Source organism: Vanessa atalanta, chromosome 29 (assembly GCF_905147765.1).
Source record: "Vanessa atalanta chromosome 29, ilVanAtal1.2, whole genome shotgun sequence".
NCBI lineage: Eukaryota > Metazoa > Arthropoda > Insecta > Lepidoptera > Nymphalidae > Vanessa > Vanessa atalanta.
The window spans coordinates 333,569-385,834 of NC_061899.1; the positions used below are offsets into that span (position 1 = coordinate 333,569).

General features: G+C 36.0%; 1 protein-coding gene across 1 annotated transcript; it reads right to left on the minus strand.

Moving 5' to 3' along the window:
- Positions 1 to 9,171: 9,171 nt before the first annotated feature.
- On the minus strand, positions 9,172 to 49,748 carry LOC125074940 (organic cation transporter protein-like). Its single transcript, XM_047686425.1, has 12 exons — positions 49,625 to 49,748; positions 33,476 to 33,890; positions 18,772 to 18,964; positions 18,049 to 18,178; positions 17,205 to 17,333; positions 16,226 to 16,418; positions 15,922 to 16,027; positions 14,767 to 15,017; positions 14,497 to 14,576; positions 14,072 to 14,247; positions 13,554 to 13,726; positions 9,172 to 9,322 (listed from the first exon to the last, which is right to left on the minus strand). Exons 2-12 carry the CDS (start codon positions 33,841 to 33,843, stop codon positions 9,172 to 9,174), a joined length of 1,950 nt encoding a protein of 649 aa, XP_047542381.1. The 5' UTR covers positions 33,844 to 33,890; positions 49,625 to 49,748.
- Between the last annotated feature and the right edge of the window lie 2,518 nt (positions 49,749 to 52,266).

Genomic DNA, 52,266 nt, shown 5'->3' on the forward strand with positions numbered 1-52,266 from the left:
TAAGCTACCGTTTATATATATTGGTAAAGAAGGCATATTATTCGATACAAGTTTATATTGATGATAAAAAAGCGTGGAGTTAATGCTTGTTGACTTCCAGGCAGGAGACATAACGTACATATATAATTGTATTTAACTAACATGACTGTATTTTTAGATGTTGAAAAAGAGTAAGTAACTACTGAGTTTCTTGCCAGTTCTTCTCGGTAGAATCTACATTCCGAACCGGTGGTAGCTTCACTTAATATAGTTTGTTAAATGACGATTCAAAAGTGCTTGTAAAAGCCTACTTGAATAAAGTATCTTTTGATTGATTCACTTTATACGAAGAAAATATTATATGTCAAGTGTAATATAGGTCTCAAATATTCTACTGATAAACAGCAATACTTGGTATTACTGTGTTTAGGTTTAGTGTGCCAGTGTAACATGCACAAGTGACTTTTTAAAAGCCAAAGTTTGGTAATGACGATGTAAGGAATCTTGTTAATATTATAAATACGGAACAAATTTGAATGAAATTAATCCTAGAAATTGATTGTAGTCTGGATATGTAAAAGCACATTGTCAGACAGTGTCATTCATGTGGTGACCACATCAGGTCACATTTACCAGTGTATGGTATACCTCATATTGTGTATAACTCTTTAACGGTCTAAATTCTTGCGTTTGCTGGAAAAAAGTCATATCAAGAGTCACTAAGCATATCTTTTTTTAGAGATATTTTGCTTTTTCTTTGCTGATTTCAATCGTTTTTAGGATCAGATTTGGAGCATACTCCACTACCCTTAACACTTAACAGATTCTCATCCGCAACATAAAATAAGTTAAGTGCATTAATTTATTAGTACTTGCCTAGTTTGAACTCAGAGTCATCGATTAAGATTCACGTCTTGCAAGCACTGGGCCATTACGGTTCTGTTAGTTCTGATATCTTAGTATTTAAGATATAAAACCGAGACATGTCTAATAAAGTGTTAAATTGAATAAATAATGTCGCTTACAAACATTATGAGCCGTTAGAGTTTATATATATATGATTATGTTGTGTGTTTGTTAGCCTCCACAGATCAACATATTATTTACTAGCCGTGCCGTACGCTGTAAGAGTATAATTGTTACTGAAATTAATTAAAATGTTATTGCTGGATAATCGATTCAACAGATTCCGATTTAATCTTTTACAAACAAACACATCTTTATTCATTAAATTATTACCTACGACTCGGTCCGCCCGGTCCACACGGGCAAGAAGACGAAAAGCCCAGTAAAAAGTCCAGTAAAAATATAAAATATAAAAACGCCACAATTTATAAAAGTAAAACGTAAAAAAGGCACGGGCAATTATGAGCCCGTGGATGTTGTAAATTGAATAATAAAAAAAAACTTCAATAGCATTTCACTTTCATATAAACATCCCCTGTTTTAACCCCAAAAGGCGTTTGATTTCTAATGATATTTGTACACTTTAACACTATCTATAGAGCCTACATTATAAATTTCAAGTCTGTTTTGAATTAAATGTAAATCTGTAACTGTTTCGGAAAGTAGATTCTACTGAGAAGAAACGGCAAGAAACTCAGTTTATCTTTTCCAACATTTTAATTAGAATCAATAAAGTACAATTGAATTTATGTATGCCTTGCCAAGAAGTCAACTAATACTAAATCAAAATATACTTTATTCAAGTAGGCTTCTACAAGCACTTTTGAATCGTCATTTAACAAAACATTCAAAGTAAAGCTACCACCGGCTCGGAATGTAGATTCTACCGAGAAGAAAGAAACTCAGTAGTTACTCTTTTTCAACATCTAAAAATACAGTCATGTTACTTAAATACAACTATGTATGTTATATATCCTGCCTGGAAGTCAACAAGTATTAATTCCTCGATTTTTTATCATCAATATAGTCTTGTATCGAATAATATGCCTTCTTTACCAATGTATATAAACGGTAGCTTAAAAAATATATAATTGGAGTTGTATTTTGTCTTAAACTTTAAATAATCCCAAAAAAATAAACTACTTTCCTAATATTCAAAACTGTTTAAAAACCGCAGTTTGGAGGAAACTGTTTCTTTTTATGAAGGCGGTGAGAAATGTTTCTAGATAAAATCTTTTATTACCCGTACGAAGTCAGGAAAGACGGCTAGTTTAGCAAAAATATATAATTAGATATGATTCCTTGACATCAGAGCGTGGAAGACACATAGCAACAATAAATAAACTACTTTATTACGCTGCAATAAAACCGGATATGGCGTGATTATTTCAAGTACAAACATTTTGAGATGCTTTAATTGATGAAACCGAGATGGCTCAGCGGTAAGTGGTAACACGTCAATCTTAATCGAATATTGCGTGTTCAATCCCGGATAAAATAACTGAGTATTTATGTTTAATTCTTCTATAATTTGGAAAATATCGCGAGGAAACCTGCCTGTGTCGTATTTCGGAAATTCTGCCACACGTAAACTCCAAAGTATCTCAATCCTTAAAGGCTCAAGGCTTTAGCCCAACAGTGGGAGATTTACAGGTTAAAGTTTACATTAGCAGCCTGTAAATTTCCCACTGCTGGGCTAAGGCCTCCTCTCTCTTTGAGGAGAAGGTTTGGAGCATATTCCACCAATACACATGTGGCAGAATTTCGTTGAAATTAGACACATGCAGGTTTCCTCACGATGTTTTCCTTCACCGCCGAGCACGAGATGAATTATAAACACAAATTAAGCACATGAAAAATTTCAGTGGTGCCTGCCTGGGTTTGTAACCGAAATCATCGGTTAAGATGCACGCGTTCTAACCACTGAGCCATCTCGGCTCAATACTCATTTAATCCATATATAGCGGTTAAAAGGTTTTAGTTGAATCATTTAGTATGTCTGTCTGTCTTGCTGTAAATTCGGATTGTGGATACTTATTGTGCATTAGCTAAGCACGAAATCCCCCCCTTTTTTATCGAATGCACAGCGAAACGGACTGGTAACAATTATGTAATTGCTTAAACCGTATTTATAACTCAGTAGCTGTTACTTATTACAAAAACGGAGGAGGATCAACGAAATTAAAAAGAATAATAGCCGATATCCATCTTTGTATTGGTCTGATTGAATGAGTCCGCCTCAATTGGTCAGTCTCGTCATACGTATTTGGATCACTTGGAGGTAGGGCTTTGTGTAAGCCCATCTGGGTAGGTATCACTCATCAGATATTTTACTATTGCAATTTGATGGGTGAGCCAGTGTAACTAAAGGTACAAGGGACATAACATCTTAGTTTCCAAAGTTGGTGGCGCATTGGTGATGTAAGGAATGGTTAATATTTCTAACGCACCATTGTCTATTGGCGGTTGTGACCTTTTACCATTGGTTGACCTATTTGCTCGTCTACCTATTACATAAGAAAGTTCAGTGGTATTCATTCATGCACGAAGAAAAAAAGCTATACCTTACCTAGATTGGCACCTACAACCTTTGACTTGAGAGTCAAGTGTTTTGACTAACAAGTGGTCGCAATTAAGTAACTTTAAATGTGCAGGAACTATTTTAATTTAGTAAAATATATTACTACATTAAAATTATTATCCTAATTAATATTTTAATCTCATAATTAACTGTTCTTAAAATTAAACGTCAACGACTGTTTGTTTAATTATTAAAATTTAATTATTCGTAAATAAAACAAATATTGTACATTCCGGTATGAACCGGTTATCGCCGGTTGACGTAAATTGATAACGAATAAAAAAATATTGCGTAATCGTGTTAACAATACTTCTTATAATATATTGTTGGATATATATATGTTATCGGTAATATAGGAATCTAGGAATTGTATACATGATGTATATAAAAAACATGGTAAATACCCCGTTTCAAATTAAGCATTTTTATTTTGTGGGTGCTGGTGGTCGATATTTCGACACTATCTACGAATGTCTTGTCCACGTGCATGAAAATATCCCTTTTCAAATATTTATAGTAATAAAAATAACCATATCGATTTAAAATTTTCCTAAATAGCTTCGGAATTGTATAAATTTCCTCGGATTTGTATACAATTCCTAGATATCATATATTTCCGGTAACATGTGAAACAAATCGCTGTCTTCAGAAAGTGTCTTCGAGTGTAAGAGTCTGCATCTCGAGGTAACAGCTCCCCTTGCCATTTGTCTTAATGCAGTACATTTTCCTTGTCTTTCATTGTCCATTGTCCTGGGTTCAAAACTCAAGTTAGGATAAAAAGTCAAGATTTGCAGTACTGTTACTGCATATATACTCGGTGTATGGAAGTTGGAACAGTTTAGTACGCACAGTCCCATGTCTTGGAGAGCAGCGGTGACGTCGGATTTACATTCCATCGGGTTATGAGTTACTAAATATTTATTTATTTAGAGCGATGTCATCCTACAATCTGTCAAATTTAAGGACATATTACATTAACTACTAGCTGAAAATGGGGCTTTACCTGCGCGAAATTTATAAAATAAAAACTTCCAATCTCCGTTTTACCCTTTTAGGGGTTTTTTTTATATATATGTATGGAGGTATGTAGATTTAACAAATTTAAAACCTACTAACTACTACTATTTACTAAGACTAAATTACTCAATAAATCTTATTATTAATTAAAGGAATACTATTTGGATTTAGGCCCGAGTTCCACCACGGGACTGATTGAAGACTAATCGTGAATAACATTGTAAATATGTTTATTTGAAAAGAGCAACAATGCTAGTTTCTTGACGGTTCTTTCCGCTGGAGGCTGCTTTCCGAAACGGCGGTAGTGTTTGAATATTGACGATTCGAAAACGCTTCATTGTTTTACTTGAATAATTTACGAAAAATACATTTGATTTGTTTGTTACGTCGGTGAGAAGCGTAGGTGCCTTGAGATTCTGGGCACTCATGACGTTTTGATCGCTAGAAATATCTCCAAAAGCAATCTGACGCTGTACGTAAAAAAATCCCGCTGAGTTTCTTTCGCCGGTTCTTCTCAGGTCCGAGGAGCTCATTTCCGAAACGGTGGTCGATTATTGTTAACCAATAAGCAAGTGTAATGTTTTTGTCAAATAAAGATTTTTGACTTTGATTTGGACTTTATTTATTTAAATACGTTATTGCACAACGTATGAGTGAACATAACAGACACCAAAAATTATAACATACTACAAACCTTTGGACACCCAAAGGCGGTCTTATCGCTTCTCTTGTATTGTATCTCTCGCCGACAACCTTTGGTGACAGGAGCTTAGAAGTGAATCAGGTTAGTTCAGATATGGAGAGGAGATATTAACTTTACATTACATTAACAGCCTGTAAATTTCCCACTGCTGGACTTAGGCCTCCTCTCCCTTTAGGGAGAAGGTTTGGAGCGTATTCCACCACGCTGCTCCAATGCAGGTTGGTGAAATATACGTGTGGCAAAATTTCGTTGAAATTAGACACATGCAGGTTTCCTTACGATGTTTTCCTTCACCGCCGAGCACGAGCAGAATTATAAATACAAATGCACATGAAAATTCAGCTTGCCTGGGTTTGAACCCGAAGTCATCGGCTATGATGCACGCGTTCTGACCACGGGGCCATGTCGGCTCAGATATTAATTATAATACTTATATTTATATATATAATGTAAACAACATGAAGAAAAGGGAAAAAGGAAAGGAACTCACTTTATTCGATCAAATTGTTTTCATGACCGTTCTTGTCTGGGTAGCTACGGCAACAGATATTCTACCGCCAAACAACAATACTTAGTATTCTTGTGTTCCGATTTGAAGGGCGAGTGAGCCAGTGTAACAAGGGACATAACATTTTAGTTCACATCGTTGGCGCATTGGCGATGTAAGGAATGGTTAATATTTCTTATAGCGCCATTGTCTATGGACAGTGGTGAGCGCCATCTATATAATAAAATGGAAATAAATAAAAAGTCGTTATATATGAAATTTAATTTAATTTATTTATTATCACAGAATCGTTTGTCTGTTTATAATTTCGCACCAATAGTATAAAATGGCATCTTCAAGATCAATAACTTTTTAAATTATAAATACATCAAAGGTTTTAACGTATGCGTATCATAAACCTATAAATATTGTCAAGGGGGTGCTTATTTAAATAACGCTGTCTCCCTCTTTCCAATACCAAATCAATTCAGACGGAAAGAGATAGCTCTATTAAACACACGCTGAACAATTTTTACAAGTAATACTGTTTATTTCTAAGATATTAGATATACTTTAAATGTATATATTTGTGTTTTGTCTTTGTCTTACGTATTTCAAATGACAGAGAGAAAGTGTAAGAGGTACGTGTATGGTGTTTGTTTTAATCGTGTTCAAGTATAGGTTGAGAGGGGAAAGGGGAAAAGATTATCATTAACAGTATTTAAAACGGGATCTTTTTTTTTATATTATAGGAGGCAAACGAGCAGGAGGCTCACCTGATGGAAAGTGATTACCACCGCCCATGGACATCTGCAACACCAGGGGGGTTGCAGATGCGTGGCCGGCCTTTAACGAGACTAGTCTCGTGAACAAGACATTCGTAGATAATGTCGAAATATCGAGCTCCACCAAATAAAAATAAAAAAAAAACATGGTAAATATCCCGTTTTAAATACTGTTAGTAATAAAAATATCCATGTTAATTTAAAAAGATTATCATTGTATGTTTGACGAGAAAATAAACTATACAAATGACAAAACTCATTGTGTAAGGATCGTCTTAACGTAACGTAGCTCTGTCTGTTACCTCTTTACGTTTAAACCGCTGAACTGATTTAGATGAATTTTTGCTATTGGAATAGGTTCAGTCCTGAATAAGGATATGTCTCATTTTTAATTCTTTTCGATGGGAAATGGGAAGGGGGGACCGTTTGTATGTATGCCAGAAGACTATGTTAGAGTGGGGAGGGGAGCAGTTATGAACAGTATGTAGTGTAGAACTAATCAAGATTAATAATGATAATTGTATAATTATTAAATCGGCACAAAGTTAGTTCGAATTTCAAAATGTCATATGGTCATTGATTTAGAGTCAATCATATGACTTTTTGTGATATATTAATGGAAGTAATATTTCTTCATACTCTTCCCATTGAAATGGATTCTCGGGTGAGAGAGTGAGACGGATATACAAAAATAAGAAAAGTACCGTTCTTAGTAAATTTGATTTTTTTCTCTCTTTATATTGAACGTGTTGGGAGGGGGGAGGTTAGGTTAGGTTAGCCGTGAAAGCGTGATAGACAGAGTTACTTTCACATATATAAGTATAGATTTAATTATCAGGTGTGTGAGTGAGAGGGATAGAATCAAATGTGACGATTTTTTACTATTGTATTTAAGTAGACTTCTCTAGTGTGCGAATGAGATAGTTATATTGTACTCATCTTTTATATGGTTTTGTACTTTATATAATTACTTAACTTATTCACATAAGATACAATTTAATTGTTCTGTAGGCGGACGAATAGAATTACTTACATACATACATACATATATATGAAAATTTAAAGAACAGGTTTTTTGGAACGAAGTTCTTTTAAGCAGCTTATAGTAACTTACTTTTGTTACTGTTTAAATTCAAACAATTTCATTACTGGTCGTTGAATCTCTCAATTGTTTTTTTAATTTCAATGTGTCTGTTATTACACGTAATGTACAATGAAAACAACTTCGTTCCAAACGAGACGTGTCATTTTTTCAAACTGTTTCATACAATATAATGGATTATATACGAATATATATTTAACGATATATCTTGGAAACAAAATAAGAGTTTGATGTCTACATCATATTACAACCGAAGGAGTAAAGATAAACTAATAACTCGGCTATATTGTACACTACTGAGAGTTTATGATTAATACATCTTTATTTATAATACAACACTATTGCACTTTACTACTTATAGACTCTTTAATTTTACTTACAAAGTTTTTATAATGGCTTCGTTGATACACGACGCCATGTTTGCGCAAGTCCATAGTGAATACCATAGATCGGACTCTCGACCAATGAAATCGCGTCGATTGTTTGATGTGGTTTATTTATCTTTACTCCTCCTGTAGATATATTGGGGGGGGAAGGTGTTCTATATATAACTTATGTAACTAATATTTACATTTGTTAATAACTATAATTAAAATTATGCTTAGTATTAAGATAACAATATCAAAGTCGACCTGCAGGTAGAGGCAAGAATAACGGCCTGAGTGTGAGGATGTAATATGGCTGAACAGGCGCCATATTTGTCGCGATTATGTTTGACATTTTGAAGGCGTTGAAAATGCTATCGATTCTTTGGTGATATCTCTATCAACTGTCAAAACTGAATCGAAATTGTTTTATTATTAAATATATTTGAGAAGTAACCTTTGAGGTTTTGTTCAAAGTGATTGGATTTGCATATAATTCCGAATCGCAATCACAATAATTTTAATTTTGAATTTAAAAACGTTGTTTTTGGACGTAGTGTGTAGATAATATCAATACCGAATTATATTTGCTTTTATGAGGCTATTTACAAAGTAAAAATCATTCACTCATTTTCATTCAACCAAGCAGAAGAACATACATTAAAAACAACATCTTTCAAAACGTTCAAGAAGATTATATGTATTTAAGAATTTATTCGGAAGAGATATGAACTTTTATAAAAATCAAATATAAATACAATAATGATCGTGATTGTGATTGCAAGTATGGCAACGTATCTATTGTATATCGCGATGGCAGCACGAGCTGAGGTTAACGAACCTTAGATTTCCACATTCCGTGCGATTCGTTAATAGCTCTGCTGTTTTGTGCACTGATAACAGTTCTGGATTAATATATCTTTATTTATTACTGCCCTACGGATAGTTCCAGATATATCTTAATTTAGTACACTTTGATTGAACTTTTGGAAGTTTGGAGTTCCGATAGCACCTTCGCCGACATTCGAAACGCCATCATTTAGATATCGACCGACGGTCAGCTCGATTCGAGGTCGAAGTCTAAACGCACAGGACGCAGCTCCTAAGACGAACTAGAGCCAACTAAGTAAATAAATACGACTTAACCGAACAATTTCAAGAGATCGAATTAGCAAAAGTTTACAAAAAATAAATTACTACAATTAGCCAATGGTGTGCGGGCGAGCGGGTGCGGGCGTGCGGCGCCTCAGACGGCGTCGGCGGCGCCGCGTCTGGAGCGCGCGGAGAGGCGCACGGAGGCGCGCACGGAGGCGCGCGAGGCGCGGGCCGGCAGCGCGCGCGCGAACGCCAGCTCGCCCGCGCCCGGCGGCGGCGGCTCGCTGCGCGCTTGCTTCTTGCTGCTGGAAGGGACTCAGGTCTTAGCTCATCTCGAACGCTCATGGTGATGAGCTCTTGAATTAACGCTAAACCGAGGGATCGAGCAGGTCGGAAAGGGTTGATCGTCAAATTAAACAAGCTGGGGAGCACTCGCCCAGAGGTGACAGCAGTACTCGACACGTGAGGCCTGATTTGATAATCTTAGGCGATGGGTCGACGTGAAATACGAGACACGCTTTGCTGAGCACGCCGAGCTTTTTTGATGCCAATTTGGCTTTACATTCCAATTGAACGAGGCTTGAAACATCGACGCCAACTATTCCGATACTAGCTGTGGCGTATATAGGAATGTTCTCAGATCGAGAAGTTAAGACAAATGGTGATTTTTTAGCGGTTAGTGCGCAAATTTTCATCTTTTTAGGGTTGAATTGGACAAAATTTAACCGGGGCACATGTCAGTTACCTCCTCGTATACCCTGGACAACGGAGCCGGCTTGAGCTTGCTCGTCGGCCGCGGCTAAGACTGGCGGGAGGGATGCCGCGGGGCTGCTCCTGGTACATCCCTGATCGGGGAGCCTTTAAGATGTTTTACACCGGCGCTCAGCAGCGGAGCCTACCATACTATCCACCGCAGGGCGTCAGCTTTGTTGACACCCAGCCTTCAGTAGCGGAATCGGGGGAGTTCGCCACATTACCAGGTGAAGGATGAGGGGGAAGGCGCGCACTTTATACTACTTTCCATGAATGCATGCCCTTGGCGATCCCTTGGGCTCACCACTCGACAGCATGGTGGAAACCCGAGGATGGTTTTAGTGGGTAGGACAGGGCATTAGCATTAGCGTTCCCTGGCACGGGGCATTAGATCCCGGTTGAGTCCCACATACTCGTCCCGGTCCCCCGACCAGTCAGCATGAGTAAATGCATTTCCTCCTCGTTAAAAAAAAAAAAAAAATTGACAAGGTTTAGCCGACCCATTTTTTTTTTTCGCTGGAAAAACGCGTGACGCGTTGCCCCCACGTGGAAGTGGGGGGGTATGTGGGACTCGCCGGTGTCCAAGATGTTAGGGGTACACCGGAATACCCACTAAAAAACCAGCGGTACCCTCTCCGTTTCATCGGTGGGCGCCACGGGATCGCTTTCGCATGCTACCGTGACGCCCTGACGGTCAGCCCGCCTATGCGGGCCTCCAATTCCTAGGGAGGATTCCCGGGGTACTGAGAACCCCCATGTGGCGCCTATTGAGGCGGGAGGAGAAGGTGCGCGTAGCGTTGTTTCCTCCTCCCCGGTCTTCTTCGGCGGATCGGGTCTGCAGCAGCGTCCACCTCCCGCTCCCGCTCCGCTGCCTCCTTCTGCGACATGACGTTTTCGCAGAAGGAGCGCATTTCTGACCAGCACGCCTCGCTACCGAGCATTGCAAAGTCAAAGTCAAAGTCAAAAATCTTTATTCAATATAGAAGTGTTTGCACTTGCTTATTGATTCGTTTTTTGCGTTGATGACGCTCGGCAGCGAGAGGTCTCCGCCCAAAGTCGCCACCAGGGAATGCCTCTGGGGCCCCCACGCAGCACACTCAGGGTACGCTGTGGTACGCCGTGTCCACTGACGCACCACACTGATGGCAGGAGGGTGACACATCCCGCCGCGCTATCCCGTGCAGGTACTTACCGAAGCATCCGTGCCCGGTAAGTACCGAAGCATCCGTGCCCGGTAAGTACCTGCGTCATCCTGAATGTGAGTGTGCCACGCTTTCTCTTGACCCAGCGACTCAAGTGGGAACGAACCGCCTCCACTGTCGCCAGGCCTGCCGTGGGTGACCCTAGATCCTCCTCCCATCGGATGATCAGGGCTTGCTGGGCTATAGCCCTGATCCGCCCGACCACCGCCGACCCTGGACGGTCGCCGCCGTTCCTTGCCTCCGCCCGGAACCGGTACACCTCTGCGAGCACCTCCGCTTGAAGTTCCCAAGGTGGATCACCCGCGAGAAGTGTCGCCGCAGTCCATGACACCGTACGGTACGCTCTTATACCTCTCACTGCTATGACCCTCTGCGGTTTCTGCAAGAGGGCCCGATTGCCAGCGGTGAGGGCATCTATCCAAATCGGAGCACCGTACAGCGCCATTGAACTCACTACACCGGCATATAGTCGCCGGCATAGCGATCCCGGCCCTCCCATATTTGGTAGGAGGCGTCCCAGGGTGGCAGCGGCGTTGATGAGCTTCGGCCCGAGTTGTGCGAAATGCTGCCTGAAGCTCCATCGTCCGTCCAGGATCAGGTACTTCATCTGGGCCTGCACCTTGATCACCGTCCAGGACGGTGATACTTGCCCCTCGAGGGGGTCCCCTTCGTGGACCGTGGAAAAGGAGAGCCTCTGTTTTCGAAATGGAGACCCTCAGGCCCAGCGCTTCCATCCGGTCCACGGTGAGAGCAGTTCCGACTTCAGTCAAGCGGGCTGCGTCCCGAAAGTCCCGCCCTATCGCCGTGATGAGGGTGTCGTCCGCGTAACAGAGCTACCCCATCCCGGGAAGGACGGGAGCTCTTAAGAGCCAATCGAAACCAACGTTCCACAGGATTGGGCCAAGAACCGACCCCTGTGGAATGCCGCAGACTACCCGATGCCGGACTAGCTCCCCATAGACCCCCACCCAGAGGACCTCCCGGTCCTGAAGGTACACCTCCAACAGCCCCCTCAGATAGGTCGGCACCCCGTGGTTTAGAAGTGCCTCCCTGATCGTCTCGAATGGAAGACTGTTAAATGCGTTCGCCACATCGAGTGACACCGCCAGGACGACTTGCTCCCGGGCCACCGCTTCCGTCGTCCGAGTCTTCAGGGCGTCCAGGGCAGGTTTAGCCGACCCCAGTTCGAGATTTTGTTTAACGAAGACTCGATTTCAGACACAAGTAAATTAAGAAATATTAGCACGGCCGGTGTATGAGGTGTCTAAGGTGCTGTCGTCTGCATAGCAGTGAATGTTACTGATTTGCAACAAGTCATTGATTTGCAGAAGAAACAGAGTGGGTGATAGAACGCAGCCTTGTGGAACACCAGAATTGTCGAATTTTAAATCAGAGCATGCAACATCGACAAAGACCTCGATGCTCCGATCTGGGAAAAAGCAGGTGATCCAATTGCATAATTTTCTGGGAAGCCCATAGAAAGGATGTTTCGTAAAAAGCACTTTGTGCCACACGCAATCGAAGGCCTTCGCTATGTCCAAACTGGCAGCTAATGTCTCCCCCTTGCTCCGCCCATCTATGTTTCAGGTAAACAAAAAGATCACCGGCAGAGTGACTCCGAAGAAAACCGTCCTCGGTCACTAATCAGCTGGTGCTCCTCTAGATACTGCAGCAGCTGGCAGTTTATAATTAATTTGAGGTAATGGAGAATGCTCTTGGAGAATAAGGAGGTGATGGCTATAGACCTATAATTGGTCTGAGCGCTTGCCTTTTTAGGGATCGGATGCACCAAAGTAGTCTTCCAGTAGTTTGGGATGATGCCTAATGCCCAACCCTCCTGGGGTAATATAATCAAATTCTAAACAACCATCATGTTTTGGATTTGGAACACCATTTTTTCGGAATGGGGATCAGGCATCCGGGACTCTCACATACCGGACGAAACGCGGTAGCATACCTACCGCCGATTTTTGTAGTGGTCCTTCCCCGGACGTACCGGCCCATTCGGGTGAAACCCAAAGGCATGCAACGTGGCACTACCACTATAATAAGGACCAACTATTCACCAGATATTCTTTCACCAAGCAGCAAAATACTTAGTTTTTTGTTTTCCGGTTTGAAGGGTGAGTGAGCCAGTGTAACTACAGGGACGAAGGACATTATTAATCTTAGCTCCCGAGGTTGCTAACGCATTGGTGTTATGTAAGGAATAGTTATTTTTTTCTACAGCTCCGATGTATATGGCAGTGACTACTTACCCAGGTGGCTCATTTGTCCAAACGGCTTCCTATTACGTAACAAAGGTGCACTGTCTAAGGTCTAGACTGCTATTATTATTATTAAACTTAAGTGGAAACACATTTCCAAAATTCAAACTCTAGGTTACCGACTGACTTTCCACATAAAACCACCATTACTTTTATTGGCCTGTTCCGGGTCTTATACCTAGGATCTCGAAATCTAAAGTCTTCTCCAATAAGTCAATTACTTTTATATACAAAGTATAAATTCCAACTTTATATCTAAGGCAAAAAGTATAAAATCACTTGCAAGAACTTTAGTTAAAATGTTATCATACCGTGGGAAGCAGGGCATGTCCCAGAACCGCTGGTCCTTGCCGAAGTTCTCTCCATCAGCCAGGGTCTGCGGCATCTCTGTGTCCATAGTCTCGGGCAGCAACAGGCAGAGGACTCCCCCGATTATGCCCAAAACTCCGAGAATCAGGAGAGGGAGCTCTTGGGATATATTAGCCTGGAAATAAGTTATACGTCATGTTATGGGGTCGTCTTGGTCTCCAAGTTACGAAGCAAAAAAATCCAAGATTTGTGTTCCTAAATATCACTTCTTGGTAGGTACCACCCATTCATCAGCTATTCTACCGCCGAACAGCAATACTTAGTATCATTGTGTATCGGTTTGATGGGTGAGTGAGCCAGGTATTTAACGACACGATACAGCTTGCTCGCTCACGTCGCGGTAGCATGTGAACGTGACCCCCACCGACGAGAGAGGGCACCGCTGATTTTTTAATGGGTATGGGGCCTGGCTATGGCCCACTTCATGTATAGGGAATCAAAGAGAGGAGCGGCGGCTCACCAGGTAGACGACGAAGGGCGCGAGGATGGAGGCGACGTAACCCATGATGTGTATGAGCGCCACGCCCTGCGCGCGCACCACCGTCGGCAGCAGCTCGGCCGCGTACTGCAGCCCGATGTTGTACGAGATGTTCACGGCGAAGCGGCCCAGGATCGCCAGCGACGCCGACGGGCCGCCTGCGGGACATCCCAATCACATTTAAGGAAACTGATCACATTTTGAGAGCACGGGAACGGTTCTCGGCGCTGTCGTATGTTTGCGCACAAGTAAACAATTAAATTACTTAAGACTCAAATGATTATTGGATTTTAAAGTATAGTTTTTTCTCTCTTACATCTCAAACTGATCAAATATCTAAAAGATACCAATATAAGAAATTCAAATCATCTAACGTTAGGAAAATCTAAACACAAAGAGTTACTCACCAACTGGAACCGCTGTAGCTAGGAGACTGAAGATGCCGCTGATGACCATGGACCCGCAGGCGAGCCATCTTCTACCCCATCTGAAAATATTTTAATATATAAGTATACAGTGATATCTGCGTTGGCTTCGCTGAGAAGTCACCATTCATCTGGTAATGATTTTCATGATACGGTGACTCTTTTTCAGGTTCCTTTTTCGATTACAAGAAAACCCTACAAAAGAAATAGAAAAAAATATATAACGGAAGACCAAAGTAGTCATGAACTCACCTATCCAAAACGACTGTCAAAAATGTATCTGCGGGAAATTCCGTTGCCGTGGCTATCGTGAACGTCAGGAAGATGTCCAGACCCAACGACCCCACATTCCTGACGTGTCCGTCGAAGACCAGAGAGATCGCCATCCAGATGACGATGAGCAGTAACGCGTTCCGCCTCAAACGAGGAGTTCTGAAGATGTCCAGAACTGAATACGTTTTGGATTCAGCTTCGGATTCCTTGATCGCTTTGTGGGAAGCTTCCTATAAGATAAAAGTAAGCATTAAAATAGGCGAATATTGTCCCAGAAATTGACAATTGTATTGGAAGAAACAGCTTCCAAAGTTATACAATTATATTAAAATTATATTATACTAATTGCTCCGTACAATTTCACTCGTTAAATTTGGCTTCTCCTCTACTTTAGCGTGATGTCAGCCTAGTCTTTCTTAGCAAATTCTATTTAATCCAAAAAGTTTATAAATAGTACTGACAGATTTTGAGATGAGCGCGATTAAACATAAAATTGAGCTTCAGAATAAATTATAAAAAGCCCATTTCAATGGCTGGAGGAGCAAAAACAAATAAACAACTTTGACCTTGAATTGCCATGACATTAGTCGCGATCTAAATAATGGTGTTTTGATGACGGCGAAGTTATTAACCTTTAGAAGTATTATACATAAATTAAAGTGTATTATTATTGATAATTATTTAAGTGGAATAGTGTTGTATTATAAATAAAAATATATTTTTTTATGTAATAGGTAGTCTGACGGATAAATAGGTCACCAGTCATCACCTGATGGTAAGTGGTCACTACCGCACAAAGACATTGTCGCTGTAAGAAATAATAACCATTTCATACAACACACCAAAGCGTCACCAATCTTGGAAACTAAGAAGTTCCCAACAAACCGGAATACAATAATACTAAATATTACTGTGTGGCTTAGTGGGTGGTACCCAGACGAGCTTGCACAAAGACCTGCCACCAATTGCATTATATTAATCAAGAACTGTTTGTAGTACACAATATAACAGACCTATTAGTCAATGGTATGGAATGTGTAAATAAAAGGTTTGTTTATCTTTACTCGTCCTGCCGTTGGAATGGACTATAGGAATATATACATATCAGTCGTTTTAAATCAATATTTAACTCACGGTAAATTCACTGAGAACTTTGTCTGGGATTTTCGTCTTGTTGATTCTTTCGAATTTTTTCATGATCACCAACGCCTTGTCGATCTTTCCTTGGGAGAGGAGCCATCTGGTGTAACATAAAAGTTTCTGTTTTTATACGACCCAAATCTCTCAAAAGGTAGAGGAGGACTTAGCCCAACAGTGGGATATTTACAGGCTATTTCTGTTATTTGAAGAAGCGAAGAAAAATCTTTGGCTGATACGAAGTCAATTCGTGACTCTAGATCCTCTAGATACCTACTTTAAATAAAGAAAAAATCCTCACCTCGCACTCTCCGGTACCAGCCACGGGGTCGCCGCAGCGATTATGAAGGGGGCACTGATACCCAAAGCGTATCGCCTCCAGTCGTCAGCCCACAGAGCGATCCAGGGCAACAAACTCGCCCCCAGGGTGAAGAATATGGCTATAGACATATTCGCTACGAACGTACGCCATTTTGGTCCGACGTATTCCAATACTGTTGAAATATAATTTGGTATTACTTATTAAATAAAGCTAAGTCAAGCCTTGAGAGCCGAGATGACCCAGTGGTTAGAACGCGTGCATCTTAACCGATGATTGCGAGTCCATACCAAGGAATTATTATAAATATAATATTATAATTCATCTCGTGCTCGGTGGTAAAGTAAAACATCGAGAGGAAACTTGCGTGTGACTAATTTCAATCAAATTCTACTACCATTGCAATATTGGAGCTGAGTAGTGGAAAAAGCCTCAAGTCTTTTCTCCAAGACTCCAAATCTCCAAGGACGTTTTTGCCTAACACTGGAACGTTCATAACTCGCAAAAGTTAAGTTCAGATTGACATTGACGGTAATAACGAGGTCTTACTCCGCAAGGGTACCAAGTTAATTTAGCTTAGCTACTAAGCACGAACAGTCAATCTTGAAATTTTAAACTGTGATTCAATTTACAATAAACGTATAATATTTCAATAGTTTATAATCTTTCCGTTAGGTCTGGTGATTAGATCTTATAAAGTTTTTATAATTTAAGTGAAATTATTTTGATAGATATTACAAGCATTACGTTACAGTTGCTATCTTTAGACAATATACAATCGCGAGATAGATTATACTCAAACGGTATTTACAATTTTAAGGTGACATATCAAACTCCATCTGCAGATTTTTGCTAATACAGTAGAACAATATAATACTCAAATGTTTTGATGATGGTAGTGTGGTCCTGACAATCGTTACTTAGCAAATACTCGTAAACATATAGAAACCCGTGAACTTACCAAGAATGTACATCATGGTGAAGCAGTTATCAAATGCGAGCCCCACCAGGAACCGGCAGAGCGCGAAGGACCAGAAAGTGTTACAGAACGCTGTCGCTATCCCCGCCGCGAATCCCACCAGATTTGTACCTTCAAACATATAACTCATAATTTTAACTTTGCCCCTATGCCAAAAGAACTTTTGTAATACCCTGAAAAAACCTTTATACTCATTGGAAAAAGCGCCTGGATTTATACCTGAGTTTCATCCCAGGACCAATTGTATTGTACCAACAATAATTGTGACTAATAGCATTATAAATATGTTTATTTGAAAAGAGCAACTATGCAAGCATTAACTCGCAATCACTTGCAAGTATACAATAACTTCGCGCTTTGTATTCGATTAAAACCTGACTTGGATTGATTGGAACACCATGTATAATGTCAAATGGATAACAATTGGTGACTTTATCGCACGAATGCCTCGCATATTGTGCACAAAACGTACTGGCTTTATATTTAATGGGACAATCCCACTTGTTGCTTCAGTTGTTAGATTGTATAGGGTTAGTAGTTCTTTTGAGGTAAAATGTAGAGAGGGTCTCAGAAATGGTTTAAAAAGATGTCATTGTTAAGTTATTCTGGACAAAAATGTATATGCTGAACGTTACTACAAAATTTTAATGGTGATGACTTTCCTTTAGATTGTTTCAAATCACACATAGGTACTTACCCGGATTTCTTCGGGTCTGAGGTATTTATTTCCGAATCTATGGTATGTTTTTGATACCAGTCGATGTAAGTCGATCTATGTAATAAAAAGAGAGCTAAACTTATCTAATAAAAATGAAATTGTAATTACCAACTAAAGCAGGTATTCTGCCGTATTTATCAGCTATCCAGCCGAAGACCAGACCTCCGACGATGGCCCCACAGAAGAATATTGCTTGGGCTGTGGCAGGTAGGTTGTCCTTGTCACAAACCCAATCAAGCTACGGATATAATAATAATAATTGATTAAAATATTCACTAGAAGCACTTTGAAGTTTGAAAATTGGAAGTGTCCTTTGCCTCGGAAAGCTTGTAAAGCTGTTGATTTTGTGCCTTAAGTCGTTTTGAACATGTCGGGTTTGCCGTCCTATCGAATTATGAGAGTTGGGGCGCATGTATATTTCTATATAGTCTCCATTGAAAATGGCGGCTGTGGTGATGGTGATGACTACTTATGGACTTGAGATGGAGTCTCTTTTGTTCCATAATAACCATATCACACAAATAGTAGCAACCTGTAAATTTCCCACAGCTGCTGTTCCAATGAGTTTTGGTGGATACACATATGACAGATTTTCGATGAAAAAACACATGCAGGTTTCCTTACGAAATTTTCCCTCACCGCCGAGCACGAGATGAATTATAAACACAAATTAAGCACATGGAAATTCAGTGGTACTTGCCAGGGTCAATCATCGGTTAAGATGCACGCGTTCTACCACTGGGCCATCTCGGTTCATAAGAACCACGTCACACAAAAAATTGCAATTACTGTGATGATGACAATTTAAAGATTGTTGTGAATAATTTTTACCTGTGAGGCAATAGTTTCATACGGCACATCGCTCCTGTTGTACTCCCAGCCGTGTGTGCAGGGTATGATCGGCCATTCATCATCAGGGGTAGTCCGACCTTGGGCCAGAGCGGCGGTCCAATCCGCGGAGAACATATGACAACGGTCGTGGGCGAAAGGTCCATCTGTTTTGGGAGGGATGGCGAGGGCTCGTCTGAAAAGAAACATTGAGATTAGAATTTATTAAACACTAGCTGAACCTGCGGCTTTACCTGCGCGAAATTTGAAAACACAAACTTCCGACCCCCATTTTTCCCCCTTAGGAATGGACTTAACACTCTATGAGGAACCTTCCTGCCAAATTTCAAGTTTGTGGGTGTTATAGTTTCCGAGATTTCGTGATTAATCAGTAAGTGGTATTTTGCTTTTTTAGATTTTCCAGTAAAACCTAAGATTTACCGACATGAGTTGGTAAATGTAAGTATTTATTATAAAGGGACGACTTTTTAAAACTTTTACCATTCCAACCTAACCTAACCTAACATGTTATTCCTAAGATTTACCAAATGAATGCTGGTAAAAGTTCGAAACCCAAAGTTTTATGGACATTTACCATTCATAATCGGTAAATCTTAGATTTTACTGGAAAATCTTAAGATTTACCGTAGTTCGAGCTTTTACAGTAACATATATATAGATTAATATAATAATTAAATATTAATATCCTGAACATGTTCGTTTATTTGTCTCTCGGCGTAGCGTGCGACTAAGGAATAAGGCTTTTTGTCAAGTTTCCTTTAATTAGTGAATTTTACGATGGTTTCAAAACAATAACACGGTATACAATTAATTTAATCATAAATTTAGATAAGTAGGTAGAAAAACTTCATTGTACTCAATTATGTAACCAGTATTTCGGAAAATACGGCGTCCGTTAAAAAAATAAAATAGTTATATTATTATTATTTTTTGTTAAATTTGTTTCATTGTAGACATTCTCTGTGCTTTAGTTGTATCTAATCTGTAAATTGTCTGTCTGCAAAGAAGTTGTAGATTCCAGACGGACTTTTGGAGTGTATCCTTGTTGTTATTTGTCTTCTTGGGATTCTGGATTCCTTGGAAGTCTGTATGGTATTCAACCAGTCTATCTTGTACCGGATCTCTACTATGGATCGACATTTTTAGGTTGTAATCCAGAACTCCCTGGTAGTCGCCATCTGTGCCCTCGTCACCAGTGTTTCCAACGCGTTACGCCTTCGGTATAAAATACTTATATTTTCGTATGACGCGAAAATTTCAGGGTATATTTAGGAAATACATCCCATTAAATAAGAATTGTCGACATTTTCGAAGAAAGAATTTGTGTTTTGACTTATAAGTAAAGAAGTTATGTTTCTTAAGAATAAATATATAAGTACAGAAAGTTTATATGAAATCTCGTTTGCCAAATAAACAAATGTTTAAATACTCGATATTATTCTACGTGTAACACGCACAAAGCCTATATTTTATAGGATTTTTTTATATGTTCTAAGGTTTTTCCTGAAGATAATAAAAAGTTTTTTTTTTGTTAAAGAAGCGCCCGAGCGCGACCCTTTTTCATCTGAATCGTGATCATAGAAACTAATCTATGATAAAGTTTTTGTTAATGCTTAAATCGAATTTTGTAATTTTGAATTGGGATGTTTAATAGGTTTACATTTAATTGAACTCTGTACCTTGACGGTTCAAAAGTGCTTTTATACGGCCTACTTGAATGGAGAATATTTTGAATTGATGCTTTATTAAACCTTTGCGACTTACTTCATAGATCTTCAGAATGTTCTCTTGTAAAGCATTAAAAGCCTTAAGGCATACTGTATTTAAATATGTTTTTTTTTTTATTTTTTATAACAGATAGGCGAGATGGCAATTGGGTTTTCTTATGGTAAGTCTTCCCTTCCAATAGACATTCTCAGTTAGAAATATTAACCATTCCCTACATTACACCAAAGCGCCACCAACCTTAGGAACTGCGATGTTATGTCCCTTGGGCCCGAAGTAACACTGGGTTAAACACCAGACACCTTTCAAACCGGAACACGAAAATACTAAGTGTTGTTTATCTTGGCGGTAGATTACAAACTTTTGGAATTTTCAGTATCTGTTCTGAATATTTTGAATTTTCACGACTCAATAAATATCTTGATATATGAAGTATCTTTGAGTAAAATCGTTATTTCGATACGACTAGTTTGTTTTATATGGTTATAATATTACGATATTGCCCCATTAGTCCAAACGCCAGTTCAGGCCAATACAAACTTATCTTCTACCGAAAAATTCCCACTAACAACTCGAAGTCTGGAAGTTGGAAGTATGTACACTACCTTGCCTCTGAAAGCAGGCTCTTTCCGTGCGTGACTTGCTATCCCATAGGATTATGAGACTGTACACACACTTGTGCACTATAAAATGCCCTGGGTTTCTCTTGAGATTAAATACCGTAGCCTAAATCGGTCAGGACGACACCACTATGGCTATCACGATAAAATGTGTCACAATGTCGCTTTTATTAAGCTTATTTGTGCGCCTTTGTCTAGTTTAATATACAATACTTCTGTAGTCAAGTTCGTGTTATTACTGAGGAAGGGCCTTGCTTCACAATAGCGAAACTATGGACCTTGATTTTTTAATCATTTTCTGTTCAGCCGAACTGATTGTTTTGTTATTATTGATGTAATAACCGTCTTTATTGCCATTACGTATGACCTTAACGTTCTTCCTGAGTTTTATTCATTATAATAAGTTATATATTTGTTAATATATAACATATACCTTACAACAGGTATTGAAGTCGTTCATTATGCAATTATGATGAGTATGGTCGGCCTTAACCATGTAGGCACTCTCTGCTGGTCGTCCTTTTATATTCAACTGGGGTCGGACTGGGAAACATGAAACGACCATACAGATGTCCATGGGCGGTGGTAGTCACTCTCCATCAGATGAACCTCCTGTTCGTTTGCCACTTGTATCATAAAAAAACATCGCTAACCATTTGCAGCATGATCGAAAACTGGTTCTAACGATATGCGAACGTTATGTAGGACGGGAGGTAGGAGACTCCAGACCTTGAACACTCCAAACATTCCCCAAATTAACCTAACCTAACGCTGACACGTTTGATGAGAAATATCACACACGAAATAAAATTTCCAGGACACACGTGATAGCATTCCCAGTTTTAAAAATATTAAACAGCTGTTACCCGCTTCTTCGCTCGCGGTTTAGGGGCTGGTCTTTAGAAATTCGGCATACAATGATGCCTATAGAGCTTCAAGCTTGCAACAAAGTTTCATAAAATTTGGTTCAATGGTTTGTCCGTAAAAGAGTTACAGACAGACAGACAGCATGGTAATGCTTGTTGACTTCCAGGCAGAAGACATGACATACTTTTATAATTGTATTTAACTAATAGATCTTGAAAAAGAGTAACTACTGAGTTTCTTGCCGGTTCTTCTCGGTAGAATCTAAATTCCGAACCGGTGGTAGCTTTACTTTAAATATTTTGTTAAATGGCGATTCAATAGTGCTTGTAAAAGCCTACTTGAATAAAGTATATTTTGATTTTGACAGACTGAGTTACCTTCACATTTTAGTGTAAATAAATGTTCCATTCTTAGTCTCCATGTAACTTTTTAACCGTTACTAAATAGTCTACGTGTTAAGCTAACATTTCATCAAATAGTAAGTACAAAATTAAAAAAAAAAAGCAATTGACCACCAACAGTGGACATTGGTTGTCATACGAATAAATTAATTAATAAAATTCGTGCCCATAAAACGATCTCTACTTTACACCCTTAGGGTCTGACCATTGATGAATATTCATTATTATTAATATATTCATATTATTAATATTTTTCTTATCGATATCGATTCTATAACAAGGCTTTAATTGATAATCTGGCCTAGATCTCAGTCCTAGTTTTTTTTTCATAGATTATTTGTCATCTGACCTTTCTCTAATAACTCCGACCTAGCCTTAAAGGCTGAGATGACATCTCGAGACTTGATTACGGTGTAATTAACAATCGTTTTTTATTTTAAATATTTTATTATAATTATAGAAAATATTTATTGTGAGTAATCCTTTTATTTACTTTCTAGGAAAATGAGGCAGGTATTATCATATCGTCTTATAGTAGAATATGCACGAGTATATCAAAAGGACGGGGGTTTCCTCGAGCCAATCGAAGCTGAAGCTAAAGTTGGACACAATTTAGATGTACTTTTTTATGGTATCGGTAGGCGGTCGAGAAAATGGGTCACCTGATGGTAAGTGGTCAACACCGCCCATAGATATGGCGCTGTAAGAAATATTAACCATTCCTTACATTACCAACACGCCGCCTACCTTGGCAACTATGATGTTATGTCCCTTGTGCCTGTTACACTGGCTCACTCACCCTTCAAACCGGAACACAACAATATTGAGTACTGCTGTTTGGCGGTAGAATATCTGATGAGTGGGTGGTACCACTAAGTGAAGTGTACTCGTTAGCTTCGGTAAAATTCATAAAACTGATACTGTACGCCTTCAAAATCATCAATATTTATTTGTTTCTTATGTGAGAATGATCTTTACGCAAACGTAATAATTTGTTATGTCATATAACCAAATACAATTGTCAAATTGTTTGTATTAAATATAAATTGTGTCGTACTTAGTTCGTATAATATGTACATAAGTTGGACTGATGACTAATAAATAAATTACTTAAATTACTCTGTGTTAAATGGAAGCCTATCCCAGAGGAGCTCCTGACCTCCTAAAGATCTAGGAGGTCCACCTCGAACACCTCCTAAAATAGGTCAGCAATCCATGGGACCAAATTCTATTGATTTTTTTATTGATTGTAAAAATTCTAGCGACGGTTCACCAACGGTCAACCGGTGAAAGAAACTCAGCGGGTTTCTTTTTTCTCTAAATATAGAAAATATAGAGTTTAAAAAATACTCCATTAATAAATACAAATTAAAAGCAACATTCATGGTGATCGGTCGAACGGCGTCAAAGTCTACACACTAACGATTCCGCCGTGACCTTAAAAGTATGATTTGATAGAAGTGATAGATTTGACTTTGACAGTTAACCTGTCAATATTTTAATATTCTAGTTATCGCCTGCGGCTTTCCTCGATTAAGAGGTACGTCGTCAGGTGTTAGGATATATGATATATATTTTCGAAGATATTACAGATTTAAAACGCAGACATAGCGGTTTTTATCGTGTAATCTAGTTTCTTCAAAAATAATAACTCCTCATTTACTTATTGGTGAATAAAATATATAAACATTTCGCTAGACTTTTTATTACAATGAACCAATTAAAATCTCAATTCTCAGCACGAATACAATGACCTCTAGTGGACTGACCTTAACTTTCAAGTTCAAATTGTCAACGTAACTGTTACATAAACAATGAGGCAATGTTTTGCAATTGGTATCACGATATAGTTGCTTTTTTTTATGACATAGGTGGCAAATGAGCAGGAGGCTCACCTGATGGAAAGTGACTACCACCGCCCATGGACATCTGCAACACCGGGGGGCTTGCAGGTGCGTTGCCGGCCTTTCAGGAAAGAGTACGCTCTTTTCTTGAAGGTTCCCAAGTCGTATCGGTTCGGAAAAACCGCCGGCGAAAGCTGGTTCCACAGAGTGCAATGAAGAAGCCACTAAACCAATATACATAAAACTTATATCAGAAGATCTATTTTCAATGTTGGAAGAGAGCAACTACTGAGTTTCTTGCCGGTTCTTCTCAGTAGAATCAACGTTCCGAACCGGTGGTAGCTCCACTTTGTGAAATGACCATTCAAATATGATTGTAAAAGCTTACTTGAATAAAGTTTATTTTGATTTTGATTTGGATCGCTTTGCTAATTTGCGTTCATAAGAATGATACAAATATTTGTGTTCGATGTTCTTAAATATACGTATGTAACTAAACTCATTCTAAACTGTTGGGTTTCGATAAACTTTCCTTATATGTGGTTCAGATTGGACCCCGTAGGTGTCGCCGCGATCAGGAAGTAAATCAAAGTCTTATTTTACCGGATGGAGTAGGGACGGACAGCTAGAAGCTACAATATTCAAACCTTGCAAAAATGTCCGATAGCAAACCGGATATCCGTAATAACGAAGGTTATTTGTAAATTATACTCTTATGTACGTATCTTAATTGTTATAATTGCAACACTTTAAAACGTTTAGAATTATTCACGATGGCAACAGATTAAAACGCTACGTTAACGCTTTATCATGATAATATTTAATTTTTTAATTTATTTGATTTCAATCGACTTAAAGAAGGAGGATATATTGCACCTATATTTTTATGTATTCTGGTATAAGTTTTAGTTTATGAAATTAAATTTAATATGTCGGATCAATTTCCCTTTGGTGATATACATATATGTATACCTACGCCCGAAGACAAAGGCGCTGTTATAAATATCATTAATTCCTGTTCAACTAAGATGTTATGTCCCTTGTGTCTGTTACACTGGCTCAATCTCCCTTCAAACCGGAACACAACAATAAGTATTGGCGGTAAAAATACGTGATGAGTATGTGGTATCTACCCATAAGCACTCGTGTTGAACTGTATCGGTATAATGTTTTATAATCTACTTTTTTAATAACTTTTTCAATGATATCTGATGGAAATAGATTCACCTACAATCAATAAAACCACGGTTTAAACAGTACATGAATAAATATGTTTACGTAATTAATTTCTCACATATTTAATAATACATAGAATTAAATCTTCTCGTGACATAAACGATCACGAAGTTAGCTTTCAACGTATCTAGTCTATATAAGTTTATATTAATATTACTCTGTCTGTCTGTTTTTCTGTCAGTCCTTGTCTATGTATTAAAGTTGATGCTAATCCAGGTCGATTAAGTCATGATGGGCGTCACGGTAGCATGCATAAGCGATCCCGTGGCGTACGAAAGATGGAGAGGATACCGCTGATTTTTAGTGGGTATTCCGTTGACCGGGGTGCACTCGACGCCTTGGACATCGACGAGCCCCACATAACCCCCACTTCCATCACGGGGGGAAGGGCGTTTTTGCAGTGAGAAAAAAAAGGTCGATTAAGTCAAACCAGATTCTTTATTAAACGCCGAGGTGTTTTCAATGGACAGTGACATTTGCGGTGTCAATAACAGATTTATACCAATTGGAATTGAAAGAATTTTAATTTAAAAATGTATGACCATTAGAATTTATGCCTATCACATGACCAAACGCGGGCGACATCTAGTATTATTTACCTATGTAGCCGAGACCAACGGGGCCATCGTTGTAAGAGCTCCTCGAAGCGCAGGTCCAAACCGAACAAACACTAATAAAAGTTATATGTTAAAGTATCTATTTTATTTTATAATAATATTAAACACTTCAACTATTATAATTTTATTGTTCATAAGTTGTATTTATATTCTCGTGATTGAAAGAAAATATATATTATAAAATTCAAGCCCATTAAAAAAATCATTCCGTTTATTTTTTAAGCCTTATTTATATATAATATATGAACTAACTATATGAACAGACTAGTTGTCGCCCGCAGCTTTGGGTTGGTTGACATGTGTTAGGCAATATAGTAGCCTATGTCCTTCCTTGGAGTTCAACTTTGCTTCATATCAAATTTCATCAAATTCGGTTCATTAGTTTAGTAGTGAAAGAGCGACAGACAGACATACAGAGTTACTTTCACATTTATAATATTAGTATAGATAGTATGGATTAAATTATAAACACAATAAAGTCCCGTGTAAATATAGTTTTTAATTAAACCGTAAATAAAGAAAAAGATAAAAGAGAAACAGTCGTGAAATGTTTAAGTGTCGCCTGATGGCAGCATATAACAGCCGAGATGGCCCAGTGGTTAGAACGCGTGCATCTTAACAGATGATTTCGGGTTCAATCCCAGACAGGCGCCACTGAATTTTCACGTGCTTAATTTGTGTTTATAATTCATCTCGTGTTCAGCGGTGAAGGAAAACATCGTGAAGAAACCTGCATGTGTCTAATTTCAACGAAATTCTGCCACATATTTATTCCACCAACCCGCGCTGGAGCAGCGTGGTTGAATATGCTCCAAACCTTCTCCTCAAAAGGAGAGGAGGCCTTAGCCCAGCAGTGGGAAATTTACAGGTTGTTTATGTTAAGTTATGTATGTTCTGTTGGCATAATGATTTCTACCAGTCACTCGTCTGTAAAGCGCGTAAAAGGACTTAGTTTCCAAAAAGAAAAGAGCTCATAGGAAAATTTACGTAACAAGCTCATCCTTATCCTTGACATTAATCACGTCATACGATTTAATGTTGTACAATATGTTTATACAACAGTTATACATGTATACATCTTAGCAGGTTAAGATTCACCCCGACAAAAAGCCGGATCTCTTCAAACAATACAGCCTGATACGAGAACACGATTCTACGTACTCGTAATTCGATTCGATTCGTTAAATGATTTGAGGAATATTTGCGGTTAGTAACGTTTAAATGACGTCAGAGATCTTCAAGGATTCAAGACTACAAGAATAGGAATCAAGATTCAAGATTACATGGGGGTTTTATTACCTTGTAATTTTATGCTGCGTCAATATCAGAGGAGAATTAGGATATTTGATTCGTAAATGTGCGCTGTTTAAATGTGTTTAGTTACTTTGTAAGATTTCTTATTTTGGTATATTTATCGTTTTGAATATATTGATGCCGGGGTGATATTACTGTTATTTTCTTCTATATTAAGTAAACTTATATTTGTAGTTTTATTTCTATGTAAGGCTTAAGCTGAAGTTAATGGAATAGTTCTATAATTTTTTGAAATTGTCTAAACAATGTTTTGTTGGTGACTTTGAAAATAACTGTGATTATTAGTGTAATCACAGGCACAAGGGACAGAACATCTTAGTTCCCGAGGTTGGTGGCGCATAGGTGATGTAAGGAATGGTTTCTTACAGCGCCTTTGTCTATGGGCGGTGGTGACCACTTACCCTCAGGTGGCCCATATGCTCGTCCGCCAAGTAATGCCATAAAAAAAAAAAACTGCAAACAAGCCCATAGTTTCAGTGGGAAGGTACTGGTAATAATATGGGTCATTATAGTGGTACAAGTAATTGTCACACAACTAGGCAAAGGCCTATGTTCAATTTAGATTAAAAACGGGGTTGACATCGAAAAAATTGAAGTAGCATATTACCTTCATTTTGGCGTTAGTTCGTATCCTGTATCACATCCGCCATTTTAAATTTAATGGTGATTTTTTTGTTTATAGCGTAACTTACGTTTATTTCCAATTTCACAAAGTTTTAGTGCATTGAATTCCCAACAATTTTGTTCCTCATCACATTTCTAGGAGCTTATCGCCAAACTGCTCCAATGCGTGGTGACACCGACACATGCCGTTTTAAACACAAATGAAATGAATTAAGCACGTGAAAATTGAAAGCAGCCTGGCTTTCTTGCCACTGGTTAATATAGACGCGTTCAAACAACTGGACCATCGTAGCTCAAAAACAAAAGTAGTAACGATTCAAATTCTTATTCTTCTTGGAAGAATCTTCATTCCGTAGTAGATTTCAATAATATACCATAAACCATACTTTTTCTCGATCGTTTTTTACTCGTAAAACTAAACTGAAGGTCGCGTATAAATCTAACAAACATCTCAGTACTTCAAGTACTATTATACAATCCATTGGGTGTTTTACGATTAAGGATAATATTTGTATTGAATATGAATTCTATGTTTTTAACCAATCGAATAACGTAGATCTCCATTCCGAAGGCTATGAAACAAACAATGGAATATTAATTGAACTGTCTCATACAATTAACCAGTAATTAACAAAAACTCATCTATATTTATAGGAGTACCAGCAAGTTCTCACAAATTTTAATTATCAACGATACAGTAATGGCAGACAGATTAAGGAACACAAACAAAATTATTTTTAAAAAAAAAGAACAAAATTGTTCATAACGTTTGTAGGGTTGTTCTTATTGAATAATTTTGCTATGGCCGTCTCGGCAACGACCGGTGAGTTCGTGATTATATTACAACCCACCCCGTGAAGCCTTACAACGTTAAATAAAGCAAAGATATTTTAAATGAAGAAGATAATTTTACGTATACAGATACAATGAGCATTAAATGTGAGAAATAATTTTTTTCTTATAAATCCCATGTATGTATACTAGAAAGAGACAGTAAGAAAGAGATGGCAGACACTTACTCAGGTTCTTACAAAATTTTTTATAATTTCAAAGGTACCTGAATTTGTTACAAATTTACGTAATTTCAGCAAAGCCTATATTTATATATAATATTTAAACTATTATTATATACGTATATTTATAAAAGCAGACACTTAGTTCGGTTCTAAGGTGCAAGCAGACCATATAATAGTTTCTTAGCTGTCCTTATGGCTGGCCCTGGCTGTCCACTGGCTCTTAGACTATGATGAGAAACAGAAAATATAACATATATAACAGTCGATGGAACGGTGGAAGGCGTAATTTAAATTAGAATTCTTTTTTTTTTAAAAAGAGTTATACCAGCTAAAGAGACCCCACCCAAAAGGACCCTCGTTCGTAACAATAACTTAACAATGATGTTTAATAAGGATTTTTGTAATCGATAATTGTAGCAGTTACTGCCTGTTGTTCGCGTCCCTACCGTCCGACCGATGTAACATTGTACAGGCGTCTATTATTTTCAGTGTTTCTATTTAAATTTTACTTTGAAGCAATAATATATAATAGAAAAGTCTTTAAAATTTTCGGATAACGCTTGAATCTTTAGGAACTTTTGTATTATATGTATTTATTTTAAATATTTTCAAAATCATTAATTGTTCGTTATTGCAAAGTTATGTCAGTCGGAAAAATTTACATCTGTCAAAAAGATCAAACTATCTTGTACAGGGTACAACAAATTATATCATTATTAGCTCATCATAATTTGTAATTGTTTATGTTAATACGTAAGTAAATAAAAGCTTAAACGTATTCAGCAGCATACAAGCACAAGGTCTATTTATTCAATAAAAAATACATAAATTACATAAATAGTTTAAAAAACTTCCGCGTTTTTTTATCTTGCTGTGAACTGTTATAGATAACGTAAGAACAATTTTATTCTATCGAACAACGAGTAAGGATTACTCAGCCGCGTCTGTCTGTGTGTCTGTTAAATCGATATAGCTCTTGTAATCCACTGACACAGGAATACTGACTGTTGCGTCACAGTATATTTACAACAATTTTATGAATATTCACAGTGGCATTGATCACTGTGATAAAATCAGTGATAATCATTGTATGTGCACAAGAAGTAAGGGTAAGCTTAGAACGCCAAGTTTCCGACTCCGCGAAGTCAATAAATCATTCTTGGGGCACGGTATCCGCTTCTATAATAAAATTCCGCAGACATTTTGCCGTTTCATAGATTCAAGTCAATTGTAAAAAGTACATTGGTAAAGAAGGCATATTATTCGATACAAGATTATATTGATGATAAAAATGCTTGTTGACTTCCAGGCAGGAGACATAACATACATATATAATTGTATTTAACTAACATGACTGTATTTTTAGATGTTGAAAAAGACTAACTACTGTGTTTCTTGCCGGTTCTTCTCGGTAGAATCTACATACCGAACCGGTGGTAGCTTTGCTTTAAATAGTTTGTTAAATGACGATTCAAAAAGTGCTTGTAAAAGCCAACTTAAATAAAGTGTATTTTGATTTTTAACAACAAAACTTAGTATTTTTGTGTTTCGGTTTAAATATGAGTCAGCCAGTGTAACTACAAGCACAAGGGACTTAACATCTTAGCTCCTAAGGTTAATATTCTTGTCAACGCCTTTGTCTCCGTTTTCATATTTAAGTTAATGTAAATAAAATTACAAATTTTAAATTTTATGGTTTTGGTCTAAAGTCGTCAACAATTTCTCATGACCCAGTTACGTCTTACCGAGGAGAGATGGACACCTATCGACCCAAGGCCAAGGGATTAGAACGCGTACATCTTTACAGATGATTTCGAGTTGGATCCAGGCAAGCACCAATGAATTTTCATGTGCTTAATTTGTGTTTATAATTCATCTCGTGCTCGGCGAAGGAAAACATCTTGAGAAAACCTGCATGTGTTTAATTTCAAGGCAATGAACATGTGTTCCAGATGGAAGTGGTGGAATAATCTTCAAACCATCTCCTCAAAAGGTGGCCTTAGCCCATCAGTGGGATATATGTTACATTACTTTAAATAAATATTCGAATATTATTTTATGATACAATAATCAATGAGACGTTGTTATAGATAATCAGCATTGTAAAGATTCTTTCAACGGTTAAGTATCTCAAGATCAAATGTGTTTTGTAATCACATACATATACTAAATAGGTAAGTTATGTTTGTCTATTATAAATTCATATAAATCTACGGTTATAGATTATATGTATTTTTATATTTTAAATGTAACTGTCTGTCTGTTGCTCTTTCACAGTCAAACCCTTGACTGCAAACTCGAATTCCAAGGAAGGACGTTGGTGATTTTATACCTAACATCTAATGTCAATCTCTAAAACGCGATCGCAGCCACGGGCGACAATTAGTCATACATATAGCTCAAATAATAAAATAGTATGAAGTAAATGATGATGTATTAAGTTACCTATTTAATTATAATTATCAAAAACGACTAACTACTGAGTTTCTTGTTGGTGTCCGAATCGGTGCTAGTTTTATATTTGACTGAATACTGCATGCCTATTACGAGTCTACTTCAATCAAGAATAATTTGATTGATGATTGACATAAAATTAAATTCTAATGCTAATATATAAACCTTCTCTACGTGTGTATATAAGAAAACTCGTCCGAAACAGTTTTAACGATATCGATGTAATTTTTGGGCGTATTTGGGAAATGTGAGTGGTTTATATTGGGCATGTAGTTGGTGCTGCGATCGGGTAGTTTTTTTTTTTTTTAATCCAGACGGACAAAATCTGGTCGGGCAAATAGTATAGAATAAATATATCGTACTTTTCGTATGCGTCATCACCTTGACGTACACATTCTAACTTTATTGTGCAAACGCATTGTCTGTGTCCCAAACATTATGCCGAACCCTGACGATTCAGGTGTTAGAGCAAGAGAATTAATTGAGACCATTGTGGGTTCGAACCCGAGTAATTTAAACTTCGGAAGGAACATTAGTTAGAAGTATCTACATTCTGTAATAAAATTCTGTAAAGTAACGATTCAAAAGTGCTAGTAAGAACCTACGTAAATAAAGTATATTTTGATTTATTTTGATATTTGATGAATGATTAAGACGAAAAAATCTGATTTATTCTGAGACAGGATCTTCGAAAGCTTCGAGGAATACACTCCTTTTGTATGATAGAAATGCTAAGTGATCACCATCGCCCATTGGTGCTGTAGGAAGTAATAACCATTCCTTACATCACACCAAATTGCCACAAACCTTAAAACCCTTGCGCCAGATATACTGACTTAATCTAACCGGAACACAACGATACTAAGTGTTGCTGTTTGATGGTAGAATATCATATCGTATTAGAAGTGGATACGACTATACTCCAAGATATCAGGAAACCTGGGAGTTGCCATATTTCTATCTCCTTCTTTCGCTGACTTTCTCCCAAACTATTTGGGGTTGGCACAGGATGTCTTTTCCATCCATTCTCCTATATTCCTCTTATCTCTGCTCACACACTCCGACCATCTCTAAGGTCACCTACTCCTCCATTTCCGCTCATGCGTATCACTCGTTTTAAATTATTTACTTTATATGACTTGATACATAACATTCCATCTTTTAAGAATTATATATTTACAAATACGATTCAAGGTTTTAGTGTAAACGATTTTAAGCGGTTAATGTCGGACTCAAATTAGCGTTTTGATAAATTGCTGTCTGCTCACATATGCGTCATTAGTGCATCGTAATTACTCGTATTTAATTATTAGCATGGATAGCCTTTTATGTTCAACCTTACTAGCCATAATTAGTCCTTCACGAAACGTACTAACATTCAGCTCGTTAAATTGTTATTTTTTAATGAGCAAGAGGATATTGGTGCTATAAGAAATATGAACCATTCCTCAAATTACCCATACGCCGCTAATCTTGGGAGCTAAGATGTTATGTCCCTTGTTCCTTAAGTTGCACTTAATCTTAAATGCTGTCTGCCTAGTAATCAAGTGTCTAGCTTAAAGTACCGTAGAGCTCTTTATCCGTTTTAGATTGAAATTCTTGGATATTTTTGGGCAGTTTTTAGTGCGATATATTACATTTGAAAACAACACTTATTTCGTTCCTGTAGTATAAAGTAGTACCGACAAATTGGTAGATTTATGTTTTTATGTTATTACGATGGCAAGACAAGTGAAGTAAACAAACTTTAAATTACATTTTTCATGTGATTTCTTAAAAACTCTTCGAAAGCTTTTGACTAATGTATCTTTATTGATATTACAACTCTACTCCACGATAACATTTCGCCGTCATTCAAAATGCCATATTTTAGAATCCATAGTGAATACCACAGATTATTAACTCGTCCAATGACATATCAAGTCAAGGTCAAATTTGTTTAAATATGATCAAACTGAATGCACTCACCTCTCTTCCACCGTTAAATTGGCGAGCTCTGGAATCCAGCACCAATGCTGTTCCGGTACGATGGTCATGAAGATTTGCGAGAAATAAACGAATGAAACGAAGAAAGCGAACGGTATCATCATAAGAAACAATATCTTCTGATATATTCCGAATTCACCAACATATGGTAACAGATCATCAAAGTCCGTGACTTTCTTCCTGTTGTCTTCGTTATCTGTGTTCTTTGCGGCGACGTTATCTGTACTGTCATTGGTGAAGCCTTTGTTGACGAAACTGCCTGATAGGTCGATATTTGAAAGATTATTATCTATGGACCCCGATTGGCGGGAGTCCTCTTCGCAGCATGAAGTTCGCTCTTGTGGCGCCATCTTGTATGCTCTTTAATCTGTGCTCTATTGTAAGTTGGACTTGATATCTGTAACAAAGATAACTTAGTTAAAATATTTTTACATGACTACAATTAATTTCTTTTAAAGACATAAATACTAGGTAAGCCCTTATTAATTAAGACTTTATGTAGCTTGTAAGCATTATACGAATATTCTTGGTGATCGATATGGATGGATATGGAAGGTGTCGCCTACAGTACCATTAGTACCATTTAGCGGCAAGTTACAACAATCATCACAAGCGGTCTGTGGTCACGAACTTTCATAAGATTTTTTTCTTATATCGCCTATGCGAACCAACCTTTGAATCTAAGATGATATGTCTCTTAGATCTCTACTTACACTGGCTCATTCACCCGAAATACAACATCGCTAAGCGTTGCCGTTTGGTAAAGGAATATCTGATGAATCAGATAATCTACTCGGGCAAGCTTGTCTGGGAAGGTACAGACTTATCCAGACAAGATTGCACAAAGCCCTTAATGTACAACAATTGTATCCAATCGTAACCTTAATGTACAAACATGTACACAGAGCTGCTAGTTGATTTAATGGCTATGTTAATTACAGATTTTGAATTGACAGAATTAGTAAATCTGTTTAGTTGAAAAGAGCAAATATGTGAGTTTCTTGCCGTTTCTTCGTTGGAGGCCGCTTTCCGAAACGGTGATAGTATTTAAATATCGACGATCAAAAGCGCTTCATTGGGAACTTTACTTAAATAAAATTGATTTGATTTGAGTTCATTGGCCCCAGGTCTGGCCGATAATGTTCGTTTTTTCTTGCCAGTATTTTTTAAGAGCTCGGAGTTCGCACGTGTTGTAATAATATTCCACCGGATTATAAGTGCAAAAGGGAGTGCAGTGTTTGCGCAGACTTAATCTCTCTTTAACGGATAATAACATTAGAGCCTCATTCGAATTAATTTTACTAGAACAATTTAAACACAGAGTTTTTAAATAATTAATGTAAGAAAACATTAACGTATCTCTTCCTGTATTCAGTTTTAATGCAAAATTATACTTCCGCATTATTGACATATGAAGTTTATCATTATTTAATGATTGGCAACATTATTTTTTTGTACGTTATCTGTGGTTAACCTTGAAAGTAATTAAATATTTTAAATTGTATTATATCAATAAATTAGTAAATATTATTATATTATAATATTATTATATATAAATTAGTAAATATTATATTACTTGTAGAGATATTTTGTTTTATTTTTTAAGTTTTTGTTATAATTATGATGTAGTATAAAAAAGAACGGAGTACTTGATATGTTCGTGTTACCATAAGAAAAAATAAATAATTGCTGTTATTTAATTGATAGGTACTTTTATCAGCGACATTGCTTATATCTATGCAAAACAATACGGTTTTAACAGCAATAAAACAAATTATACACTTCAAATAAAGACCACTTTAATACTAAATAAATTTATTTCTATGCCGGCTCCACACGATCGTCCAACTCTCCAACATTCCAACATGACTCCAATCTTTTCGAACGAACAAAACAGACGCTATGGACGTTGCAGTCATTTGTATAAAAAACATTGGTAAAGAAGACATAATATTCGATACAAGATATATTGATGATAAAAAGCGTGGAGTTAATGCTTGTTGACTTCCAGGCAGGAGACATAACATACATATATCATTGTATTTAACTAACATGAATGTATTTTTAGATGTTGAAAAAGAGTAATTACTGAGTTTCTTGCCGGTTCTTCTCGGTAGAATCTACATTCCGAACCGGTGGTAGCATTACTTTAAATAGTTTGTTAAATGACGGTTCAAAAGTGCTTGTAAAAGCCTACTTGAATAAAGTATATTTTGATTTTAATTTTGCAGTGATATATACACTGATGTGTATATATCATTTGTTTTGTTTTGTTCATGTAACTCCTTAGATCTGGGTAGGATTCACTGTCAGACATTCCCGAACTATTATCTACATCTACATCTCTCGAAATTGTGTAGGTCTGTAGAACTACATTTGATGTTTAATTGAAAATTCGAAGAACCATACAAATCATAAACAAAATCCCAAAGCTGAGCCACAAATTTCAGGCACGAATCGGTATTGACCCTAAATTCTTGGGGAACCAGAGGTTTTGCAAAGAGGGTAACCTGAAACCCGCCAATCAACTGCTCGTGCTGCTAACAATAAATCTGCAGAAGAAGTTAAGGCTAAGAAATTAACATCTAGTTATAAGTCAATTTGAAATGTTGGGTCGTGTGGTACCGGCATTATATGTATTATCATAATGTAAACATCTGTTAGATTGAATAACTGTCATTAGAAATAAAACAAAAACTATAGCTGTAACAATTAAAGTCAAAAGACTTAAATGGAGATGGGCAGGAGGCACAGATGGTGCAAAGGAGTGACACGGTGATACCCCAGAGAAAGTGAGATGACGACATCAGAGAAGTGGTAGAAGACATGTGGAACAGAGTGGCTCAGAAAGGGATGAATGGAAAAGGTTGGAGGAGGCCTTTGGGAAGGCAAGCAGATCTACAAATGATAACCAAGAAACATATATTGGTTTAATTTTTTATCTAGTTAATTTTTTAAGTTCAAATTTGCTGTAACCTATTAAGAGAATAAAAGGCTAATAAAAAAGACATCTATTCAAAGTTAACCACTTGAAAACTGATTCGTGATTGCATTGTACGGGTTCTAAATAAGCGTTATGTGTAATTGTGAAATTGGTTATATGTGTAGCATACTGTAAGTTAAAGCTGTCTCTGTTCGTGATTAAATAACCGACGATAATTAATTCCAACCCGCGTTTGCTATATACCTTGCAGACTATATTAACATTTGTATTTTACACACCGAGATGGCCCAGTATAACCCGTGCATCTTAACCGATGATTTCGGTTTCGAACCCAGGCAAGCACTACTAAATTTTCATGTGCTTAATTCTTGTTAATAATTCATCTCGTGCTCGGAAACCTGCATGTGTCGAATTTCAACGTAATTCTGCCACATATATATTCCACCAACCCGCATTGGAGCAAACTTCTCCTCAAAGGCAGAGGAAGCCTTAGCCCAGCAGTGGGAAATTTACAGGCTGTTAATGTAATGTAATTTCATGTAAAAAAATGTATTTTATACAAGTAAACTTTACATTTTTGAAGCAATACAAGAAGTAGTGCTTTTTTGAATTGAAGCCTCCATTAAAACACATCAAGAAACTCGCATAGTTACTCTCCTAAATAACCAGATTTACAGTGATGTTAGTATTCACAGTTCTTAACCAGTCCTGTGTTGGAACACGTGCCTAAATCTAAGTATCTTTATATAAAAAATAAACTCATTTATTAGGAGATTCGATTAAACAATCACCGGTGCAGGACATCATCGAGATCTTGGTCGGCGGTGTCTTGGCCGATTTTAAATCATAAGGAAATGATAATTAATGCTATAATTAAAAATTACATGTTATAATATTACTGTTTTTAAAAAACTTTTAACATTTTGAAATGTAAATACATGAATATTTAAATAATAATTAACTATTTCATTTGAATTCATTTAAAGTTGGTTTTTTTATTATTTTGAGCGAATTATAAATTCACCAGGAAATGCATTTGTTTAATATTTAATGTTATTTTTATTTTTTTATAAAATAAATATTTTTTAAATATAGGACAACATCACATACATTAGTTTGATCCCACTGTAAGTAACTAAAGCACTTGTGTTATGGAAATCAGACGTAAAGACGGTACCACAAACACCCAGACCCGAAACAACATAGAAAACTTATGATCTTTTTCTACATCGACTCGGCCGGGAATCGAACCCTGAAACATGAAAACCGGTGTACACACTACTCGACCACGGAGGTTGTCAAAAATATTTGACAACCTCCTGGAATTTTTTTGGAAAAAAATTCAAATTAAACTATCGTTTGTTATACAGATTAGAATTCGTAGAAATACTTTTTAAGGTCATTTATAATTTACGCGTGTTTGCAATCGTTTTGACTGTAACGTTATTTAATTCTGTATCTAACGTCCGGTTAATGCCACGCGGGGACCGTGAAATTGTAACCAAAGTAGGAATTAATAATTTAATTTATATTAACATAATTTAACGGAAATAGTTCGAAAATATTATGTAATTTTGACGCTGACGGAAAACATCGTGAGGAAACCTGCATGTGTTAAATTTCAACGAAATTCTGCCACATGTGTTTTCCACTAACCCTCATTGGGTGAAATATGTTCCAAACCTTCTCCTCAAAGGGAGGCCTTAGCTCAGCAGTGGGATATTTACAGACTGCAAATGTAATGTAATCTAATGATTGTCCTCTTATAATTCCAAATAATTTAATAATCGTAACTTAAACAATGCTAAATACAATCCTTAATTGTAATTGAAACCGATAAAATATAATTCATTAAACACCCAAGACAGAACCCGCAAGCTTAGGCTAAGTGTCATCGTTTTAACCAACTAGCCATCTCGGATTAATAAATTATATTATATAGATTACGAATTTATTGCAAAATATTTTAAAACCTTAATTATTGAACCTGAAGGCTATACTCTATCCGTTAAAGAAAGGCATAAGTTACATTGACAAATGCTTAGCGACTTTGAACTTTATTTCCTTTACAGTAAAGGTTATAGAAAGTGTTATATTTATTGATGTAATTAATTCAGTAAGTGTTAATTAGAAGCGTTGTACCAAGTTATGAGTCTGTCTGTGCGTTCGCGTTAACCTTGATAACTTTCGTTTTCCGGGATATCTGTATATTCAACTATCTTAAGACTAGTTATAAACTGGCTAGATTGTATAAGGTAACTGCTCTACATTCCGAACCAGTTGAAATTAATTCAGTATTTTAATTTGATTGAATCAATATATTTTTGTTGAAATATACTTTTTTAAGAACTGAATAACGGAAGTTTTTGTTTTTTTTTAAATGTTGGACAACATCACATACATTACATCATCCCAATGTACGTAGCTAAAGCACTTGTGCTATGGAAAGTCAGAAGTAACGGTACCACAAACACCCAGACGTAAGACGACATAGAAAACTAATGAACTTTTTCTACATCGACTCGGCCGGGAATCGAGACCGGGACCTCGGAGTGGCGTACCCATGAAGACCGGTGTACAGACTACTCGAACACGGAGGTCGTCAAACGAGGGCATTATTTCTGCTGAAAATTGTTAGTATTTTGGAATGAACTTTTTTTTTTTTAATTTGAAATGAGATGCCAGTCTATTATGATAAGCTTATCCCTTACATCACGCTAAGTAACCGTAAAATTGTACAATATTTCGGTCACATTACTCGTCGTCAATATCTGATTGACGCTTTGCCACTTTGCCCTCCACAACCAACAAAAGTTGGTTACCATAACCAACTTTTGTTGGTTGTGGAGGGCAAAGTGGAAGGTAAAAGATTGCCGAATACCTAGTCGCTGTTGACCAGGTAACGACTCTCATGATTGGCCTCCCAATAACTGTCCGAGATGGAAAAATATCACAAACAATGCAACGACACGACAATTTTCAAAGACACGATATTCTTTAATGAATACGTTGCCTAATCATTGATGAAAAAAATGTAAAATCCATACTATATTTGTGCTGCAGAAAAGGGTCAATCATTAAGGTATAAATTTAAAGATACCATGACATTAACTGTTGCTCTGAATATATATTCTGTAATGTTTTGTATAAACGGATAAATATTCATGTTTTTATGAGAAAATGTGATTCTCATAACATTGGTACAAGGAACAAAGACAAACTTGTTACTCCTGTTACTCGACTGCATAGAGACAGTAACTCTTTTGTGGGGCAATATACGGTTCTACAACAGGATCCCAGAAAGCGTTCAAATTGTTTCTGTTGCCAAATAAATAAAATGTTAAGGAACGCTTGTGTGCGAAATGTTACTATATAATTAGTGAGTTTATGATTGATAGCACACCTTGGGAATGAAACGATCGCCTCCTGGCTATTTCTTTTCATTTTCAATAGATGTATTTAATTATATTGACAAAAAAATAAAAGACCCTCTGGGTTTCTTTCGCCGGTTCTTCTCAGGTCAGGGTGTTTCCTTTTCCGAACCGGTGGTAGCGTTTAATTTGACAATCAATAAGTAAGTGTGATGCTTCTATATTGAATAAAGGAATTTGAGTTTGAGTTTGAAGAGAACGCCTATGAAGAACATCACCAATACGCCATTAATCTTTGGAACTATGAACGTCTTGATCTTGTAGTAACACCGTCACTTAAACCAGAAAGAGATAGCTAGTGTCCACTGCCTATCTCTTTCACCCTAAATGTTATATTATAGAGCTTAGATAAAGGATTGATTAGTCAAATATACGACAAACATTACCATAACCTTGTCAAGTTAATTAAAATAATCAATCTTTGCAAAATAATATATACAGACGAGGTCGTTTAACAATTTAATGACTATATACTTCGTTGATCTGTTGTAAATCAGGCCTCGGATCGAGTTCTTGGGTTCAAACCCAAGGTACCCCAATATAAGGTCATATATCAAGAGATACAATAGCATAACGAAGTTTGGATATTGACAAGTTAATATACGCCAATCCGTGTTGGATCAGCTGGGTGGAGTCAGCCCGAAACCTTGTTTTTAATCTGGCCTTTGCTCGGCAGTGGAGCATTTAAACGCTTTTATACTAAATATGCTTTCCGAGTCATTCCTGGAGTCTGGAGTCTTACAGTGTCTGTAAGCTGATATTCCCGTGAGTCAAAAGCACGTAAATTCTACGCCTGAACTTAATCCGTCCGGGGACAGTTTTCAACTAATAGCCAACGTTAGCCTAGATAGCCTGGCTTGCGTGCGGAACGTCTAGTTTCTCGAAGTTCATACTCGGAACTCGGAACACATTAACTTAAAGTAAAATAACAACCTGTGAATGCCCTTTGCTGAGCTAAATCCTCCTCTCCCATTACAAGATTCGATTTCGCCACCAAGCCGATATACTGCTGGTTAGTGTATATTAACTTGGCAACTTCCAACCTTCGACCTGCTACTGTATTTCTTGACGAAAACATCTAGAATGCATCGGCTACCCAAACTATAAATCAAATCAAATCAAAATATACTTTATTCAAGTAGGCATTAACAACTACTTTTGAATCGTTATTTAACAAACTATATTAAGTAAAGCTACCATCGGTTCGGAATAATTAACATTAATTGATTAAATGTCCTAAAAAGTACATTAAAATAACATTGATACTTATTATATACTGTCATAGTTATATAATAATGAAAAACATATGTATAGCGCTTAAATATGTGCACGAAATGACACTCAACTAAGTCCCATAATCAGTGGAGGGGAGAGTTCAGGGCTGTCCGTGTATACGCATCCTAATACGGTCATAAATCAAGTGTACGCAATATTCAAGGATTTAATTTCGAAATGTCGCACGTTCACCGTGTAACTCAGCCGAGGTAAAACTTAGAATAAGTATAAGATACCACAGTTAATTTGAACTTGACCTATTAAAAATATAAAGCTCATGTCAAAAAAAAAACATTGATTTAAATTTATAGAGGTTTTTTATATTTTTTAGACGTTAAGATACAAAAGTGTATCTTAACGTCTGTATATATAATACAGACGTTAAGATACACAGTATATATAAGTGGACAGCGTTGATTTATACAATACTTCCTAGAGGATGCTTACGCTATATAATAAACAAGTGTACCTAATTTCAGCTTTTTTGACGACCTCCGTGGTCGAATAGTGTGTACACCGTTTTTCATGGGTACGCCACTCCGAGGTCCCGGGTTCGATTACCGGCCGAGTCGATGTAGAAAAAATTCATTAGTTTTCTATGTTGTCTTGGGTCTGAGTGTTTGTGGTACCGTCGTTACTTCTGATTTCCATAACACAAGTGCTTTAGCTACTTACATTGGGATCAGAGTAATGTACGTGATGTTGTCCAATATTTATTATTTAAAATATTACTAGCGACCCGCCCCGGCTTCGCACGGATGCAATGCTGCGACTAAATATACTACAGAATGTCTTACAACGTTCACAGTTTGTCAAATTAAATTAACTTTATAGAAACAGCTGTTTATATACAGAAAATATTATTTGTAATAATATTACAAACTAGTTGCGCCCGCGACTTCGTGCGCGTTTGAAATTAACAAATAAATTATTCGTTCAGTTCGCAGATCTTCCTATAACTTATTAAGTCTGTATTAATCAGCTTTTGTGATATTAAGACATTGCAGCGCGACATTATTATCATTTTATATATAATTCTAAAATAAAACTAAATAGGCCTAAGTTACTCCTTATTACATCAGCTTTTTCTTTTTCACTCATCAGATATTCTACTGCCAAATAACACTACTCTGTATTGTTGTGTTCCGATTAGAAGGGTGGGTGAGCCAGTGTAATCACAGGCACAAGGGACATAACATCTTAGTTCCTAAGGTTGGTAGCGCATGGGTGATGTAAGGAATGGTTAATATTTCTTACAGCGCCTTTGTCTATGGGCGGTGGTGACCACTTACCCATATGCTCGTCCGCCAACCAATGCCATAAAAAAAGGTATCTCCTAGTGAAAGTCCCAACAAAATCGGTCCAGCCGTTCCAGAGAGCGAACAGAGAGATGGATAAAAATTATAAAAAAATATATTTTGGTATATGTACCGTATATATAATATATAGATATGCATTTACTAAAAAGCGGTTATTTTAATATTACAAACAGACACTCCAATCTTATTATATGTATAGATAATATTTAATAATTAATATTACGAATGTCTTTATTGGGAATTTCTAAAGGTATCCTGAATACGTTGATGCTGAAAAAGGATAAATCAATTGTTAAACATTGAGAGTCACTTCATATTAGATATATGCTCGTTGTTAGACCCGGTTTGTATGCTAAATGTATTAGGTGATGCACTATAAAAGCGCGGCTATCATATCAAATCGAATCAAAATATACTTTATTCAAGTAGGCTTTTACAAGCACTTTTGAATCGTCATTTAACAAACTATTCAAAGTAAAGCTACTACCGGTTTGGAATGTATATTCTACCGAGAAGAACCGGTAAAAAACTCAGTAGTTACTCTTTTTCAACATCTAAAAATACAGTCATGTTAGTTAAATACAATTATATATGTATGTTATGTCTCCTGCCTGGAAGTCAACAAGCATTAACTCCGCGCTTTTTTATCTTCATTATAATCTTGTATCGAATAATATGCCTTCTTTACCAATGTATTTTTTACAAATGACTTGAATCTATGAAACGGCAAAGTTAAAAATGTCTGCGGAATTTTATTATAGAAGCGGATACCTTGCCCCAACAGTATCCTGAAAAAAGGTCTAAAGCAAAAATTCTATTTTAACTTGAATCGGAATAGAATATTACAACCATAACTTAGAAGAATTGCCACCCAATTCCCGTATACAATTATTGTATAACTTCTATACGTTTTAGTGTAACCTACCATTTTTTTTAGTCAATCGATATGCACTATCGACAAAAATAAAATAGTTAATCGAGATGAATCACCGATTATCGAGGTCATAGACTCTAGTACTAACCTAGTTCTAGTTTTAAGATGCGATCGAGTTAAAGTACGAACCCTTATCGTTACGTGTTAAGTGTTAAAATCGTGTAACTCGCAATTCTCTTATGCTAACAATGACCTCAATAAAAAGTAATCACGAAGCCGCATCCATTGATTCGTAATAACTCGGAGGTGTTATAATTATTCACTGATTATAATTAATTAAGCTATATTAAGATTTGATTTGAACAATTACTATGTTTGACGGAATATTTTAAATAATATTTTGCTTTTTTTTTTTAATTAACATGGTTATTTTTATTACTAACAGTATTTAAAACGGGATATTTACCATGTTTTTTATTTGTTGGAGCTCGATATTTCGACATTATCTACGAATATCTTGTTCACGAGACTATTCTCGTAGATAATGTCGAAATATCGAGCTCCAACAAATAAAAATAAAAAACATGGTAAATATCCCGTTTTAAATACTGTTAGTAATATTTTGCTTTTTAAATTCTTCGTTTTGTTTTTTTATTTATCAAGTGACACTTTGAATTGAAACAATGTGACGTCATTTTGATACATGTTTTGTCGTGGATGAGCTGATTGTATTCATGGGCAGGTGATAAGGTCATTGCCTAACACTGGGTATGTTATCAAGCAATTACATTATTATAAACCAAATCCAATCATGACTGGACAAAAGTCAAATAAACAATATTTTACATCAAATTGACGCGATATCATTGGTCGAGCTTAATTAATCTATGACTTTCATTATAGATTTGCGAAAAAATTGCGTTTTGAATATCGAAGAAGCTATTATAACTTTGGAAGTAATATTAAAGTGGATATAAGTAGTTATGTAGGGTAGTGTTGTAAATATATATTAATCAAGAATCGTTAGTAGTGTACAATATAGCTGAGTTACTAGCAAATTGCATGGAATACGTAAATCTAAGGTTTGTTTATCTTTATTCTTTCTTAAGATTGGAATATACCGTATTCTATATTCTTATAGACCTTGTCGACCTCCGTGGTCGAGTAGTGTGTACACCGATTTTCATGGGTACGCATACTCCGAGGTCCCGGGTTCGATTCCCGGCCGAGTCGATGTAGAAAAAGTTCATTAACTTTCTATGTTGTCTTGGGTCTGGATGTTTGTGGTACCGTCGTTACTTCTGATATCCATAACACAAGTGCTTTAGCTACTTACATTGGGATCAGAGTAATGTACGTGATGTTGTCCAATATTTATTTATTATTATTTATTATTATTATGGATGGTTTTACCAGAGAAGTAATAGCTGACTAAGGGTTTTTTTATTAAGAATCAACCATCAATCGAGCATCAGCAACTCGACCAAGGAAACGAAGACAGCGTACTATTAATATTTTATATTGAAATGTTTGTCTAGAAATTAAAATTCAAATCAAATTATTCTTTATTCAAATAGGCGTAAAAGCACTTTTTTATCGACATGTTACTCAGCTCGGTAAGGAACACTGTTGTTATACATGTTGTATGCCGCATCCATCCGACCTTGTAACACTGTTTCTTGTTACCAACCATTTGTCGTTGTAAAAAAACTAATAACTCTATTACGGACAGATTATATAATGGAATTGATGTAATTTTAGTGTAAGTTTAAGTCCAAGTCGTGTTTTATTGACATTGTTATAAATTGGATTTAATGAAGAAAAATGTGACTGAGTTTCTTGCCGGTTTTCACGGTAGAACTGTATCAGTCTATTTGAATAACAATGTCATCATTGAAGTCAGACTAAACTTTTTTTTTTTTTTAAATCTTTCATAAATATTTTAGTTTTTTTTTTTTTTATTATATGCTTTACTTCCTCTTAAGTGCATGATATTAGATGTTGGTGGTATTTTTTTGATTAGAGATTCATAAGTACCATTCAAAGGCAAAATTGACGGAAAAAAGTAAGCTATTTATTACTTTTTATCTCTTTATATATATAAAATATTATTAAGACTTCGTTAATATTGATTCTTCTGTTAAAATTCCTATTTCATAACGAAACTGGAACCAGCTGTGTTTAATCCACTTCGTATATCGTGAAATGACATCCGACTTACGGTGATACGCCATTTTGACACCTGGATCTTTATAATACTAGTAGTCAATTACGAATGTGATATAATTCTGATATTCCATATTAGTGTTCTGTGGTGTCTCGAGTTCCTTCTTACGTAATATATCTGGATCGGCAGCTGAACATTAAATAGTATGTGAATTTATATATACTTATATTATAAATGCGATAAGGCTTAAAAAATGTACGTAATGATTTTTTTTAATGGACTTGAATTTTATAATATAGATTTTCTTTCAATCACGAGAGTATATAAACACTATATAAACTTATGAACAATAAAATTCATTGATGGTTGTCAAATTATATTCTATATGTTATGAAATGTCCTCAGAGTATTACTAAAGTGTTTAATATTATTATAAATTAAAATAGATAACTTTAACATATTATTTTGCACGTATGTTTAATAAATTAAATATTAATAACAATCTGGACCTCGGGGACTAATCAAACACTGGTAGCATTAGTCATGCATGAGTGTTGCCAGCCTTGCGAACCAACATTTAACGTGTCTCGAGTAATTACACCGACTCACTGACCCTCCAAAACGGAACAACATCTATTGTTTCTTGATTTAAACACAATTGTGTTTAAAAAATTTTAGCTAACATCGTTTAATATTATGTGAATATGAAATTCACCTTTGTCATTGTAATATTCACATGTTGATTTAAAAGTTACATTAAATAGATATTATATTAAAATATCAGCTCGCTGTGCACACATACCATCTTCACCGCGCGCCCATTTTTTTTTATATATATTTTTTAATTTTGGCTTTTATTTGTGCCAAGAGGGCACAGATTATTTCGCTAATGTCACGTGCGACATTTTTATATATCTCATTTTCCCGCGCTTTCGCGATGTTTGTCATTCGAGATGACAGATACATAAATACACAGATAAAATATTGTTAGAAGAAAATTAAAGTCACAAATAGCAACACTGCGACCGGATATATGAGGATGACGGTTGGCGGTACTCGTCTATCGCTTAGCTGTCCGAATATCTAGCGACCTGTCATAGAAGGAAAAAGTCTGTTGGCCGCCATTACAATATTTTTTTAAATTATTATTTTCATTTTCTAATTATGTAATAACAGATCTATGTACACTACAGTCATGTGAATTATTTAAATTAAAAGCGTGTACCCTAACTAGTCCTGTGCCCAAAGTTTGTCTGGAGATCGCTTTTAGCAATATGACCTTTGTACATTTTCTTTAGCTTATTATAATTATTTTAATTTGTAACTATATTATATGTACGAAGGTCATTATACAATCTATATTCATAATTTCGTGCAGGTCTACGATAGACCCGATCGAAACCGATCAACAATCATAGATCGTTTAAAAATAATGTTTTTTTATACGACAACATATGTATATCAGTAAAATTCGTATAATCGAGATATTTCGGTATTAAATCCGTGAAATTCAATGTCATGTAACAGTTCAACGGGCGGCCATTCCGAACCGGCGGTAGCTTCACTTAATATAGTTTGTTAAATGATTCAAAAGTGCTTGTAAAAGCCTACTCGAATAAAGTATATTTGACGTTTACGGGTGCGTTCTGAATTTCTGTTCTAAATAATAACTGACTTTATACACGAAACGTATAAGTGTTTTCCAATTGTCTTTAGTTTATCGTGTTTAATCTAAAATGGCCTCAACACCATCATTACGTACAAGTATAATTGAATATACTTATTACTGGTAATTATTTTAAATGAAAAAGAGTAACTACTGAGTTTCTTACGAGTTCTCAGTACTCAAGATTCCGAAATGGGAGCTTGATGGTAAGGTTAACCTTGTAAAATGACTGATGATAATGATTTAAAGTGCTACTAAGAGCGTACTTTAATAAAGTATACTTTGAATTAGACATTATCTTTTTTTAACGACGTGGAAGTTTCACTATGGCACCCTACAAGTATTTACTCGATAGGATCATTGTGCCAGGCCATTTGGGTACCACCCACTCATTACCTAACCACCTAACTACGTCATAAAAATATATATATATAAGAACTACATACTTACAAATATTATTGAGGTCTCCCTGTTTGTACGTGATAAACCCAAAAAATATCCGACGTTTTCACAAATGGACGAAGTCAGGAGAGATTCATTAGTTAATTAGTTCGTCTCAAATATGAAAATCATGCCGCCAGCATTACTGGCCGCGTAACAAATAGAGTTAGATATATTACAATACAAACGTTTTGTGTAGACCTTATTCTACTCGTGCGAAGCCGGGACCCATATCTAGTACCTAAGTTTATTAACTACACCAATATAGTAACTGAAGCGTTTCGATTGCCTACATATAATTTCCTCTGCAAGAACAATTCTGTTAGAACTCGCTTTATATCGACTTGTGAATATGTTTTTTTTTTTAATTGATCGTTGATTGTTGTCTTGGGTCTGTGTTTGTGGTACCGGCGTTACTTCTGATTTTCCATAACACAAGTGCTTTAGCTACTTACATTGGGATCAGAGTAATGTATGTGATGTTGTCCAATATTTATTTATATTTATTAGAATATTTGACATGTTATAAAATAACACAGATAATTATTACAAGGTAAGAAGTAAAATTGTATATGTCTCAATGTTGGGCTAACATTTCGAGGAGATTTTTTTTATGAACGTACGATACATGAGCCTAAACTGTTCTGGATATAATTTGAAGTGTTTTTCGTATAAAGAGTTCCTGTTATAATATTGAGCATTAAGAAATGAGTTTTAAAATCTCATCCCCTAAGGGGGTTAAACAGGGGGTAAATGTTTGTATGGAAATTGATCATTTTATATTAAGAATATGAAAATAACTGTTAATACGTATGTTTATGATTAAAAATGTTTTAAGAGGAAATTCATAGCCCAGGGGTTAAATAAGGGATGAATTTGAATGGATTTCATTGATATTGTTGCTTAGGATGTTGTATACAAATAAAAATCTGTACCAGAGTTTTAGAATAATCATTATTCATAAAGCTATATTTGAAAGACTTTTTATTATTTATTTAAATGTTTGTTTGAGTAATAATAAACATATATATATATCTACACGACATTATACGACATATACTTGTTAAATAAACTTTTGATCTTAATTTTAAATATAAATAAAAGTACCTCTTAGTAAAGTAATAAAATCATTTAATGAATCTATACTAATATTATAGACGTAAATTTGTTTGTTTATAGGTAGGGGGGTAATCGGAACTATTGATCTTATTGCCCCCTACACATAAACAAACAAATTTTTATAGCGTTTTATAGCGTTCGTACATTTTACAAATAATTAAAAAATGTATATGGTAGAAAGCTACATTAATTCTGAGTACGATAGAGTATTCATTGTTTTATTATAATAATATTATTCGTATATTGTACCCAAGCAAACCGGGGCGAGTTCCCAGTATACATGTAAATATTAAAAAAGAACAATTTTTACTTATATCAGACTAATATTATATTAACGAATGTAATTCGTCTGTATGTCGCTTTGCATTAATTATCTTAATTAATTATGACATTGACATCTAGTATCGATAAGTTATCCAGGGGAAAATAAATTTAGCTTCAAGCAGATCTTACTGGACCGATATCGATGAAGATTTTGTACTAAAAAACTCGTAGTTACACTTCAAATTTGTTTCATGGTACTTTTTATCATATCAATAACACGTTTAATAATAAAAATATTTTTTAACAAGTAACGCGGACTAAATTCAAATCAATTCAAATAGGAATTCAATATTTAAGCGTTACACTTACTTATTGATTGTCAAATTAAACTAACACCGGTTTGGAAAAGAAACTACCCTGACCTAAAAAGAATCGGCGAAAGAAACTCAGCGGGTCTAATTTTTTTTTGTCAATTTTAATGTTTACAAATATTCAATTTAAAAAGAAATATCCAGGAGACGATCGTTTCATTCCCAGGTTGAGCTATCAATTAAACTATATTCCTTATAAATTAAATTCTAAGCTAGTATTTATTTAAAATTAAATTAATAATTTTTTTTTTTAAACTTACCAATCTATAATTATCGGAATAGATAAGAAAAATTTAAATCACTCCATTAAAAAAGCACAACACGAAATAATCCGTAGTTCTAATTACCACAGATACACAAGTAACTATACGATTTCGCGCGTAAATTTACTTGTTTTTTTTTTTTAATTGAGAAAACGCGGCTCGCTCCGCGCCTACTGCATAACTGAATGAAGGCTTAACAAACACCTTTTTAAATAATCGAATAAAGTTATATCATTGAAAATACAGTGATTTAACATTGACTCGGCTCGGTGAGAATTATTTGATATTAAATAAGACAGAGATAGAACTATTTTATTGTACATAGATAATATATATATTATTACTTTTTTGTATTTTAATTATACTTTTTTTTTAATCTGGGGAGAGATTTTCTTGCTCGCTTTACAAATGTAATTCATTAAATTTATGACAAAGGGTAATTACTCTATATTATGTATTTTCTGAATCTGTGGTAAGTTTTTATTGTTTATTTGATAATCAAATGAAGCATCGTAAACAATTTAACAAAATATATTTTTTTTTAAATTACTTCAAGTAGGTGCCGATATTTTCATAATAATTAAAACAAAAATAATTTCGTTTGCGAAATAGGATTTCGATTACATTATTTATTTTTTAAGTGTCATTAACAATTTTATTACTTTTTTTTCATTAAGAATAAAGACCAAGATATAAATTGAAATGACGATTTTATTTTTAATAAAAAAGAAAGTAGTTAAGTAATGACTGACAGTTGTTTTCATTCTCGCAATATACAAACATTAATTCAATAACTCGTAGGCCGTTCTATACTAGCAATAATAATTGCAAATCCATTATAATATGACCTCCCTTCCTATACCAGCACATTGAGATGAAAATACCGCTCGATATCCTCAGGGCTCAACATGAACGGTTGACGAATTTTATTGTAAGTTATTAGTTCCTATTGCTTTCAAATCTTTTTAAATACAGGAAGTTTTATATATTGATATTTATGTTAATATAATAATAACTACGACTCGGGTGACATTAATTTAATTCGTTGTCAACCATTTCATTTATGTCCCTTCAAGAGATAGGAGATGAGACCATCGTAGATATGTTGGCTGAATCCTGAGCAGCCTTGGACTCCAGAATCCCACTAAGATTAAGACTAGCATACAACAAATAGTATATAAAATCTGCTTAGTATGTGTATTAGCGGAGGCTAGATGCCAATCGCTTTGTATTCAAAACGCAGTGTGTTTGGCAACAATTTAAAATCGAAAATAAAACAGGCCAAGTTCAAAATCATTGCCAAGGAGATTCAATGCCAAGTTCGTTTTCGAAAAAGGGAAAGTTACTTATGTCAAATATTTTACGTTAAACAACCTACGTATGTTATTTATCGGTACAGAGTAACTACTGAGATTCTTGCTATTCTCGATAGAATCTACATTCCACACCGGTGTTACGTTTAATCTTAGAAATCTCATTTGAATAAAACATTTTACGATTTGTGATATAGATGTTTTTTATTAATCAAAATCAAAATATACTTTATTCAAGTAGGCTTTTAAAAGCACTTTTGATTCGTCATTTTAAAAACTATTGCAAGTGAAGCCTTTATGTTAGTTAAATACAATTATGTATGTATATAATATATCCTGCCTGGAAGTCAACAAGTACCTCTGTATTGAATAGTTTTTGTAACTGTTCGTTTGTGTGTGTAACTTTTTCTATTAGTTAAGTTAAAAATATCTGCGAAATTTACTATAGAAACGGATACTTTGCCCCAATTTAACAAGTTAATCACAATACATACGGCAATCTCTTTGTAAATGTAGATTATATATATCCGGTATCAAAATCAACAACGACTAACTCCAAGATTTTTGTCACATACGGAATAATATATTTTAATTAAATTAATAATTAATGAATGGGGAGATGTTTTTGTAGAAATAATATGATTTAGAATGTAAGCATTAAAACGGTTTATTAAAAACAATTGCAAGTGACATAACATTTTGACAGGCATCAGGAAAAGTTAAGAGATGACAAAAAAGTATTTAAGCCATTGGGCGTTGTTTAACTTCCAACAGTTTTGTAATACGACACAACGATATAATAAAGGTCTGTATTCGGATAGATTATCCGGATAAGAATTTAAATGTATTTTGTTTTCCCTGCCAAATGTCAAGTCAAATTCTTCTGCGGTCATTTTGAATAATGAAAGACTTGAGTTAGTTGAGTCAACGGTCTTTTTAGAGATAACTCTGGACTCCACACTTCAATGGGGCACCTATTTGTACACCTGGATTTAGGATTTCCATCACAGGACAGTAATAATTGTAAAAAACAGCATTGTAAATATGTTTATTTGAAAAGAGCAACTATGCGAGTTTCTTGCCGTTTCTTGTCGCTGGAGGCTGCTTTCTGAAACGGTGGTAGTTTTTAATATCGACGATTCAAAAACGCTTCATTGTGAATATTACTTGAATAAATTGATTTTGATTTGATTTGAAAGATTATCTTTATGTTAAACGTGCAGGAGGCACACCGATGGACATCTGCAACACCTAGGGGCTAGCAGGTGCGTTGCCTTTGAGGAAAGAGTACGCTCTTTTCTTGAAGGTTCCCAAGTCGTATCGGTT

Bases quoted from the DNA above. Each gene is read 5' to 3' on its own strand.
- LOC125074940 (XM_047686425.1), bottom strand. From the start codon at position 33,843: ATGGCGCCACAAGAGCGAACTTCATGCTGCGAAGAGGACTCCCGCCAA. The intron at 18,179-18,771 runs GTAAAAATTATT...TTATATCCGTAG, and splicing joins ATGAAACTATTGCCTCACAG to CTTGATTGGGTTTGTGACAA. The intron at 13,727-14,071 runs GTGAGCCGCCGC...ACTTATTTCCAG, and splicing joins CGCCCTTCGTCGTCTACCTG to GCTAATATATCCCAAGAGCT.